This window comes from Hylobates moloch, unplaced genomic scaffold (assembly GCF_009828535.3).
Source record: "Hylobates moloch isolate HMO894 unplaced genomic scaffold, HMol_V3 SCAFFOLD_1, whole genome shotgun sequence".
Lineage (NCBI taxonomy): Eukaryota > Metazoa > Chordata > Mammalia > Primates > Hylobatidae > Hylobates > Hylobates moloch.
Window position 1 is genome coordinate 145,516,553 of NW_026652276.1, and position 71,907 is coordinate 145,588,459.

General features: G+C 43.2%; 1 protein-coding gene across 1 annotated transcript; it reads left to right on the top strand.

Annotated features, from left to right (window-relative positions):
• The first annotated feature begins 31,402 nt into the window (after positions 1-31,402).
• Positions 31,403-60,586, top strand: TRA2A (transformer 2 alpha homolog). Its single transcript, XM_032759277.2, has 8 exons — positions 31,403-31,625; positions 41,876-42,009; positions 47,192-47,357; positions 50,977-51,165; positions 56,526-56,641; positions 59,665-59,793; positions 60,106-60,173; positions 60,340-60,586. The coding sequence occupies exons 1-8, from the start codon at positions 31,590-31,592 to the stop codon at positions 60,348-60,350; spliced, it is 849 nt and encodes a 282-aa protein (XP_032615168.1). The 5' UTR covers positions 31,403-31,589; the 3' UTR covers positions 60,351-60,586.
• The last annotated feature ends 11,321 nt before the right edge of the window (positions 60,587-71,907 follow it).

Here is a 71,907-nt window from a genome sequence, read left to right on the forward strand (position 1 = left end):
TATGATCATTTCAATAGATGCTGAAAAAGCACTGAATAAAATTCAACATCCCTTCATGATAAAGACTCTTAACAAACTGGGTATAGAAGGAACACACCTCAAACAATAAAGGCAATGTATAACAAACCCACAGCTAACATCGTACTGAATGGACAAAAATTGAAAGTCTTTCCTTGAATATCTGGAACAAGACGAGGGTGCCCATTTTTGCCAGTTTTATTCAACTGGAGGTCCTAGCCAGAGCAATTAGACCAGAGAAAGAAATAAGGAACACTCACATTGGAAAGGAAGAAGTCACGCTGTCCTTCCTTGCAGATAACATTATCTTATTTAGAGAAAAAACTAAAGATACCACAAAAAACTTTTAGGACTGATAAATTTCGTAAAGTTTGCAGATACAAAAAGCAACATATAAAAATCAGTAGCATTTCTATATGCCAGCGGTGAACAATCTGAAAAAGAAATCAAGAGAGTAATCCCATTTTACAATAGCTACAAAAATAAAATAAAATACCTAAGAATCAATTTAACCAAAGAAATCAAAGATCTCTACAATGATAACTGTAAAACATTAATGAAAGAAATTGAAGAGGACACCAAAAAAATGGAAAGATAATTGATGTTCACAAATTGGAAGAGTTAATATTGTTGAAATGTCCATACCACCCAAAGTAACCTACAGGCTCAATGCAATCCCTATCAAAATATCAATGACATTTTTACATAAAAAGAAAAAGCTATCTTTTTTTTTTTTTGAGACAGAATTTTCTTCTGTCACCCAGGTTGCAGTACAGTGGCGCGACGTCGGCTCGCTGGAACCTCCGCCTCCAAGTTCAAGCGATTCTCCTGCTCAGCCTCCTGAGTAGCTGAGACTATATGCGTGCACCACCATGCCTGACTAATTTTTGTATTTTTAGCAGAGACGGGATTTCACCATGTTGGTCAGGCTGGTCTCAAACACCTGAGGTCAAGTGATCCTCTGGCCTTGGCCTCCCAAAGTGCTGAGATTACAGGCGTGAGCCACCATGCCAGACCAGATTGTTACAAATTTTAATCTTAAAATTTGTACAGAACCATATTCCGAGCAAAAAGAACAAAGCCAGAGACATTACACTACCTGACTAGTAAAAGGCTATAGTAGCCAAATCAGCATGGTACTGGCATAAAAACATACACATAGACCAATGGAACAGAATAGAGAACCCAGAAATAAAGCCACACATTTGCAGCCATCTCATTTTCAACAAAGCTGCCAAAAATTTACACTGGGGAAAGGGCCGTCTCTTCAATAAATGGTGCTCAGAAAACTGATATCCATGTGCCTAAGAATAAAACTAGACCCTTATATCTCACCATACACAAAAATAAACTCAAAATGGCTTCGAGAGCTGATTCTAAGACCTGAAATTACAAAACTACTAGAACACATTGGGGAAATGCTCCAGAACACTGGTCTGAGCAAGACTTTTTTTGTGTAAGACCTCAAAAGCGCAAGCAACAAAAACAAAAACAGACACATAGGACTACATTAAACTAAAAAGCTTTGGCACAGCAAAGGAAACAATTAACAAAGTGAAGAGACAACCTACAGAATGGGAAAAATATTTGCAAACTGGCTGGGTGCAGTGACTCACATCTGTAATCCCAGCACTTTCAGAGGCCAAGGCAAGAGGATGGCTTGTGGCCAGGTGTTCAAGGCCAGCATGGGCAACAGAGTGAGACCCTGTCTCTACAAAATAATAAACTAATTTAAAAAATTAAAAGAATATTTGTAAACTATCCATCTATCGAGGAATTAATAATCAGAATATACAAGGAGCTCATGCAACTCAATAGCAAAAATAAATTCAATTTAAAAATGGGCAAAAGATCTGAATAGACATTTCTCAAAGGAAGATGTACAAGGGTATGGTGGCGCATGCCTGTAGTTCCAGCTACTCATCAGGCTCAGGTAGGAGGATCTCTTAAGCCAGAAGTTCAAGCCCAACCTGGGCAATATAGCAAGACCCTGTCTCTAAAAATAAATAAATGACATACAAATAGCCAACAGGTATATAAAAAAAAACTCAACATCACTAATCATATCAGGCAAACACAAATCAAACCACAATGAGATATCTTACCCCAGTAAAATAGCTATTATCAAAAAGATCAAAAATAACAAATGCTCAGCACCATAGGAAAGGTTAAAAAAAAGAAGAAGCCAGGCACGGTGGCTCACACCTGTAATCCCAACACTTTGGGAGGCCAAGGCAGGCAGATCACAAGATCAGGAGTTCGAGACCAGCCTGGCCAAGATGGTGAAACCCTGTCTCTACTAAAAATACAAAAATTGGCCAGGCGTGGTGGCGGGTGCCAGTAATCCCAGTTAGTCGGGAGGCTGAGGCAGAGAATTGCTTGAAGCCAGGAGATGGAGGTTGCAGTGAGCCCATATCATGCCATTGCACTCCAGCCTGGGCGACAGAGCAAGATTCTGTCTCAAAAAAAAAAAAAAAGAAAAGAAAAAGAAAGAAAAGGACAGATGCTAACAAGGAGAAGAGGAGCACTTCTACACTGCTGGTGGGTATGTAAAATAGTACAGCCACTGTGGAAAACAGTACAGAGGAGGTGCCTCAAAAAACTAAAAAGGGAACCACCAGATGATCTAGCAATTCCACTGCTGGTTATATACCCAAAACAAAGGAAATCAGCATTCCAAAGAGATATCTGCACTTGCATGTTTATTGCAGCATATTCACAATAGCCAACAAATGGAATCTTAACCTAAGAGAGTCCACCAGTGGATGAACGAATGGATAAAGAAAATGTGGTATTTAAAAAAAGACAGAGAGAGAAATGAAAATGTGATATTTATAGATGAATATTATTCAGCCATAATAAAGAATAAACTCCTGCCAGTTGCAGCAACATGGATGGAACTAGAGGATGTTATGTTAAGGGAAATAAGCCAGGCACAGAAAGACAAATATTGCATGTTCTCATTCATATGTGAGGGCTAAAAATTTTATCTCATGGAGGTAGAGAATAGAATGGTGGTTACAGAGGCCAGGAAGGGTAGGAGGAAGGGGGGATGAAGAGAGGTTAGGTAATGGGTACGAAAATACAGTTAGATAGAAGGAATAATTTCTAGTGTTCAATAGAACAGTAGGGTGACTATAGTTAATAATAATTTATCATATATTTCAAAATAGCTAGAAGATAAGATTTGGAATGTTTTTAACACAGAGAAATGATAAATATGTGAGGTGATAGACATTCCAATTACCCTGATTTGATCATTACACATTGTATGCATGTGTCAAAATACCATATGTACTGCATAAATATGTACAACTATTGTGTATGAATAAATAAAAGCTAAATCTCAGGATGTTTCTTCAAAAAAGAAAAATCTGTTTCAGGCGGGCATTGGAGGACACAATGACAAATGAGGCACAATCGTTTACACTCAAGGACCTTGCAGTCTGGAAGATACCCTGAGAAACCTACCTATTCTATAGCCTTATGGAAGTCAAGATTTCCTGTTGGCCAGGTGCGGTGGCTCACACCTGTAATCTCAGCACTTTGGGAGGCTGAGGTGGGCGGATCACGAGGTCAGGAGTTCGAGACCCTCCTGGGCAATATGGTGAAACCCCGTCTCTACTAAAAAATACAAAAATTAGCTGGGCATGGTGGTGTGCACCTGTAGTCCCAGCTACTCAGGAGGCTGAGGCAGGAGAATCACTTGAACCTGGGAGGCAGAGGTTGCAGTGAGCCGAGACTGCACCACTGCACTCCAGCCTGGGTAACAGAGTAAGACTCTGTCTCAAAAAAAAAAAAAAAAAGAAAAAAGAAAAAGATTTCCTGTCATTCGCATTCCTTCTTTTTTTTTTTTTTTTTGAGACAGAGTCTCGCTCTGTCGCCCAGGCTGGAGTGCAGTGGCGCGATCTCGGCTCACTGCAAGCTCCGCATCCCGGGTTCACGCCATTCTCCTGCCTCAGCTTCTCCGAGTAGCTGGGACTACAGGCGCCCGCCACCACGCCCGGCTAATTTTTTGTATTTTTAGTAGAGACGGGGTTTCACTGTGGTCTCGATCTCCTGACCTCGTGATCCGCCCGCCTCGGCCTCCCAAAGTGCTGGGATTACAAGCGTGAGCCACCGCGCCCGGCCTTCGCATTCCTTCTTTTACAAATTCATTAATCATGTCAAAAGAAAGAAAGTTAGCCACACACAGTGGCTCACACCTGTAATCCTAGCACTTTGAAAAACCAAGGACAACTCCTGTGCAACATGTGGAAATCCCGTCTCTACCAAAAAAAAAAAAAAAAAAAAAAAATCGCAAAACTAGCCAAGCACATGCACCTGTAGTCCCAGCTACTCAAGAGGCTGAGGTGGGAGGATGGCTTGAGCCCAGGAGGTGGAGGTTGTGGTGAGCGGTAATAGTGCCACTGCACTCCAGCCTGGGTGACAGAGCCACACCTTGTCTCAAAAAAATAAGTAAAAATAAAGTGAATCTGAAAATACACGTCTTTAGCAAACTCTCACTTCTAAGAATGTGTTTCCTTTATATGACCACATAAATGATACTTTGAAGAATTCTTTCTTGAATCTTGCCCAGAATCAAAACCAATTTCATCAGCATATAATTTGAGAGCTCCACCTTCTCCTGTTAGAAATTGCCACTGTATTTGTTAATATCCAATCTTGATTTCATTCTCCTTGATTTTCAAATAACAGAATATCTGTTCATCTACTCATTCAGGGCTCTCTAAGCTGAGATATAATTCACGTAGGCCAGATAATTGAAAATTATTTAGATCACTGTACAATTTATATATTCTCACACTTCTCACCCACATTGGGCTCCAGTTCCTTCTGACCAACTTTTGTTTTACCTTCAACAGTATCCAGACCATTTTCTTTGACACAGAAGACAGACTCAAAAGGTTCTGCTTCCTCTGTCACTTGTTCACACTACACAGCCCAAGCATCAGACCTAGGTCTTCTTTTATCTTCTGGAGCTAAATGTGATCTTTTTTTCTTTTGAGATAGAGTCTCACTCTGTCGCCCAGGCTGGAGTGCAGTGGTGTGATCTTGGCTCACTGCAATTGCTGCCTCCTGGGTTCCAGCGATTCTGCCTCAGCCTCCCAAGTAGCTGGCACTACAGGCACATGACACCACCCCCAGCTACTTTTTGTACTTTTGGTAGCGACGGACTTTCACCATGTTGGCCAGGCTGGTCTCAAACTCCTGACCTAAGGTGATCCACCCACCTTGGCCTCTCAAAGTGGTGGGATTACAGGCATGGGTCACCGTGCCTGGCCTAAAAAACTGTTTTATTTGTCATTAGTGGCTTTGCAATTCTTCCCTCATTTGAGCTTTAGTATTCCTCATGCCATTTTCACAGATTTGTGGAACTCTCTCTATTCATCTTTGGTCACATTTCCTTATTTCCATCATGCATATATTTTCTATTAATATCCGAACTAATTAGAAAATGCCACATACTATCACAATGGCTTTTTCAGACATCTCCTTTTTCTCTTCTTCACTGAGGTCATTTTAAACTATGTGATCAGAATTGACTATTTCAGGGCAACCCAATCCTCTTGATCATGGCACATCTAGCACAGTGCAGAGCAAATAATAGGAACTTACTAAATATTTAATGAATTACAATAAATGAAAGAAAATCTCATTCCAATGAATATTTTTTTTCTTTTTTTAATTAATTAATTTATTTTTTTTATTATACTTCAGGGTTTTAGGGTACATGTGCACAATGTGCAGGTTTGTTACATATGTATCCATGTGCCATGTTGATTTCCTGCACCCATTAACTCGTCATTTAGCATTAGATGTATCTCCTAATGCTGTCCCTCCCCCCTCCCCCCACCCCACAACAGTCCCCGGAGTGTGATGTTCCCCTTCCTGTGTCCATGAGTTCTCATTGTTCAATTCCCCCCTATGAGTGAGAACATGCGGTGTTTGGTTTTTTGTCCTTGCGATAGTTTACTGAGAATGATGTTTTCCAGTTTCATCCATGTCCCTACAAAGGACACGAACTCATCATTTTTTATGGCTGCATAGTATTCCATGGTGTATATGTGCCACATTTTCTTAATCCAGTCTATCGTTGTTGGACATTTGGGTTGGTTCCAACTCTTTGCTATTGTGAATAGTGCCGCAATAAACATACGTGTGCATGTGTCTTTATAGCAGCATGATTTATAGTCCTTTGGATATATACCCAGTAATGGGATGGCTAGGTCAAATGGTATTTCTAGTTCGAGATCCCTGAGGAATCGCCACACTGACTTCCACAATGGTTGAACTAGTTTACAGTCCCACCAACAGTGTAAAAGTGTTCCTATTTCTCCACATCCTCTCCAGCACCTGTTGTTTCCTGATTTTTTAATGATGGCCATTGTAACTGGTGTGAGATGGTATCTCACTGTGGTTTTGATTTGCATTTCTCTGATGGCCAGTGATGATGAGCACTTCTTCATGTGTTTTTTGGCTGCATAAATGTCTTCTTTTGAGAAGTGTCTGTTCATGTCCTCTGCCCACTTTTTGATGGGGTTGTTTGTTTTTTTCTTGTAAATTTGTTTGAGTTCATTGTAGATTCTGGATATTAGCCCTTTGTCAGATGAGTAGGTTGCAAAAATTTTCTCCCATTCTGTAGGTTGCCTGTTCACTCTGATGATAGTTTCTTTTGCTGTGCAGAAGCTCTTTAGTTTAATGAGATCCCATGTGTCGATTTTGGCTTTTGTTGCCATTGCTTTTGGTGTTTTAGACATGAAGTCCTTGCCCACGCCTATGTCCTGAATGGTATTGCCTAGGTTTTCTTGTAGGATTTTAATGGTTTTAGGTCTAACATATAAGTCTTTAATCCATCTTGAATTAATTTTTGTATAAGGTGTAAGGAAGGGATCCAGTTTCAGCTTTCTCCATATGGCTAGCCAGTTTTCCCAGCACCATTTATTAAATAGGGAATCCTTTCCCCATTTCTTGTTTTTGTCAGGTTTGTCAAAGATCAGATAGTTGTAGCTATGCGGCATCATTTCTGAGGGCTCTGTTCTGTTCCATTGATCTATGTCTCTGTTGTGGTACCAGTACCATGCTGTTTTGGTTACTGTAGCCTTGTAGTATAGTTTGAAGTCAGGTAGCGTGATGCCTCCAGCTTTGTTCTTTTGGCTTAGGATTGACTTGGCGATGCGGGCTCTTTTTTGGTTCCATATGAACTTTAAAGTAGTTTTTTCCAATTCTGTGAAGAAAGTCATTGGTAGCTTGATGGGGATGGCATTGAATCTATAAATTACCTTGGGCAGTATGGCCATTTTCACGATATTGATTCTTCCAACCCATGAGCATGGAATGTTCTTCCATTTGTTTGTATCCTCTTTGATTTCATTGAGCAGTGGTTTGTAGTTCTCCTTGAAGAGGTCCTTCACATCCCTTGTAAGTTGGATTCCTAGGTATTTTATTCTCTTTGAAGCAATTGTGAATGGGAGTTCACTCATGATTTGGCTCTCTGTTTGTCTGTTATTGGTGTACAAGAATGCTTGTGATTTTTGTACATTAATTTTGTATCCTGAGACTTTGCTGAAGTTGCTAATCAGCTGAAGGAGATTTTGGGCTGAGACAATGGGGTTTTCTAGATATACAATCATGTCATCTGCAAACAGGGACAATTTGACTTCCTCTTTTCCTAATTGAATACCCTTTATTTCCTTCTCCTGCCTGATTGCTCTGGCCAGAACTTCCAGCACTATGTTGAATAGGAGTGGTGAGAGAGGGCATCCCTGTCTTGTGCCAGTTTTCAGAGGGAATGCTTCCAGTTTTTGCCCATTCAGTATGATATTGGCTGTGGGTTTGTCGTAGATAGCTCTTATTATTTTGAGATACGTCCCATCAATACCTAATTTATTGAGAGTTTTTAGCATGAAGGGTTGTTGAATTTTGTCAAAGGCCTTTTCTGCATCTATTGAGATAATCATGTGGTTTTTGTCTTTGGTTCTGTTTATATGCTGGATTACATTTATTGATTTGCGTATGTTGAACCAGCCTTGCATCCCAGGGATGAAGCCCACTTGATCATGGTGGATAAGCTTTTTGATGTGCTGCTGGATTCGGTTTGCCAGTATTTTACTGAGGATTTTTGCATCAATGTTCATCAAGGATATTGGTCTGAAATTCTCTTTTTTGGTTATGTCTCTGCCAGGTTTTGGTATCAGGATGATGCTGGCTTCATAAAATGTGTTAGGGAGGATTCCCTCTTTTTCTATCGATTGGAATAGTTTCAGAAGGAATGGTACCAGTTCCTCCTTGTACCTCTGGTAGAATTCAGCTGTGAATCCATCAGGTCCTGGACTCTTTTTGGTTGGTAAGCTGTTGATTATTGCCACAATTTCAGAACCTGTTATTGGTCTATTCAGAGATTCAACTTCTTCCTGGTTTAGTCTTGGGAGGGTGTATTTGTCGAGGAATTTATCCATTTCTTCTAGATTTTCTAGTTTATTTGCATAGAGGTGTTTGTAGTATTCTCTGATGGTAGATTGTATTTCTGTGGGATCGGTGGTGATATCCCCTTTTTCGTTTTTTATTGCATCTATTTGATTCTTCTCTCTTTTCTTCTTTATTAGTCTTGCTAGCGGCCCATCAATTTTGTTGATCTTTTCAAAAAACCAGCTCCTGGATTCATTAATTTTTTTGAAGGGTTTTTTGTGTCTCTATTTCCTTCAGTTCTGCTCTGATTTTAGTTATTTCTAGCCTTCTGCTAGCTTTTGAATGTGTTTGCTCTTGCTTTTCTAGTTCTTTTAATTGTGATGTTAGGGTGTCAATTTTGGATCTTTCCTGCTTTCTCTTGTGGGCATTTAGTGCTATAAATTTCCCTCTACACACTGCTTTGAATGTGTCCCAGAGATTCTGGTAGGTTGTGTCTTTGTTCTCGTTGGTTTCAAAGAACATCTTTATTTCTGCCTTCATTTCATTATGTACCCAATAGTCATTCAGGAGCAGGTTGTTCAGTTTCCATGTAGTTGAGCGGTTTTGAGTGAGTTTCTTAGTCCTGAGTTCTAGTTTGATTGCACTGTGGTCTGAGAGACAGTTTGTTATAATTTCTGTTCTTTTACATTTGCTGAGGAGAGCTTTACTTCCAACTATGTGGTCAATTTTGGAATAGGTGTGGTGTGGTGCTGAAAAAAATGTATATTCTGTTGACTTGGGGTGGAGAGTTCTGTAGATGTCTATTAGGTCCACTTTATGTAGAGCTGAGTTCAATTCCTGGATATCCTTGTTAACTTTCTGTCTCGTTGATCTGTCTAATGCTGACAGTGGGGTGTTAAAATCTCCCGTTATTATTGTGTGGGAGTTTAAGTCCCTTTGTAGGTCACTGAGGACTTGCTTTATGAATCTGGGTGCTCCTGTGTTGGGTGCATATATATTTAGGATAGTTAGCTCTTCTTGTTGAATTGATCCCTTTACCATTATGTAATGGCCTTCTTTGTCTCTTATGATCTTTGTTGGTTTAAAGTCTATTTTATCAGAGACTAGGATTGCAACCCCTGCCTTTTTTTGTTTTCCAGTTGCTTGATAGATCTTCCTCCATCCCTTTATTTTGAGTCTATGTGTGTCTCTGCACGTGAGATGGGTTTCCTGAATACAGCACACTGATGGGTCCTGACTCCTTATCCAGTTTGCCAGTCTGTGTCTTTTGATTGGAGCATTTAGCCCATTTACATTTAACGTTAATATTGTTATGTGTGGATCTGATCCTGTCATTATGATGTTAGTTGGTTATTTTGCTCGTTAGTTGCTATAGTTTCTTCCTAGCCTCGATGGTCTTTACAATTTGGCATGTTTTTGCAGTGGCTGGTACCGGTTGTTCCTTTCCATGTTTAGTGCTTCCTTCAGGAGCTCTTTTAGGGCAGGCCTGGTGGTGACAAAATCACTCAGCGTTTGCTTGTCTGTAAAGTATTTTATTTCTCCTTCACTTAAGAAGCTTAGTTTGGCGGGATAGGAAATTCTGGGTTGAAAATTCTTTTCTTTAAGAATGTTGAATATCGGCCCCCACTCTCTTCTGGCTTGTAGAGTTTCTGCTGAGAGATCAGCTGTTAGTCTGATGGGCTTCCCTTTGTGGGTAACCCGACCTTTCTCTCTGGCTGCCCTTAACATTTTTTCCTTCATTTCAACTTTGGTGAATCTGACAATTATGTGTCTTGGAGTTGCCCTTGTCGAGGAGTATCTTTGTGGCGTTCTCTGTATTTCCTGAATCTGAATGCTGGCCTGCCTTGCTAGATTGGGGAAGTTCTCCTGGATAATATCTTGCAGAGTGTTTTCCAACTTGGTTCCATTCTCCCCATCATTTTCAGGTACACCAATCAGACGTAGGTTTGGTCTTTTCACATAGTCCCAAATTTCTTGGAGGCTTTGTTCATTTCTTTTTATTCTTTTTTCTCTAAACTTCCCTTCTCTCTTCATTTCATTCATTTCATCTTCCATCAGTGATACCCTTTCTTCCAGTTGATCGCATCTGCTACTGAGGCTTCTGCAATCTTCGCGTAGTTCTCGAAACTTGGCTTTCAGCTCCATCAGCTCCTTTAAGCCCTTCTCTCCATTGGTTATTCTAGTTATCCATTCTTCTAATATTTTTTCAAAGTTTTTAACTTCTTTGCTATTGTTTTGAATTTCCTCTCGTAGCTCAGAGTAGTTTGATCGTCTGAAGCCTTCTTCTCTCAACTCATCAAAGTCATCCTCCATCTAGCTTTGTTCCGTTGCTGGTGAGGAACTGCGTTCCTTTGGAGGAGGAGAGGTGCTCTGTTTTTTAGAGTTTCCAGTTTTTTTGCTCTGTTTTTTCCCCATCTTTGTGGTTTTATCTACTTTTTGTCTTTGATGATGGTGATGTACAGATGGGTTTTTGGTGTGGATGACCTTTCTGTTTGTTAGTTTTCCTTCTACCAGACAGGACCCTCAGCTGCAGGTCTGTTGGAGTTTACTAGAGGTCCACTCCAGACCCTGTTTGGCTGGGTGTCAGCAGTGGTGGCTGCAGAACAGCGGATTTTCGTGAGACCACAAATTCAGCTGTCTGATAGTTCCTCTGAAAGTTTTGTCTCAGAGGAGTACCCGGTTGAATGAGGTGTCAGTCTGTCCCTACTGGGGGGGTGCCTCCCAGTTAGGCTGCTCAGGGGTGAGGGACCCACTTTAGGAGGCAGTCTGTCCGTTCTCAGATCTCCAGCTGCGTGCTGGGAGAACCACTACTCTCTTCAAAGCTGTCAGTCAGACAGGGACATTTAAGTCTGTGGAGGTTCTTGCTGAGTTTTTGTTTGTCTGTGCCCTGCCCCCAGAGGTGGAGCCTATAGAGGCAGGCAGGCCTCCTTGAGCTCTGGTGGGCTCCACCCAGTTCGAGCTTCCTGGCTGCTTTGTTTACCTAAGCAAGCCTGGGCAATGGCGGGCGCCCCTCCCCCAGCCTCAGTGCCGCCTTGCAGCTTGATCTCAGACTGCTGTGCTAGCAATTAGCGAGACTCCGTGGGCATAGGACCCTCCGAGCCAGGTGCGGGACACAATCTCCTAGTGTGCCGTTTTCCAGGCCCGTTGGAAAAGCGCAGTATTAGGATGGGACTGACCCGATATTCCAGGTGCCATCTGTTTCCCCTTTCTTTGACTAGGAAAGGGAACTCCCTGACCCCTTGCGCTTCCCGAGTGAGGCAATGCCTCGCCCTGCTTCCGCTCGCGCACAGTGCACTTCACCGTCTGTCCTGCACCCACTGTTAGGCACTCCCTAGTGAGATGAAACCGGTACCTCAAGCAGAAATGCAGAAATCACCCGTCTTCTGTGTCGCTGGGGCTGGGAGCTGGAGACCGGAGCTGTTCCTATTCGGCCATCTTGGCTCCACCCCCGAATATTTTTTTTCTTGAGACCAAGTCTCACTCTGTCGCGCAGGCTGGAGTGCAATGGTGCAATCTTGGCTCACTGCAATCACTGCCTCCCAGGTTCAAGCAATTCTGCCTCAGCCTCCTGAGCAGCTGGGACTACAGGTGCCCACCACCACACTCGGCTAATTATTGTATTTTTAGTAGAGATGGGGTTTCACCATGTTGGCCAGGGTGGTCTCGAACTCCTAACCTCAGGTGATCCACCCACCTTGGTCTCCCAAAGTGCTGGGATTACAGGCGTGAACTGCTGTACTAGGCCATCATTCCAAAGAATTATGCCTCTCCTTTCTTTGAACTTATTTTTTCTTTTTTTGAGACAGGGTCTCACTCTGTCATCCAGGCTGCAGTGCAGTGGCATGATCATAGCTCACTGAAGCCTTGAACTCCTGGACTCAAGTGATCCTCCCACCTCAGTCTCCTCAGTAGATGGGACTACAGGTGTGTGCCACCAAGCCCAGATAATTGTTTAAAACTTTTTTAAGAGTCAAGAGTCTTGCTATGTTGTCCAGGCTGGCCTGGTACACCTGGCCTAAAGTGACCCTCTCATCTCAGCCTCCCAAATAGCTGGGACTACAGGCGCAAGTCACCCACACCCAGCTCTCTGAATTTTTAAAAATCTGAATGTTTTTGTAATCTTCAAGACATAGCTGTCTATTCCTATTATAAAAAATTATATACAAAAATGAGCCAGGCATGGTGGCACGCACCTATAGTCCTAGCTACTTGGGAGGCTGAGGCAGGAGAATCGCTTGAACTCAGGAGGCAGAGGTTGCAGTAAGCCGGGATTGTGCCACTGGCCTGGGTGACAGACCAAGACTCTGTCTCAAAAAAAAAAAAATTATGACGGCTGTAGAATAATTTTCTCCCTATGTTCCTGTCACTTTTACTTCAGTGAATTTCAGTTTTTGGTTTTGGGTCTTTTTTTGTTTGGTTTTTTGTTGTTGTTGTGTTTTTTTTTTTTTTCAGACGGAGTCTTGCCCTGTCGCCGAGGCTGGAGTGCATTGGTAGGATCTCAGCTCACTGCTACCTCCGCCTCCTGGGTTCAAGCAATTCTCCTGCCTCAACCTCCCAAGTAGCTGGGACTACAGGCACACACCACCACACCTGGCTAATTTTTGTATTTTTGGTAGAGATAGGGTTTTACCCTGTTGGTCAGGCTGGTCTCGAACTCCTGACCTCAGGTGATCCACCCGCCTCAGCCTCCCAAAGTGCTGGATTATAGGTGTGAGCCACCACTCCCAGCCGTGAATTTCAGTTTTAAAGTACATTCATCTTTCACATGTCTGTCACCAGTGAAGACGTCATTCAGTGCTGTGGGAGCCCCTCAGAAAAACCCTTTGGAGGCCACACGTCGTGCCTCATGCCTGTAACCCCAGCACTTTGGGAGGCCAAGGCGGGTGGATCACGAGGTCAGGAAATCGAGACCATCCTGGCCAACATGGTGAAACCCTGTCTGTACTAAAAATACAAAAATTAGCCACTTGTGGTGGCATGTGCCTGTAGTCCCAACTACTCAGGAGGCTGAGGCAGGAGAATAGCTTGAACCCGGAAGGCAGAGGTTGCAGTGAGCCGAGATCATGCCACTCCACTCCAGCCTGGGCGACAGAGCAAGACTCCGTCTAAAAAATAATAATAATAAAGAAAAAGAAGGAGGCTGGGTATGGTGGCTCACACCTGTAATCCCAGCACTTTGGGAGGGCAAGGTGGGAGTATTTCTTGAGCCCAGGAGTTCAAGACCAGCCTGGGCAACATGGCAAAACCCTGTCTCTACCAAAAATTCAAAAGAAATTAGCTGGGTGTGGTGGCGTGCACCCGTAATTCCCAGCTACTTGAAAGAATGAGGCAGGAGGATTCTTTGAGCCCAGGTGTTCAAGGCTGCAGTGAGCTGTGATTACACCACTGCACGCCAGTCCAGGTGAAAGAGTGAGACCCTCTCTCTACTTACAAAATTAAGTTGTGACTAAATGTCGCCATGAACTCACAAGTTCTATTTCTGGGAAAGTTATGAAAGGAAGACAAACCCCTCTCCCTGCTTCTGCCAACCTTTGCTGAACATTAGCCCAGCTGTCTCCAGAGGTGCCGTGCCTGTGCCGTGGGCAAAACCCATCAGGGACCACTTGCAGCCAGCTCTGAGCTCAGAGCCATGAAGACTATGTAGGAGCTTGAAAACATGATGGGTAATGTCTGGATATTGCTTTGCATTTTATTTGCTAGAGAATTAAGGGAACACGAATCCTGCTAATCATTCTCCATCACTTCCATTCTTCAGTCTCTATCTTATTGCAATTAAGAGAATCAAAGTGCGTCCCTGCCCAAGAGGGCAGGCAAACACAATTTAGGTAGCCCTTAAATTTTTATTATGTAATATTAAAGGAAGTTAGGGTTACTAATTGTTCCAAAATTGTATATTTTTCCACCTTGTATATAACTTTGATATTTTAGATGAAATTCCTAAAAATATAGCCTTATTTCGATGCCATAGATAGGTCCTTTATAACATTTTTAAATTTCAATAGCTTTAGAGGTACAAGTGGTTTCTGGTTACATGGATTAATTGTGGAATGGTGAAGTCTAGATGTTTAGTGCATAGGTCACCTGAATAGTGTACGTTGTACCCAACAGGTAGTTTTTCATCCCTCATGTGCCTTCAACGTCCCCCATCTGTCTCCAATGTCCATCTGTATGATGCCATAGATAAATACTGCGATTAAAAATATGTGCTTCTGGCCGGGTGCAGTGGCTCACGCCTGTAATCCCAGCACTTTGGGAGGCCGAGATGGGTGGATCACCTAAGTTAAAGAGTTCAAGACCAGCCTGGCCAACATGGTGAAACCCAGTCTCTACTAAAAATACAAAAATTATCCAGGCATGGTGGCAGGCACCTGTAATCCCAGCTACTCTGGTGGCTAAAGAAGGAGAATTGCTTGAACCCAGGAGGCAGAGGTTACAGTGAGCCGAGATTGCACCAGTGCACACCAGCCTGGGCAACAGAATGAGACCCTGTTTCAAAAAAAAAAAAAAGTGCTGCTATATTGTATGATTCCATTTACCTGAAATCCCCAGAACAGGCAATCCACAGAGACATAAAGTAGATTAGTACTTGTCAGAAGATTGGGGGAGGCTGGCAAGTGACTGAATGGGTATAAGGTTTCCTTTTGGTTTAATGTAAATATTCCAGAATTAGGTCATGGTGATGGTAGAACAACATTGTGAATATATTATACTAAAACCCAGTGTATTTTACACTTTAAAATGGTTTAAGGCAACTCACTGATTTTTACACTTTAAAATGGTTTAAGGGCTGGCACAGTGGCTCTAGCCTGCAACCCCAGCAGTTTGGGAGGCCGAGGCAGGCAGATTGCTTGGGCTCAGTATTTGGAGACCAGCCTTGGCAAGATAGCAAGGCCCCATCACTACAGAAAATACAAAAATTAGCCAGGCATGGTAGCACATACCTGTAGTCCCAGATAATCAGGAGGCTGAGGTGGGAGGATTGCTTGAACCCAGGAGGCAGAGGTTGTGGTGAGCCGAGATCGTGCCACTGTACTCCAGCCTGGGTGACGGAGTCAGATTATGTTAAAAAAGAAAGAAAAGAAAAGGGCAAGAAGAAAGGAAGGAAGGAAGGAAGGAAGGGAGGGAGGGAGGGAGGGAGGGAAAGAGAAAGAAAGAAAGGAAAAAAACAGAGAGAGAAAGAAAAGGAAGCAAGCAAGCAGGCAGAAAGCAAGGAAGCAGGCAGGCTTAAAAGTGATTTGTATGTTATGTGAGTTTGTTTTGTTTTGCTTTTTATCTTTTTGTTTGTCGTTTTGTTTTGTTTTTGTTTTTTGTTTTTTTGAGACATGGTCTCACTCTCGCCCAGGCTGGAATGCAGTGGCACAGCTCACTGCAGCCTCGACCTCCTGAGCTCAAGCGATCCTCCCACCTCAGCCTCCCAAGTAGCTGGGACCATAGGTGCTCACCACCATGCGTAGATTTTTTTTTTTTTTTTGAGACAAGGTCTCCCCATGTTGCCCGTGCTCCAGGGCTCAAGCGATTCTCCTCTCTCAGCCTTCCAAGGTGCTGGGATTACGGGCGTGAGCCACTGCCCCCTGCTATGTGATTTTTATTATCTGTTATGCTCCAATATTTTAAATTTAGTATTGTCAAATGTAAGGGAAAATAGAAAGTATCAACTTATATAAATCTGCATAATAATGATGTTAAAAAATGACAAGTTGACCAAAAGGAGAAATAAAGTGGAAAATGTGTAAGTTTGGGGCACCCATCTACATCCGGAGACCCCTGTAGCCTGGATCACCGACCTTAAATTTCCAGCATGCTCATACTGCCACCTAGTGGCTATAGATATTCACAACAGGCAGCGTCCTGCATTTAGGACTTGTTTCCATTTCTCACCTATTTCTTTTTCCCTCCAAGCTTGCCCTCTTCTGGTTACAAATGATATGCAAAATAAATTCCTTGATAAGGTTTGAAAACCCAAGTGGTTCAGTGTAGTAAGATCTACTAAACTACCAAACAGCAACATAGGCTACTCTGGGCACACTGCGTATGGGGTAGCCCTGCTCCGCAAGGGGCAGCAAAAAAATAAAAACCAAAAACAGAAACAAAAAGAAAAACAACCAAGCAATATTTTAAATTAAATAAGTGGCAAAGGTAGAATTTCAGCCACACCATTCATTTCTTTTTCTTTCTTTCTTTCTTTCTTTCTTTCTTTCTTTCTTTCTTGCTTTCTTTCCTTCTTTCTTTCTTTTCTTTCTTTCTTTCTTTTTTATTTTGAGACGGAGTGTCACTGTGTTGCCCAGGTTGGAGTGCAGTGGCACAATATCTGCTCACTGCAATCCCCACCTCCAAGGTTCGGGTGATTCTCCTGACTCAGCCTCCCGAGCAGCTGGGATTACAGGTGTGAGCCACCACATCCAGCTAATTTTTGTATTTTTATTAGAGATGGGGTTTCCCATTTTGGCCAGGCTGGTCTCAAACTCCAGACCTCAAGTGATCCACCCACCTCGGCCTCCCAAAGTGCTGGGATTACAGGTGTGAGCCACTGTCCTGGGCCTGTTTTTTCAAATAAATATGAGCCTGCTTTGTGCCAGGCACTGTTCCAAATCCTAGGAATATAGCAGAGAATAAAACCAATAAAAATCTTTGCCTTCATGGAGCTTACATTCTTGCTGTGTAGGGCAGAACAGTAAAAATGAATGAACCAGCCGACACCTTGGCTCATACCTGTAGTCCTAGCACTTTGAGAGGCCAAGGCGGGCGGATCACCTGAGGTCAGGAGTTCCAGACCAGCCTGGCCAACATGGTGAAACTGCTTCTCTACTAAAAATACAAAAATTAGCCAGGCATGGTGGTGCAGGCCTGTAGTCCCAGCCACTCAGGTGGCTGAGGTGGGAAGATCACTTGAATCTGGGAGACAGAGGCTGCAGTGAACTGAGATCACGCCACTGCACTCCAGCCTGGGTAACAGAGTGAGACTCTGTCTCAAAAAGAAAAAAAAAACCAACAGTAATCCAGAGTTACACATATCAACATGAATGCATCTCATAACCTAAATGTTGTGGAGGGAAAGTTATATCAGAAAACATACTATAGTAAACCAGGTATATAAAATGTTTAAATGTGCAAAGCAACATTTTATATATGTGTACATATATACATACATATATATACATACACACACATACATAGATTGCTTAAGGTATATCCCATGAATACACAAGAGTTAAATGTTTAACAACTAGCTTTCTGAAAGAAAGAGGAAAAGAACACTAATTTTGATTTGCTGATTTTCATAGTATAAATACTATGCAATTGATTGATGGATTTGTTGTCCTAATGACATCATCAGACATTATCACTCACTACCTAATGAGATCAAAGGTTTGTTGAAATAAACCTACTACAGGGAGTGGGCTGAAATGACAGGATGTAGTGCTCAGAAAGTGGAATTCAGATGATGGCAATTATGGCAATGTAGGTAAGGAAGTGACTGTGGTGGACAGTCATACTCCCTGTAGGAGTGGAATACAAGGAACTGAGAGTTCAAGATGTTGGAAGGATCATCTGTGTGGATGATGAAATCACCAAGGTTTAAGATGGTTGTAGTGTTGGAGAGAATGACAATGAAAGGAGTGAAAATCTGTAGATGACTGCAATAAGGAGAGGTAGTGAGTGATAATGTCTGATGATGTAAAGTTCAAAGTTAAGCTGGGCTTTTTTAAGGATTTAGGGAGGGAGAATTGTTTGCAAGCAGCAATAAGAAAGGAAGAAGACTCCCACTCCGCCTCCAAACCCAGTGGTACGAGAAAACACAGATGATCTGAGAGGGCTAAAGAGGAAGTAGTGCCTACAGAAAAGAGTCAGGGTTTCTCAATTTGGCCATTGACATCTGGGTCTGATAATCCTTTGCTGTGAGGGGCCATCTGTACATTGTCATTGTAAGGTGTTTAGCAGCATCCCTGGCCTCTACCCACTAGATGTCAGTAGCACCATCTCCAGTTGTGACAACTAAAAATACCTCCAAACATTGCCAAATGTCCTCTGGGGAGGTGGGCAAAATTGCTTCCAGGTGAGAATCTCTCAGCTACAGCAAGATGAATGAACTATTTAAAGAGGCGATAGAGGACACAGGGGGGTTTGCTGATGATTAATCACGAGTCTCAGTAAAGTGGAAAAGTTGAGAATAAATTAAGCAGAGAGGTCTTTTCTACACTCCCCAGATGGTATTGTTTTGGCGACTGACAGACCAGAGGCAGTCCTACCAAGGTGTTTAAAGATACTGTGAATTTTCTCTGTGCTGTGCTCCTGAAGTTGCTTTTTTTCTTTCCTTTTTTTAGATTCCACATATAAGTAGTGAGATCATGCAGTACTTTTCTTTATGTATCTGGCTTATTTCACTTAATGTAAGGCCCTCTAGTTTCAACTGTGTTGTGGCAAATGGCAGGATCTCCTTTTCTATAGCTGAATAATATTCCACTGTGTGTGTGTGTGAGTGTCTATCTCACAGTTTCAGTTTCTTTATCCATTCATCTATTGATGGACACCTAGGTGGTTTCCATATCTTGGCTTTTTTTTTTTTTTTTTTTTTGATGGACTTTTTTACTCTTGTCACTCAGGCTGGAGTGCAATGGCACTATCTCAGTTCACTGCAACCTCTACCTCCCAGATTCAACCAATTCTCCTGCCTCAGCCTCCCGAGTAGCTGGGATTACAGGCGCCCACCACCACAACTGGCTTTTTTTTTTTTTTTTTTTTTTTTGTATTTTTAATAGAGACGGGTTTTCACCATGCTGGCCAGGCTGGTCTCAAACTCCTGACCTCAGGTGATCCACCCACCTTAACCTCCCAAAGTGCTGGAATTACAGGTGTGAGCCACCATGCCGAGCCTGGCTATTGTTAATAGTACTGCAATGAACATGGGAATGCAGATATCTCTACTAGGTGGTGATTTCACTTCCTTTGGCTATGTATACCCAGCAAAGGGATTGCTAGGCTATCTGATAATTCTATTTTTAATTTCTTTAGAAATTTCCATACTGGCTGGGCGCAGTGGCTCATGCCTGTAATCCCAGCACTTTGGGAGGCCAAGGCAGGTGGATCATCTGAGGTGAGGAAGTCAAAACCAGTCTGGCCAACATGGTGAAACCCCGTCTCTACTAAAAACACAAAAATTAGCAGGGCGTGATGGCAGGCGCCTGTAATCCCAGCTACTCCGGAGGCTGAGGCAGGAGAATTGCTTGAACCCAGGAGGCGGAGGTTGCAGTGAGCTGAGAGTGCACCACTGCACTCCAGCCTGGGCAACAGAGCAAGACCCAAAAGGCCATGCATTGGGAGCTTCTGGATAGAGTGTGAAGGTTCCTGGAGGGTGGTGCACCTGGAGAGGGCATGGAAGCTTCCAGCCTCTTCCCACATGTCCTATCCTATGTATCTCGTCATCTGTATCCTTTGTAATATCCTTTATAATAAACTGGTAAATGGGACCAGCTGCTAAGGTTGCAGTGAGTCAAGATCACGCCACTGCACTCCAGCCTGGACTACAAAGCGAGACTGTCTCAAAACAAAAACAAAATGTGGGCTTTTTTTTTTTTTTAACTTGAAGTTCTTGGCTCAAGCTTCATTGCTCCCTTCAGTTGTTACTAATTTTTAGAATTCCATCCTCCTAGTTGGGGCCAGAGTCCTAGTTGTGCAGGTGGGAGGAGCAGGTGCTACACCCATCGTACTAATTGGTGGTGAGGCAGCACAATATGAAGGGGCCCACATTGTGTTTGGAGATGAAACTAGAGGGCCCTTGCTTATCCAGCTGGTCCCATTTACCAGCTTATTATAAAGGATATTACAAAGGATACAGACGACAAGATACATAGGATAAGACATGTGAGAAGGGGCTGGAAGCTTCTATGCCCTCTCCAGGTGCACTACCCACCAGGAACCTTCACGTACTATCCAGAAGCTCCCAATGTATAGCCTTTTGTGTCTGGCTTCCTTCACTTGGCATAATGTTTTCAAGGTTCATCCATGTTGGACCATGTAACAGTATTCCATTCCTTTTTATGACTAATTAGTATTTCATTGTTTGGACATACCACACTTTTTTATCCATGCATCAACTGATAAACATTTGAAATGTTTCAACTTTTTGGCTATCATGAACAATGCTGCTATGTATATTTGCATACAAGTTTTCATGTGAACGAACATATGTTTCCCTTTGGTATATACCTAGAAATGGGATTGCTGGGTCATACAGTAATTCTCTGTTTAACTTTTTGAGGAACTGTCCATCTGCTTTCCAGAGCAGATGCACCAGTTTACATTCCCACTAGCAGTGTATGAAGATTCCAATTTCTCCATATCCTTTTCAACACCTGTCACTGATTGTTCTTTTTTCAACATTATAGTAGCCATCTTAGTAGGTGTAAAGTGGTATCTCATTGTGGTTTTAATTTGCATTTCTCTAAGACTCATGATGTTGAGCATCTTTTCATATGCTCCTTTGTCATTTATATATCATCTTGCTTTTTTTCTTTTAGAGACAGGGTCTCCTTCTGTCACCCAGGCTGGAGTGCAATGGTGCCATTGTAGCTCACTGCAGCCTCCAATTCCTGGGCCCAAGCCATCCCCCCACCTCAGCCTCCCACAGTAGCTAGGATTATAGACGCACACCAACATGCCCAGCTAATTACAAAAAAAAAAAAAAAAAAGTCATGCCTATAATTCTAGCACTTTGGGAGGCTGAGGTGGGAGGATTGCTTGAGGCCAAGAGTTGTAGGCTGCAGTGGGCTATGAGGTGACAGAGCAAGCCCCTGTGCCCCCAAAACACCAAAAAACAAAAACAAGAAACTAACACAAAAAATTTTACGCAACAAAAGCAAACAATTTTTTAAAATTAAATAAAAAATGAAAAAAAAAACCCAACAATTAGAAAATGAACAAAGGACTTCAGTAGATTTCTCCCTATGGAAGAGATATAGCCTGAGTATGGTGGCTCATGACTGTAATCACAGCACTTTGGGAGGTGAAGATAGGATCACTTGAGGCCAGAAGTTTGAGATTAGCCTGAGCAATATAGTAAGACCCTGTCTCTATAAAAAATAAAATAAACAATAATAAATAAATAATAAGTAAATTTTTTTAATAGAGAAAGTCTCACTATGTTGCCCAGGCTTGTTTGTTCTTTCCTTTTTTTTTTTTTTTTGAGACGGAATCTTGCTCTGTTGCCCAGGCTGGAGTGCAGTGGCGCCATCAAGGCTCACTGCAGGCTCCGCCTCCTGGGTTCATGCCATTCTCCTGCTTCAGCCTCCTGAGTAGCTGGGACTATAGGCGCCCGCCACCACGCCCGGCTAATTTTTGTGTATTTTTAGTAGAGACACAGTTTCACCACGTTAGCCAGGATGGTCTCGATTTCCTGACCTTGTGATCTGCCCACCTCGGCCTCCCAAAGTGCTGGGATTACAGGCATGAGCCACTGCGCCCAGCCGCTTGTTTTTTCTTAAACTGTAAGAGTTATTTATTCACTCTAAATACTAGACCCTTATTAGACATATGATTTCTAAATATTTCTCCTTTTCAGTGGATTGTTTTTTCTCTCTTTTGATATTATCCTTTAATGCACAAAATCTGTAAATTGTGATGTTCTAATTTACCTCTCTTCTCTTTGATTATGGTTGATCTTTCTCTCTTTCAGTGTTGAGATCTAGTTCCTAAGAACTGGCTAAATGCTACAGGTTAATTTTGTTGTGTTCTACTCTGAGTGCTTGAGGTGATAAAATGTTTGTTTGTTGGTTGTTTTTTTTTCTTTTGAGACAGTGTCTTGCTCTGTCACCCAGGCTGGAGTGCAGTGGCACAAACACTCCTCGGTGCGGCCTTGACCCCCCGGGCTCAAGTGATCCTTCTGCCTCAGCCTCCTGTGTAGTGGGGACACAGGCATGCACCACCACACCTAGCTAATTTTTAAAATTTTTTAGAGACAGGGTCCCAGTTTGTTGCCCAGGTCTCAAACTCCTGGGCTCAAGCAGTCCTCCCACCTCAGCTTTGCAAAGTGCTGAGATTACAGGCTTGAGGTACCGGGGAGGCCACAAAATGTATTTTTGGCCGAGCACAATAGCTCATGACTGTAATCTCAGCACTTTGAGAGGCTGAGGCCAGGGGTGGGTCACTAGAGGTCAGGAGTTCGACACCAGCCTGGCCAACATGGCGAAACCGTGTCTCTACCAAAAATACAAACATTAGTTGGGCATGGTGGCAGGCGCCTGTAATCCCAGCTACTCGGGAGGCTGAGGCATGGGAATAACTTGAACCCAGGAGGAGAAGTTGCAGTTAGCAGAGACTGTGCCACTGCACTCCAGCCTGGGAGACAGAGCCAGACTCTGTCTCAAAAAATAACAGTAATAATATTAAAAAGAAGAGATAGCTTATGCCTATAACCCTAGTGCTTTGGGCATTCCCACATCTACCACTTTGGGTTTAATAAATTTGCTGGAGCAGCTCACAAAACTCAAAGAAACATTACAAAATATATGGTATGGGGGAAGGGGTGTGGAGCTTCCATACCCTCCCTGGGCAAGCCACCCTCCGGGAACCTCCAAGTATTAGCTATCTGAAAACTCTGTGAACCCAGTCCTCCTGGGTTTTTATGGACAATTATTTGGAAATGTGATTGGCCTCTCTGGAATGAGGGTCTTATGACCCACAATCAGAAAGGCAGGGGAATAGTATTGAGTCCTGCCTTGGGTCAAGTGAAACGAGTAGAGGAGAAGGTCAAAGAGGCCTGAAGCCTGCAAGAAGCCTAACACACCCGACATTATAACAAAAGACTGCAACAAGGCCTATGGGGAGTTATCAGCCAGGAACCTGGACGAAAATGGACACAAGATATCATAACACCACAGTATGTAAGTGGAAGGGTACTCTAAATGAGAATCCCTTTCAGTTATATCATTGAAAAGCTTCATATTCCACCTTTGGAGCTGTTTTACAAACACCTTATTCTGAAATTGGCAATTAAAGGAAATAATTAAGCATTTATCATTTCCAGTAGGAACTATATTTTGCATGTGATCCTAGCCAAAAGGCTGAGAAGCGATGGAACTGTATTTCAAAATAGTCAAATAACCTGTAGTTGATGGAGAAAGCTGTTAAAAAAAAAAAAAAAAAAAAAAAAAAACTATTGAGCAGAGAGAGGAAGTGGGCAAGAAACAAAACAAAGAAAAACGAAACTATTTACTAGAAGATTGCCAGCTGGTTAATATAGGGACAAGATAGAGTTGGAGAGTCCACATTTTGAATAGCATGGCTGATTCAGGCAAAGATTTTTCAATGGATGCCAAACCCACTGAATGAAGGGTTGATGGGCAACTGGATATTCAGGTGGTGTGGAGGTATCTCTCTACTTGCTGGTCGAAAGGAAGGAATGCATATGTGCAGATGTGCATATGTTTAAAGCAAAAGCTCAAGCTTATACGTTAAAAAAAAAAAAAACTACCACTGTGAGACAATTACCTTCTTGGCTTGGCCTGGTGCGTTGTGAAATCATTAATATAAACTGTTCATTTTATCTGTTTTTACTTTCATGCAAGAGTTTGTACAATATCAACACTTCAGTTCTTGGTTAAAACAAGAATTTTTGAGTGACTGGAGACTAAACTTAGGTCTGCTCATTTGAGCTCTTTATCTTTAATGCCAGTGGCTTGCCGGGAGGCACAGGAGCCTAATGGTTAAGAGTGTTAATCTACCCAAGTTTAAACCCCAGTTCTGCTTTGTGCCAGCTGTCTGACTCACCTGGGCAAGTTGCTTTACTACTCTCCGCTTCAGCTTTAAAAATCTATAAAATGGCCGAGCACGGTGGCTCATGCCTGTAATCCCAGCACTTTGGGAGGCTGAGGCAGGCAGATCACGAGGTTGGGAGATCGAGATCATCCTGACTAACACTGTGAAACTCCATCTCTACTAAAAATACAAAAAAATAGCCAGGCGTGGCCGGACGTGGTGGCTCACGCCTCTAATCATGAACCAGAGGCCAGAGTTGCAGTGAGCCGAGGTCGTGTCTGATCCATCCTGGTGACAGTGAAGAAATTCTAAAAAAAAAAAAAAAAAAAAAAAAATGGCGGGCACCTGTAGTCCCAGCTACTCGGGAGGCTGAGGCAGGAGCATGGCGTGAACCCAGGAGGCGGAGCTTGCAGTGAGCCGTGATCGCAGTGAGCCACTGCACTCCAGCCTGGGCAACAGAGCAAGACTCCATCTCAAAAAAAAAAAAAATCTATAAAATGGAGACAATTGTGCCACTTGGCACACACCTGTAGTCCCAGCTACTTGGGAGGCTGAAGCAAGAGGATCAGTTGAGCCCAGGAGTTCCATGCTTCAGTTTGCTATGATTGCACCTGTGAATAGCCACCACACTCCAGACTGGGCAACATAGCAAGACCCCATCTCTAAATAAATAAATAAATGGAAAAAAAAATGGAGGCAATAATATTATCTAATCTTTAGGTTGTTGTAATACATAAGACAAACTATTTAGAATACGTAGCCCAGGCCAGGGGCAGTGGCTCATGCCTGCAATCCCAGCACTTTGGGAGGCAGAGGCGGGTGGATTACCTGAGGTCAAGAGTTCAAGACCAGCCTGGCCAACATGGCGAAACCCCGTCTATACTAAAAATACAAAAATTAGCCAGGCATGGTGGTGGGTGCCTGTAATCTGAGGCAGGAGAACCACCTGAACCCAGTAGGCCAAGGTTGCAGTGAGCTGAGATGGCACCACTACACTCCACCCTGGGTGACAGAGCAAGACTCTGTCTCAAAATAAATAAACAAATAAATAAATAAATAAATAAACAAATAAAATAGCCCAGTGCCTGAAGCATGGTGAGGACTCAATGGTATTATTACAGCCACATGACTTTGGGTGGGCAACTTGTGACTTCTGCTTCTGTAAAACCAAGTAATTATATTATCTCTAAGTTTGTTTCCCTCTCTCTCTCTTTTTTTAATAGTTTTTTCAAATTTTTTATTTATATAGTTTTTGGGGAACAGGTGGCTTTTGGTTACTTGGATAAGTTCTTTAGTGGTGATTTCTGAGATTTTTATGCATCCAATACCTGAGCAGTGTACACTGTACCCAATGTCCATCTCTCTCTCTTATTGATGCAAATGACTTTCCTTTTCTGAGTCTTCCTTTCTGCATATAAAATGAGGGAACTGGAGACACCTCCTATTTCTAATATTGCCCCTCATGCAGGATCCTCTCCTAAACTCCCAGTAAGATATGAATAAGGAGAGTTAGCCTCAAATACTTAAACACTCCTCACATGCCAAAAGTGAGAGATTGGGCTTGGGGAGAGGAAAGATACTTCACACACTCACATTTTCAATTTCTCCCAAGGAGCCAGGCATGGTTGCTCACACCTGTAATCCCAGCACTTTGGGAAGCCAAGGCAGGAGGATCACTTGAGCTCAGGAATTCAAGACCCAGCATGAGTAACATGGTGAGACCTCATCTCTGCTTAAAAAATAAAAAAAAAAAAGCTGGGCATGGTGGCTCACGCCTGTAATCCCAGCACTTTGGAAGGCTCAGGTGGGCAGATTACCTGAGGTCAGGAGTTCGAGACCAGCCTGACCAACATAGAGAAACCCCGTTTCTACTAAAAGTACCAAAAAAATTAGCTGGGAGTGGTGGCGCATGCCTATAATCCCAGCTACTCAGGAGGCTGAGGCAGGAGAATAGCTTGAACCTGGGAGGTGGAGGTTGCAGTGAGCCAAGATCACCCCATTTCACACCAGCCCGGGCAACAAGAGCAAAACTCCCTCTCAAAAAAAAAAAAAAAAGAAAAGAAAAGAAAAAGAAAAAAAAATTAGCTGGGTGTGGTGGCACATGCCTGTAGTCTCAGCTACTCTGGAAGCTAAGGTGGGAGAATCAGCCTGGGCAATGGAGTGAGAACTTGTCTTGAAAATCAATAAAACAAAATAAAAAAGATTTTTAAAATGAATTGTGGCTATTAAGCAATGAGACTTACTTAAAAATATATAGGAAGGGGGACTTGCCCAATCAGACATAAAAATTTGAAAGCCTGGCCGGGCGTGGTGGCTCACGCCTGTAATCCCAGAACTTTGGGAGGCCGAGGTGGGTGGATCATGAAGTCAAGAGATCAAGACCAGCCTAATCAACGTGGTGAAACCCCGTCTCTACTAAAAATACAAAAAATTAGCTGGGCATGGTGGTGAGTGCCTGTAGTCCCAGCTACTCAGGAGGCTAAGGCAGGAGGATCGCTTGAACCAGGGAGGCGGAGGTTACAATGAGTCAAGATTGCGTGCGCCACTGCACTCCAGCCTGGTGACAGAGCGAGACTCCATCTCAAACAACAAAAAAACAAACAAAAATTTGAAAGCCTCTATATTAAAACAGTGTGGCACTGGTGTATGACCAGGGAAACAGAAAACCCGGAAATAGACTCAACTCCATAAGAAAATGTAGTGTATAATAAAGGTGACATCTAAAAAGCAAAGATGGGCTTTTTAATGCTGGGATCACTGGGTAGCCATTTGGAAAAGGTAAAATTAGATCTATAGTTCACATCATACATAAGAATAAATGCCAAATGGATCAAGAATCTAAATGTAAAATATGAAGCTACATAACTACTGGAAGAAAACATAGTGAACTCCTCTTTAATCTCAGTATGGGAAAAGGCTATGACTTAAAATCCAGGGGCAGCCGGGTGCAGTGCCTCACACCTGTAATCCCAGCAATTTGGGAGGTTGAGGCAGGCGGATCACGAGGTCAGGAGTTTGAGACCAGCCTGACCAATATGGTGAAACCCCGTCTCTACTAAAAATACAAATATTAGCCGGGCGTGGTGGCCCTCACCTGTAATCCCAGCTACTCAGGAGGCTGAGGAGGAGAGGCAGGAGAATCGCTTGAACCTGGGAGGTGGAGGTTGCAGTAAGGCGAGATTGCGCCATTACACTCCAGCTTGGGCGACAGGGCGAGATTCCATCTCAAAAAAATAGTGGCCGGGGCCGGGCGCAGTGGCTCACGCAGCACTTTGGGAGGCCGAGGCGGGCGGATCACGAGGTCAGGAGATGGAGACCACGGTGAAACCCCGTCTCTACTAAAAATACAAAAAATTAGCCGGGCGTGGTGGCGGGCGCCTGTAATCCCAGCTACTCGGAGAGGCTGAGGCAGGAGAATGGTGTGAACCCGGGAGGAAGAGCTTGCAGTGAGCCAAGATTGCGCCACCGCACTCCAGCCTGGGCGACAGAGCGAGACACCATCTCAAAAAAAAAAAAAAAAAAAAAGTGGCCGGGCACAGTGGCTCACGCCTGTAATCCCAGCACTTTGGGAGGCCAAGGCGGGTGGATCACCTGAAGTCAGGAATTCGAGACCAGCCTGGCCAACATGGTGAAAACCTGTCTCTACTAAAAAATACAAAAATTAGCTGGGTGTGGTGGTGCATGCCTGTAAGCCCAGCTACTTGGGAGGCAGAAGTTGCAGTGAGCCGAGATTGAGCCATTGCACTCCAGCCTGGGCAACAAGAGCGAAATTCCACCTCAAAAAAACAAAAATAGTATGTTAATTTGGGAATCTTTTATTGCCATAGTAAAATTAATTAATTAATTAAATTAAAAAATCAAAAAATAGTATGCAAAATATACCATAAGCAAAGTCAAATACAATTTACAAACTAGGAGAAAATATTTGCAACATAAAGCACAAATAAAAGGCTAATATTCCTAATATACAAGGAACTCATAAAACTTGAGGAACAAAGGATAAAAATCCAATAGAAAAATGGAAAATAGGCCGGGCACAGTGGCTCATACCTGTAATCCCCGCACTTTGGGAGGCCGAGGTGGGCGGATCACCTGAGGTCGGGAGTTCGAGACCAGCCTGACCAACCTGGAGAAACCCCGTCTCTACTAAAAATACAAAATTAGCCAGACGTGGTGGCGCATGCCTATAATGCCAGCTACTCGAGAGGCTGAGGCAGGAGAATCGCTTGAACCTAGGAGGTGGAGGTTGCGGTGAGCTGAGATCGTGCCATTGCACTCCAGCCTGGGCAACAAGAGCAAAACTCTGTCTAAAAAAAAAAAAAGAAAAATGGAAAACAGACAATTCCAAAAAAAGGACATTATATACATGTTTAAACATATCGAAAGATTATAACTGAAATCTGGGACAATTCAAGCAACAAAATAAACAATGATAGCAATGGATTATAACTCATAAAATAAAGCAAATATCTCCTATAATCCCAGCACTTTGGGAGGCCTAGGCGGCAGGATCACTTGAGCCCAGGAGTTTGAGAGCAGCCTGGGCAACATGGCGAAACCTGGTCTCTACAATAATTTAAAAATTAGCTGGGCATGGTATTGGGGGCCTGTAGTCCCAGCTACGTGAGAGGGTGTAGCAGGAGGATCGTTGGAGCTATGATTGTGCCACTGCACTCCAGCCTGGGTGACAGAGTCAGATTATGTCTCCAAAAAACAAATAAAAGGAATAAAGCGTAGGGGGGAAGACTCTTAGCCCATAATAGTCTACCTTTCTCCCATCCTTGATAGTGAATTTAATCTGTTGGGGAATATGGTCATTTGTCCTGTGGAAGTTGATTACTTCATCTCAGCGTTTTTATTTTTCGCTTTCTTGTATTTCCTGTAAACTGTTGGCTAGATCTAAGGTTTAATTAGATTTGAGTTCAATTTGAGGGATCAGGAATACTTCACAGGAGGAACTAGGTATTTTCTATTGCATCACATCATGAGGTATCTCATATCTGGTTATCTCACTTTTAATGGTACTAAGATTGATCAGTGGTTCAAATGGTATCAACCTGGCTGGGCGTGGCAGCTCACATCTGTAATCCCAGCACTTTGGGAGGCCGAGGCAGGCAGATCATCTTAAGTCACAAGTTCCAGTGCACCCTGGCCAACATGGTGAAACCCCATCTCTACAAAAAATACAAAAATTAGCCGGGCGTGGTGGCACGAACTGTAATCCCAGCTACTCAGGAAGCTGAAGCAGGAGAATGGCGTGAACCCGGAGGTGGAGGTTGCAGTGAGCCGAGATCGTGCCACGGCACTCCAGCCTGGGTGACAGAGCAAGTCTCCATAATAATAATAATAATAATAATAATAATAATAATAATAATTTCTTTTGTAGAGATGGGGGCTCACCATGTTGACCAGGCCTCGAACTTCTGGCCTCAAGCGATCTTCCGCCTAGGGTCTCCAAAGTACTGGGATTACAGGCGTCAGCCATCACACCCAGCCAAGTTCAACATCTTTTCTAAGAGCCAGATGTCATATAAGTTTAGCCCTATCAATAACTGACATTCAAGGCCGGGCGCGGTGGCTCACGCTTGTAATCCCAGCACTTTGGGAGGCCGAGGCGGGCGGATCACGAGGTCAGGAGATCGAGACCACGGTGAAACCCCGTCTCTACTAAAAATACAAAAAATTAGGCGGGCGTGGTGGCGGGCGCCTGTAGTCCCAGCTACTCGGAGAGGCTGAGGCAGGAGAATGGCGCGAACCCGGGAGGCGGAGCTTGCAGTGAGCCGAGATTGCGCCACTGCACTCCAGCCTGGGCGACAGAGCGAGACTCCGTCTCAAAAACAAAAAAATAAAATAACTGACATTCAAATCTTGAAATCTTGTCCCCAGGGGTAGCAATCTTCATAATAATGCTAGATGAACTATAGTTGAAAGTCTATGTCAATCTTTTTACTACAAAAGCACTGTAGGAAAAAAATTTAATATGAAACTAATTTTTAAAGTTGCATTACACAAGTAAAACTCATCTCAGAGATTATTACTATGATTGGGAACCAAGTTGACTGATTTGGGAGGTCTTCACTGTGAAGCTTTACGGAAATATCTAAGTCAAAAAGACTAGTAGGGAGCTAAGCATTATAAAAAAAAACTACACGGCTGTCTCTAGGAGGGGGAACTGGAGCAGGGAGAGATGAGGCAAGGAGCAGCGGCTTTGCATCATAACCTCATCTGTGCATGTATTACGTCGAGATTACACAGGGCAAATATGGAAGAAAAGTAATACAGTCAGCTGACAACGTCCCCCCCAAAAGCCTGTTATATATGCACGATTCCAGCCGGGCGTGGTGGCTCAGGCCTGTAATCTCAGCACTTTGGGAGGCCGAGGCGAGCAGATCGCTTGAGTCCACGAATTCGAGACCAGCCTGGGCAGCACGGCAAAACCCCATCTCTGCAAAACACACAAAAATTAGCCGGGTGGGCCGGGTACGGTGGTTCACCCGTGCAATCTCAGCACTTTGAGAGGCCCAGGCGGGCAAATCACCTGAGGTCAGGAGTTTGAGACCAGCCTGACCAATATGGTGAAACCCCGTCTCTACTAAAAATACAAAAATTAGCCGGGCGTGGTGGTACATGCCTGTAATCCCAGCTACTGGGGAGGCTGAGGCAGGAGAATTGCTTGAACCTGGGAGGTGGAGGTTGCAATGAACCTAGATAGCGCCACTGCACTCCAGCCTGGGCAACAGAGTGAGACTCTGTCCCAAAAAAGAAAAGAATTAGCCGGGCGTGGTGGTGCGCGCGGGAGCCCGAGGTGGGTGGATCGCCTGAGCCCGGGAGTTTGAGGCTGTGGTGAGCAGTGATCGCTCCACTGCACTTCAGCTTGGGTGACAGAGCGAGACCCTGACTCAAAAAATAAACAAACAAATAAAAAAACGCTTCCAATGTTTTGTTCTCTTACATCAGAATCCACTTGGACAATATTTAAAAGGGCTAAGGTCATATAAGGCTCATCTGGTGACTGAAAAGTCTTCAAAGAGGTTGACGCGTCCGAGGTGAGTCTGAAGTTTAGAGGACAGCACGGGACCGCGATTCCAAGGCGCCCAGGCTGACAGCGCAGGCCACCAGCCAACCTCCACCCTCCCGCCAGGCCCAGCCGACACAAAGCTTCGCGGGAGGTGGAGCCTCGTGACGTCACAGAGACGCCCGCCCCCTTTACGTCGTGCTCTGAGGAGGCCAGGAGATTTCTGGCGGCGCCGGCGCCATTTTGCTGGAGCCTGCGACCGAGTGGGAGTGGAGTGGAGCGGTTGTGGTTGCCGACTCTTTCCTCTTCCCCACGGTCCAGTCAGCGGGTTAATTAGGCCGTCGGCCCTCGAGCCGAGACTTGTCTCTTATTTAGTTCTGGGGAGCGTCTCGTCGACATGAGTGATGTAGAGGAGAACAACTTCGAGGGCAGAGTGAGTACAAAGCCACGGGAGCCGTCTAGGCGGCGGCCCAATGCTCGGGGTTTCACGGGAACAAGCGCGGTCGGGCGGGGTTGCGGGTAGTCCCGCGAGGAGCAACCTCTGGAGCCATCGCGATTGCTTCCTCCCATCCCAAGATGGCTTCTGGGTTCCACTCCTTCCCCAAACACCACGGATAACACCCCTCCCCCCTTTTTGGAGGCTGATTGATACCTGGACTTCTGGGTCCTCTTCCCTCCCCGCCCCCGCATTGCTCCCTCCCTTCTCCCCACCCCTGAGGCTTCCTTATGTCTGCTCCGAGGTGTGGGTCCCCGTCGCGGTTGGGCGGGAGGAGGCGGCAGGGAGCTCCCCTCCGTCCGGATAGTGGTAGGTGCTTCCTGCGGTGGCATTTCTGGCGACCCCGAGCATCGTAGAGGGTCTCGGGGTCGAAAGTGCGCGGGGCTGTTTTCCGGGCGGGGAGAAGCTGGCGTGGGACTAGCTGGGGCCTGTGTCTCCTTGGCTCTCTATTGCAGTGAGCGGCCGCGTCTCTGTTGGAACCGGCGGCGTTGCGTCTATAAAGGCGAAAGCCTTGAGGTTGAAGGTGGGACGAGCCTAATGAAGTGGTTAGTCAACGACCGCACCGACCCTTAAGCGTTCTTAAGACGAGAGCTGTGAGGGGAAAACTACGCAAGGAGCCCTTTTCCCTTAATGTCCCTTCGACTTTCCTTTCACTTCGAAATGAATGTGGAAATGCTATCACGCCTTATTTTCCTAATTCCTCGATGTTGGGTTTTTTCTCTTCTTTATATCTAAACTTTTAATGCTCTTCTTCCTATGACCTTTCATCTAAAAACTGACCACTCCTTTACAGGTTTTCACGGTAAAAAAAAAAAAAAAAAAAATCTGTCTTTCTTTAATCTTACATAACTGAACAAATTCATTGGCTCAGTATTTTTAAGATAACTAGTCAGTATATACCGTTCTGTAACTTAAAAGATGACCTGAAAATTAACGGGCCCTCTCCCATTTCTCTTCTCACCCTATCCCCCACCGAAGAGGGCTCAGAAGAAAGTTTTTATTAATATATTTGGGGTCGGAGAAATATAAACATCACAAAGAATACGTTATCCCCAGCTTAAATGTACTGGAACGCTTGTCAGTTTCATTTCCAAAGTTTACCCTACAGAGGGAATTGTAGAAGTGAGTTAGTAGAAGTCAGTTCGTGTGAAACCCTGGAAAGAAAACAAAAGCCCCATGCAACACGTTCTGGGCTGTTGTGTTGATGTTTATTCTAGTCACTAGGGGAAGCACATAAAAACACTTGAGGTGTGTGCTGAAGGGCGAATTTTGTGCTTATTGGGAGTTCATGATATAAACATCTAGAACCAAAAAGTCAAATCAGAAGGTCAGTTTAGGCTTTAGTTCTCTTTGAGGAAAGAGATTTAAAGCAATAGACTGTAATAGTTACCCAGTAGACTAAAAAAGTTGCCTTTAATTCTTTTGATTGGAATTTTTTTACGAAGTTTGGAGCATGGAAACAATGAAAATTGAACCTGCTCGTTTTTTAGAATGGTGTAATGATTGCCCCAACAGAACTTTCTAAAATCATGCGATAAACATATATGATAGTTGTTGTAAAATGGTTCTTGTTTTGAAAATGTTGAGTAATTATCGATAGAAATTTTGCTGTCCATACATTCCTTCAGTTAACTTTCATTATTTAAAAAAATTGGGGGGTTGATGTTTGGTTTGGTTTGCGGGGAGTGAAGAGGACTACTGGAGGGACCTTGTTTGCTTGCTTTTTTTTTTTTTTTTTTTTTAATTTATCATCAAGTCTAGGAAAGGAGTAAGTTGCCGACAATTGTCACTTCCCTCCTAAGAAAGTAACATGTTAAAATTCCCACCTACCAGCCTGGGCGACAGAGTGAGACTCCCGTCTCCAAAAAAAAGAAAAAAAAGAAAAAGATTCCCACCCACTTTTAAGCTAAAATATATGCAGGCATTAAAGATTTATTTAATAGAAATAAAGGGCCCTCTTACGGCCCTTTGTGGTCATAGGAAATATTTTTTTCACAAGTGGTACCTAAGTGTATTTTAGTGTAAATCAACTAGTGCTTGTAGGCTCACCTGTTGTATCTTTTTATGTTTTGTCATTTAGTTTTTATAGGATGAGATAATAGGCTTTATTTGTAATTGATTAAAGAATTAGAACGATGCTAGAAGCTTGTCTGGAGATGTCCTTTTTAAAATCGTTTCTGGCCGGGCGCAGTGGCTCACGCCTGTAATCCCAACAATTTGGGAGGCCGAGGCGGGTGGATTACTTGAGGTTAGGAGTTCGAGACCGGCCTGCCCAACGTGGTGAAACCCTGTCTTTACTAAAAATACAAAATTAGCCGGGCGTGGTGGCGTGCGCCTGTAATCCCAGCTACTTGGGAGGCTGAGGCAGGAGAATTACTTGAACCTGGGAGGTGGAATTGTGCCACTGCACTCCAGTCTGGGCAACAGAGTGAGACTCTTGTCTCAAAAATAAGTAAATACATAGGTCCATTAAAGCAATTTTAAGTGGAGATGTCCTTTGGAGCTGGGAGTGAAGGTAGCACTTAAGCGGTGGCTTTGCATGTCTTGATAAAAGTAATGAGTTGTTTGCCTCTATACAGCTTCAACTAAAATTCGGATTTTGAGCTCAAAAAATGTTAATGCCCTTCATAGAAATTAAGGGGAATGGAAATCTTTTCTTAACATTTTACACCTCTACCCCTAAAATTTTAAGAACTGTACTTTATAAAAATGTGCAATTTTCATACAGCAGTCCAGTGTTGATAATAGAGATTAATGATTCCTTATTGTTAGGGACCTATCTTGTAATTCCAGAGCTATTTATGTTTTCTACAGTTGAAGAGGAAAAATACCGCTTATTCATGCCTCCTTTTCAGGATTTGTTCTGGCTTCTTGAGTAGCTGGAATATTTTTGAGAGACTCCTACAGGCCCGGCGGAGTGGCACATGCCTGTAATCCTAGCTACTTAGGAGGCTGAGGTGGGAGAATTGCTTAAACACGGGAGGCAGAGGTTGCAGTGAGCCGAGATCGCATCACTGCACTCCAGCCTGGGCGACAGAGCAAGACTCGTCTCAAAAAAAAAAAAAAAAAAAAAAAGGCAAACAAATTTATCTGTACCAATTTGGAATTAAAAGTTTTGTGTGTATAGATTTTTTGTTAAAGAATAGAAGAAATGGGCGGAGGGTCCTTTTCTGAAATCTGAGAATGATAGGGATGATGACTACTCATTCAAAACCCAGGTCTGTGACTGGCTTGTTTAAAAACAAGGCCGGCGCGGTGGCTCCCGCCTGTAATCCCAGCGCTTTGGGAGGGTGAGGCGGGCGGATCACAAGGGCAAGAGATGGAGACCATCCTGGCCAATATGGTGAAATCCCGTCTCTACTGAAAATACAAAAATTAGCTGGGCGTGGTGGCGCGCGTCTGTAGTCCCAGCTACTCTGGAGGTTGAGGCAGAGAATCACTTGAACCCAGGAGGCGGAGGTTGCAGTGAGCCGAGATTGGCCACTGCACTCCAGCCTGGCAATAGAGCGAGACTGCGTCTCAAAAAAAAAAACACAGAGAACTTTTAAATTGGGCTTAAAATTTTTTTGTGTATGAAATTTTAAGGTAAATCTGAGAGATGTCATAGCATTTTGCTTATTCAGCGCCTTTAGCAATTTAATTCCATATATCATTAAATTGACCTTACATAAGGGTAAAGCTTTCTTTCTTATAGTAGGGATAATGTTAACCTAAGAGAGTCTTGGGTTTAATCTATTTTCCTAAATTTAAGTACTATGATTTATCTGATTTTAATGCTTTCAGTTGTTCTCCTCCCCGCTTCCATTTAAGCAAAGAATTTGTAAACTTAAAAAAAATTAAAATCTCAAATTTTTATATTTGAGGTTCTTTCACTGAAGGATGCTGATCTGCTCAATATAAGTAGAGGGCAAGATTTTGAAAAGGAGCAGCACAAGTAATTATACCCACAGTGCATAACTAATTTTACAGGTCTGTCATAGAGGCTTATACTTTGTACCACTCATTAAATGGAATATAGAACCTTGAGATCTGAAAGAATGTCCAGGGATTTAAATATTTAGGGATGTGTGGTTTGGAAAACACTTTGTGGGCTTAATTTTGTAAATCAACCAAACTCTTTAACCTATGATGTAGCATGTGTATTACAAGTGTGAAATATCATCAATAATCAGCATAGTAGTTTCCTAGAACTTGACTGGCAGAAAACTTTCTTTGATAGTATCAGTGGGTGCTCATCCATTAGATAACTAAAAGATGTGTATTCATGTGCTAATGAATTAAAACTGATTGCTATTTGTTCCTATGTCCTCACAAATTTAGCAAGACAGGCATGGAGGTGAAAAAATAGTAACAACTAGATGAGGGAAAGATTGTATACACTGAGGAAAAGTTGAGAGGAGAATAATAAAGGGAAATATGGTTTCCCTTCCCTCCTTTTAAGTTACTGCTATATATAGTTATATATAATCCTTACTGTCCCATGACTTTCACCAAAGATGGAGTGACTAGGCCCGACTGATACATAAAGAAAAGTTGTGATTTTTCCTTGAAACCAGGACCCAATCATCTGACTTAACCAAGATTCATAAATACTGTATAACACCAGAAGATTAGAACATAATGTTAAATCACATTAGTCCTTATAAACAAACTTGTTTTTTCTACCTTTGAAATTACCACTTACACATTAGCTTTTTGGACATTACAATTGATCACGATATATAAGCTAGGAGACTTACGAACCACGTTTAAAATTTGTACAAAAGATGATAAATTTTACAGGTAATTTCACAATTATGACATGAGTTTAAATTTGATTATATGTGTCAGTTACTGAATCATTTATTTATGATAAGACTTCTAAACTTTAAAGAATAAGCAAACATACAGTATTAGAATATGTTTGAGTCTTTGCAGATAAAGACCACATAGGCATGCTGCATTTAAAAGAAGGGAAATTATTGTTTCAATTTAATATGAGCAGTCGCTATCTTCTTTTTAAGGGATTTGTTCTAATAGCAGTTATGGTTTAAGAAGAGAATGGAAGTGTTGCTTTAACTTCATGGGGGTCTGTAAAAGTATTCTCCCATACCCAAGAGGAAGGAAGCAGAACTGTTCTTTCTGTAGGCTGAGGTTGAGTAAATACAGGTTTTTTACAAGTCCTAAAGAAGTTCTTTAGTAAGTAGTAAGATGAATATTGTAAGGTATTTGAATAATTTCGGTACATTTCCCTTCTTTTTGGGTACTTGTGATTTTCCTGAATGCACTAGTGTGTATCTATGGAAATAGAGCTCCAGTGTCATAAAGTAGCAGAAAATACATTTTGAGTAAGTCTGTTTTACAAGCTTATACTCATAGACTTGGACTTAAGTAAATTTGGCACTATTAAATGGCATAGAATTTGCCTGGCCTTAATGTTAGAGTAAGTTACAGTATAGCATTTAATAGTTGATTTATTTTAATGGATAGCACATATATATATATTGTGTTGGAATTTCTTTTTATAGTATGACACAGGCTGTATTAAAAGACTGCAGTTATTGCTTGCTGTAGGAATTGTTCATGTTCCGCAACATTATGTACATGTATATAATAACCCTTTTCCTGATTAAAAGAATAGTACGTGGTTATTGTGGTTATTCACAGTGTGTAAAATACAACTCTGTTTTAACACAGACAATTCTTGACCAGCTTGTATTGGATACACTATAATACTTTCTTAGTGTTTTAGTTAGTTCCCTCCTTTTAATTTTTGGCCATTTCCTTCAACCAGCAGCAGGGGCATCTTGATAATAAAGAATAGTTGAAACAAGCAGGCTGGTTGCGGTGGCTCATGCCTGTAATCCCAGCACTTTGCGAGGCCGAGGTGGGTGGATCGCTTGAGGTCAGGAGTTCGAGGCCAGCCTGGCCAACGTGGTGAAACCCCGTCTCTACTAAAATAAAATACAAAAGTTAGCCGGGTGTGATGGCGGGTGCCTGTAATCCCAGCTACCCAGGAGGCTGAGGCAGAATTGCTTGAACCCAGGAGTTGGAGGTTGCGATGAGAAGATTGTGCCACTGCACTCCAGCCTGGGTGACAGAAAAACCAAACAAGCAAATAAACATCAAAACAAAAACCTGTTAAAGCAGGTTGTGCTGTGAGAAGAACTTTTCTGCCTGGCTTCTGCTTTATAGCATATAAGATAGACTGGAGGCCTATTTAAGACTAATGTTAAAATTCATGATACGAGTTGAGTTATTAATCTGCCCATTTAAACTGGGCAGTGTATTTTTAATGGTTATTGGATGCAGGAGCCAGATTGCTGAGGAAATGGTAGGATTCCTTGACTGGACAGCTTTAAGAACAAGTAGTCTAGTGAAACAGGGCAGATACCACCCATTCCCAGCAATCTTTTTTGTTTGCAATTTCAATTCATTTTCCAAATTGTGGATAGTTTTATGAATTTCTTTGAGAAAAAGTTGAAATTATTTCATAATGAAGACGAGTCAGAGAGAAAGGGATTAGCCTAGCATTTGTCCTCTTTATATAAAGGACTTATCATAGCCTGATTCCTAATGCCAGAGTTCAGTGAAGGTGGCATTTATTTGGTAACAGCTTTTGAGAAATGTTACTTTATTTCTAAATAATTATATACTTGGCAGTTTATTCTTCCAGTTAAGTTTACTAATAGTTACTGATTTGTTAATGTAAGTGTGTAAGTTGTTTTTGAAAGTTAAAATGAAGCTGGGTGTGGTGGCTCACACCTGTAATCCCAGCACTTTGGGAGGCCAAGGCGGGCAGATCAAGGAGTCAGGAGATCGAGACCAGCCTGGCCAACATAGTGAAACGCTATCTCTACTAAAAACACAAAAATTAGCTGGGTGTGATGGTGTGCACCTGTAAGCCGAGCTACTCAGGAGGCTAAGGCAGGAGAATCGCTTGAACCCGGGAGGCAGAGGTTGCAGTGAGCTGGATCAGGTACCACTGCACTCCAGCCTGGGCTACAGAGCAAGACTCCATCTCAAAAAAAAAAAAAAATAGTTAAAATCATAGTGACAACTTTGTAGCTAGGAGTTAGAGATAGCCAGGAGGACTGTTTTAAACTTAGATGTTTCCATGAAGAAATTTGCAGACTGAGATTTCCTCTGAGATGAAAAGAAAGAAGGGCAGACAACAAAGGAGGTTAGGTATTTGTGACACCTTTGATAATAAAAAGCAAAGCTTCTTTTAAAATAAATCTGAAGTTGGCCGGGCACGGTGGCTCACGCCTGTAATCCCAGCACTTTGGGAGGCCGAGGTGGGCAGATCACTAGAGGTCAGGAGTTTGAGACCAGCCTGGCCAACATGGGAAAACCCCATCTCTATTAAAAATACAAAATTAGCCAGGTGCGGGGCGCGGTGGCTCACGCCTGTAATCCCAGCACTTTGGGAGGCTGAGGCGGGTGGATCACAAGGTCAGGAGATCGAGACCATCCTGGCTAACATGGTGAAACTCTGTCTCTACTAAATGTACAAAAAATTAGTCGGGTGTGATGGCAGGCGCCTGTAGTCCCAGCTACTTGGGAGGCTGAGGCAGGAGAATGGTGTGAACCCGGGAGACGGAGCTTGCAGTGAGCCAAGATCACACCACTGCACTCCATCCTGGGTGACAGAGCGAGACTCCGTCTCCAAAAAAAAAAAAAAAAAAAAAAATTAGCCAGGCAAGGTGGTGCGTGCCTGTAATCCCAGCTACTCAGGAGGCTGAGACAGGAGAGTCACTCGAACACAGGAGGTGGAGGTTGCAGTGAGCCTAGATCACACCATTACACTCCAGCCTGGGTGACAGAATGAGACTCCTCCTTCTTAAAATAAATAACCTAACATCTTTTAAAAAGACATTCTATCGTACTGTAATGCTTTGTTGGTACTCCAAAACTGGGATTTAAAATTTGAATTTTAAGATGTTACTGAATTATCTTGTTTAATAAAAGGTTTTTATTTCCATCCTAGTAAGATTAAAGAATTGTAGTGTTTTACGGAGCAAAGCCTCCTGTGTATGTATGAGAAGGACTGTAGCAACGTTCGTAGATAATAATCCAGCTATTGCTATTCAACAGTAGCATAAATGGATGTTATGTCATAGGGTCTGTTTTGTAGAAAGGAAAGCCAAAAGAGAAGAGGGGAAGATACTCTTATGAGTATGGTTAATGAACCAGTCTGTGAAACTTAAATTACAAGCAAATTAGCCATGCCTTTTTTTTATAAGATACTGAATATGCTGCTTTCATAGTTTCAGTGAATGAAAAAGCCCAGATTGCTATGCTTGCTCCAGACATCTGTTGAGTGGTTTAGAGTATCTGAGATGCAGTGAAAGACTTGTAGGTAGCTAAACGGGAAAGGTTGGTATTGAGCCGAAAGGGAGCTGTGTTTTTCAGTTTTGTTTTTATCTGAAAGAAAATGACCAGGTGGCATTAGTACAGTTCTTCATAAATAAGTCTTGACATTAAACTTGAAGCAAAGGAAAAGTTTTCAGAAAGCTGTTTGAGTTGCGTGATAGTCTTAAGGCATAAATAAATTGGTGTGAAATTACTTCTGTGAAATTGAGATAATTATTTACACTGATAATCAAGGCTTAACTGGACATGGAAACCAAGCTGTCCATCCTGTTTTGATCATAAGTGCCTCATATCTGTCCAGTTAAAAAATACAAGCTTATGATCAGTAAGTTATTTTATTTGGAATGCTTTGATTTACACCCAGTTTTTTCAGAAACCCATCACTTTTTGGATATAGAATATAGTCACTGAAGGGAGTACCAGTATACATAAATGCATGAATTATGTAAAAACGGAACATAATTCAAAAGAGATGGAATCAAAGAAAAAGACCATGATATAAATTTTGTACCTTCTTGCACATTGTGGTATTTCATGGATAATAGAGCGTTTTAAAGTGATATGGTTGCAAAAATGTGTATATCAGGAATTAATAAGCTAATGGGAAATTTTAAGAATTTCATGCTTATTAGTTTTTTCAGTATGTTTGTCTTCAGAACATATTTTAAGTCAGAATGAGCAAAGATAGTGGTCAAAGTTGGGAGAAGGTGTAATTTTACTGATTTTTTCTTTTTGACTTATTTGAACCTTGACATGTGCTATGGGTGAGTTTAGATAGGTGTGTACAAATATTTCAGCCTGGGATGCCTTGCTCTAACTATATCTTGATTTCTTAGCATGACTTAGTGAAAGCTTATTTTTAAGAATCTTCAGATTATAAAGTAGTGAAAATTTAACACTTAGGTGGGGGGAAATTATAGTTGTTAGATTTATGTTTGAATTATATTAAAATTGCTCACATTTTAGGAACTAGAATGAAACATGGGAGGAGGGTGAAGAGTATGGTTAAAAAAACATTTAGAGAAATTTAGTAAATTCTCTTTGTTAGAAACTAGAGTTTTGAACAATTTTAAAGACTATAAAATTGTTTTTTTTTTTTTTGTTTTTTTTTTTTTTAAATAAACTAGTTACTTGCACTTTACCTGCTGGCTTTTCCATTTGGTAGATAACATTCTGAACTCCAGCAGAGTTTTATAATCCCCACGTGCTTAAATATACTAAATGTTCTTTTTCCATTAAGGTTAATGTTCGTGAAGAAATTGAAGAGTTTTTTCCAAGAATGTGGAAGATAAATCAAGATAAAAGAAGGCTAATGAAAAGTATTAAAGATCAGAAAATTAAAATTGAATGGGGGAAAAAATTGAACAGAAGATTGGTCAGATAGAAGCACTTGAATATTTTTTTAAGGCTATTTTGAATTGTTTGAATTGGGGAAGAATACACGAAGTATGAAAAATGAAAAACTCAATGAAGAATGAAGAGAAGTAGAAAGCAAGAGTGAAGTAGAATTAAAAGAATCTGGAAGAATGAATGGGTCCTAGGTTAAGTAAATGTATGGTTTATGTTCCAGTGTCTGTATGATCAAGTTGTAGATGAATTTGCATGATTACTTAGTTAATAGAGAATTGGTGATCTGGTTCAAGTAGGGAATTATTGAGGACAGTTAGCAGTATTAACAATGGGTTATTATTGAGCTGAAATTTTTTCTGGAGGGTGTTGCCTAACCATTTGTTTTTCAGGAGCAATCAATATAAATAATTACGGTACTTTAAATGTTAGGTGTTAGGCATCTACATGACCAGTGCCATTTGTAATACTGTCTTCTTTGTTAGGAGTCTCGCTCTCAGTCAAAATCTCCAACGGGAACTCCTGCTCGTGTAAAATCGGAGAGCAGGTCAGGATCTCGTAGTCCATCAAGGGTTTCCAAACACTCTGAATCCCATTCTCGATCAAGATCAAAATCCAGGTAAGTGTGTTTAAGATAATACTTAAAATATTCTTCTGGGGTTTTTGAGGACAAAGCGGTTGTTGGCTGCATTTTGTGTAGAAATTTCACAAAAGACTCAAAATTATGAAGTAGTTTTTCGCAGACTGCTGTTTGTAAATGAATACTATATCCTAGACAAAGACTTGGAAGTATGGCTTCAGCCCAGGAGTTCCAGGCTGCATTGATTGCACCACTGCACCACAGCCTGGGTGCCAGGGAAACCCTGTCTCTGAAAAAATAAGAAACTAATACTAAAATCATCTCCCAGCCCAATTAATATATTGGATAGTTGCAACCAATACAAATTATGTGTATATAGCCATCGATTTAAATGTGTTTGGCATTTGATAATTAGTGTCTGGTTTCTATGCCAACAATATTCGCACAACAAAAAGGCGGTTTTCTGCATTGGAGTCTCACATGTAATTTAGTGCAGAGAAAGTTTTGTGTGTATGCTATGCTGGTTGGTCAGAACGATTGAGAAGCATTTTTAGGATTTACATTCCAGCTAGATTTTTATCTGAAGATTCTGACTCTGTCCAGGCTAGAGCTCTGGTCAGATGTAATTGGGCAGAAAAGTCCTTAGCTGATTCGGAGTCCCACCACCATGGACAACAGAAATACAATAGTGAACCAATGCAAAGTTCACTGTGAAATGCCCCAGGTGTACTGAAGTGGGATAAAAAGTTTTAAGACAGGCTGGGCGCAGTGGCTCACGCCTGTAATACCAACACTTTGGGAGGCCAAGGTGGATAGATAACTTGAGGTCAGGAGTTTTAGACCAGTCTGGGCAACATGGTGAAACCCTGCCTCTACTAGAAATACAAAAATTAGCTGGGCGTGGTGGTGGGCACCTGTAGTCCCAGCTACCTGGGAGGCCTAGGCAGGAGAATCGCTTGAACCCAGGAGGCGGAGGTTGCAGTGAACCAAGAGATAGCACCAGTGCACTCCACCCTGGGTGACAGAGACAGACTCTTTCTTTAAAAAAAAAAAAAAGTTTTAAAACAGCCTGACCAGTTAGCTTACGTCATTGTCATTCCTTGGGTGGAGGGATAGATTTTACGTCTTTGAATAGTCTACTTGCAAAGGGTCATGAGACAGAAAAATCAGTTAAAAGGCTGTCCTTTTCTTGGGGTTAGCAACCATGCTGTTTGCTGCTACAGCAAGGGTCTAGCCCAGTGCTTGATTACTTACTACTCAGTTATTAAATTTATTATGTGCAGAATAGCACTGGCTAGAATTTGAGCATAGAAATAGAAAGGAGCATGTTTTTGCTTTAGGGCCTTTGCATTTGCCGCCTTCAACCTAGAATGTTTTTCTCCTGTCTCATTTCATTTGATTGTCACTGAGAACATTAAGTTACTCACATATCCATTATTCCCTTACTCTTAATTTTTTTATGTTGTCACTGTCTGATTAAAAAAAATAGAGACTCTTGAAGAGTTTTTTGTTTTTTTGTTTTTTTTGAGATGGAGTCTCGCTCTGTTGCCCAGACTGCAGTGCAGTGGCACGATCTTGGCTCACTGCAACGTCCACCTCCCGGGTTCAAGCAGTTCTCCTGCCTCAGCCTCCCGAGTAGCTGGGATCACAGGCACCTGGCTAATTTCTCGTATTTTTAGTAGAGAGGAGTTTCACCATGTTGGCCAGGCTGGTCTTGTACTCCTGCTTCAGGTGATCTGCCCACCTCGGCCTCCCAAAGTGTTGGGATTACAGGTGTGAGCCACTGCGCCCAGCTGGAAGAATTTTATTGTCTCACTTTCATTGCTGTTTAAAAGTAATAATTGATGTTTTAAATTAAGGGTTTTCTTTTTTTTTTCTCATTTTAAAAACTGGAACTGTAAATTGGTGCTAGTTAAAATGGGAAATAGCAACTCTTCTAGCATTATTGTTCACCTATTGTGTTTCATAAGGTCTTTCCTCATTAGTTTTATTCCTGTATTCCACATCCTCACTTTGTAAAATTATGCAAAAAATTTTTGCTTGATTACTTAGTTAACAGAAAATTGGTGATCTGGTTCAAGTAGGGAATTACTGAGGATAGTTAGCAGTATCAACAATGGGTTATTATTGAGCTGAAAAAAAGTAGAGACTCTTGAAGAGTTTTTTGTTTTGTTTGTTTGTTTGTTTTTTGAGATGGAGTCTTGCTCTGTTTCCCAGGCTGGAGTGCAGTGGTGCGATCTTGGCTCACTGCAACCTCCACCTCCTGGGTTCATTGAGTACTGTATAGAAGGTATTTTATATGACTGTCATCACTGCTGGTCTGTGTCAGTTTAGTTAAGGGTGGGTCATGTGAATGGTAGGTAAGAATTCGTTGAATTAGTCTTTTTTTTGAAGACAGAGTCTCACTCTGTCGCCAGGCTGGAGTACAGTGGCCTGATCTCGGCTCACTGCAATGGCCTCCTCCCGATTTCAAGTGATTCTCTTGCCTCAGCCTCCCAAGTAGCTGGCACGGGATTACAGGCATGTGCCACCAACACCCAGCTAATTTTTCGTATTTTTAATAGAGACAGGGTTTTATCATGTTGGCCACGATGGTCTTGATCTCCTGACCTTATGATCTGCCTGCCTTGGCCTCCCAAAGGGCTAGGATTACAGGCGTGAGCCACCATGCCTGGCCTGTCAGATTAGTCTTACAGGCAAAGAAAGGACTGCAGGCAACTGGAAATTAGAGCAACTGGGAACTAGAAAAGCAGAGTAGACAAGTGAAATGTTACAGAAAGCATCAATAAGTAAAGGCTTAGGCTGAGTGTGGTGGCTCATGCCTATGACCCCAGCACTTTGGGAGCACAAGGAGGGGTGGATCACTTGAGGTCAGGAGTTCGAGACCATCCTGGCCAACATGTTGAGACCCCATCTCTACTAAAAATGCAAAAAATTTGCCAGGTGTGGTGGCATAGGCCTGTTCCCAGGAACTCGGGAGGCTGAGATAGGAGAATCACTTGAACCCAGGAAGTGGAGGTTGCAGTGAGCCAAGATCAGGCCACTGCACACTCCAGTCTGGGTGACAGAGTGAGATTCTGTCTCAAGAAGAAGAAGAAAAAAAGAAGAAACAAGAAATGAAGACTCAGAAATGTTACCAGTTTTGGGCCAGGCACGGTGGCTCATGCCTGTAATCCCAGCGCTTTGGGAGGCCGAGGTGGGTGGATCACAAGGTCAGGAGTTCGAGACCAATCTGGCCAACATGGTGAAACCCTGTCTCTACTAAAAACGCAAAAATTAGCCGGGCATGCTGGCAAGTGCCTGTAATCCCAGCTACTTGGGAGGCTGAGGCAGGAGAATCACTTGAACCCAGAAGGCGGAGGTTGCAGTGAGCTGAGATTGTGCCATTGCACTCCAGCCTGGGTGAAGAAGTGAGACTCTGTCTCAAAAAAAAAAAAGAAATGTTATCAGTTTTGATGGGCATTTAGGTGGTTGTTGAATTAGTTTAGCAGATACTAGATTGCAGCAGGCTAAAGAAGAATTGGAAATGGAGTTGATACTTAGCAGAGAAGGGAATGTAGAACTTTATGGCCCAGGCACACTGGTTTAATTGGGGAGGTCGAGGTGGGCAAATTTCTTAAACAGGACTTCAAGACCAGCCTGGGCAACATGGCGAAACCCCGTCACTACAAAAAAATATAAAAATTAGCCAGGCATGGTGGTGCATGCCTGTAGTCCTAGTCTGGGAAGCTGAGGTGGAAGAATTTCTTGAGCCTGGGAGAGAGAGGTTGCAGTGAGCTGAGATCAGGCCACTGCACTCCAGCCTGGGCGACAAATAACTATATGGAGAAAGTAGCAGAAAATCAAAAAGGATTTTGTTTGTTTTTTGAGACAGAGTTTCACTCATGTTCCCAGGCTGGAGTGCAGTGGCACGATCTCGGCTCACTGCAACCTCCACCTCCCGGGTTCAAGCGATTCTCCTGCCTCAGCCTCCCAAGTAGCTGGAACTACAGGCATGCACCACCACGCCCAGCTAATTTTTGTATTTTTAGTAGAGACAGGGTTTCACCATGTTGGCAAGGATGGTCTCTATCTCTTGACCTCGTGATCTGCCTGCCTCGGCCTCCCAAAGTGCTGGGATTACAGGTGTGAGCCACTGCGCCCAGTCTGTTTTTTTGTTTTGTTTTGTTTTTGTTTCTTTTTAAAGAGAAATGTGGAGTCTTGCTATGTTGCCTGGACTAGACTTGTCCTCCTGGGCCCAAGTGATTTTTCTTCCTTTTTTTTTTTTTTTTGAGACGGAGTCTCGCTCTGTCGCCCAGGCGGGAGTGCAGTGGCACAATCTCGGCCCACTGCAAGCTCCGCCTCTCGGGTTCATGCCATTTCCTGCCTCAGCCTCCCGAGTAGCTGGGGCTACAGGCACCCGCCACCACGCCCGGCTAATTTTTTGTATTTTTAGTAGAGGGGTTTCACCATGTTAGCCAGGATGGTCTTGATCTCCTGACCTCATGATCCACTCACCTTGGCCTCCCAAGTTGCTGGGATTACAGGCAGGAGCCACCATGCCCGGCCCCAAGTGATTTTTCTTGCTTCATCTTTCTATGTAGCTGGGAACATAAGCAGACGTCACTGCACTTAGCTAAGAATCAAAGGATTTTATTTATTTATTTATTTGAGACAGGGTCTCGTTCTGTCACCATGCTGGAGTGCAGTGGCACAATCTCGGCTTGCAACCTCCACTTCCTGGGTTCAAGTGATTCTCCTGCCTCAGCCTCCCAAGTAGCTGGAATTACAGGTGCCTGCCACCACGCCTGGCTAATTTTTGTATTTTTAGTAGAGACGAGGTTTCAACATGTTGGCCAGGATGGTCTTGATCTCCTGACCTCGTGATCTACTCACCTCGGCCTCCCAGAGTGCTGGGATTACAAGCATGAGCCACCGCACCCAGCCAGGATTTTATTTTATAGCAATAGTTGGGTTTTTGTTTTTTGGTTTTTTTTAAGAGAAGATGGGGCCTTAACATTTTTGTAAGGTTAGGTGAAAAGGGTGAATGTAGAGGGGCTTGACTGAGACCAGAGTGGAAGATGTAGTGACTTAAGTGAACCAGAGGAAGAATATCCATTCCTTCAGAAACAAGGAGGAAGGACCTGAAAATAATTAGGGATATATGTATACCTCCTTGGGAGAGGGAGGGACTTTAGCCATTTTGTTTCAGTATTTTTACCTAAATGTATTTCTCTCAAAGGTCGAGGTCAAGGAGACATTCTCATAGACGTTACACTCGATCCAGATCCCACTCTCACTCTCATAGGAGACGATCTCGAAGTAGATCATATACACCAGAATACCGGCGGCGAAGGAGCCGAAGCCATTCTCCAATGTCTAACCGGAGAAGACATACTGGCAGCAGGGTATGTGGTTTATAAAAGTTAATGAAGACTTATTTTCTCTTTCCTGTGTTTAGTCATGGCATATCTTGCTTTTAGGAGAGCTTGGCCATTGTTTAGAAGTGATACTCTGGAAACATCCTTAATGAGCTGCTTTAGCTTTCAGAGTAAAGGAAATGCCACCATCTTTCGTAAGCTTACCATGTTTTATGACAAAGAATGCAAAGGAAGTATATTTTCCTTTTTTTAGACAAAGTCTTACTCTGTCTCCCAGGCTGGAGTGCAGGGGTGCAATTTCGACTCACTGCAGCCTTAGCCTCCTGAATAGCTGGGGTTGCAGGTGTGCGCCACCACACCCGGCTAATTTTTGTATTTTTAGAAATGGGGTTTCTTGGGAGGCCGAGGCGGGCGGATCACGAGGTCAGGAGATCGAGACCATGGTGAAACCCCGTCTCTACTAAAATACAAAAAAATTAGCCAGGCATGGTGGCGGGCGCCTGTAGTCCCGGCTACTCGGAGAGGCTGAGGCAGGAGAATGGCGTGAACCCGGGAGGCAGAGCTTGCAGTGAGCCGAGATTGCACCACTGCACTCCAGACTGGGCGACAGAGCGAGACTCCATCTCAAAAAAAAAAGAAAAAAAAGAAATGGGGTTTCACCATGTTGGCCCGTCTGGTCTCGAACTCCTGACCTCAGGTGATCAACCTGCCTTGGCCTCCCAAAGTGCTGGGGTTACAGGTGTGAGCTACCGTGCCTGGCCAGGAGTATATTTTTCTTTTCATGACGTTTGAGTAAAAAGGAGATGAAGGCTGGGCGTGGTGGCTCACACCTGTAATCCCAGCACTTTGGGAGGCCAAAGGGGGTGGATCAACTGAGGTCAGGAGTTTGAGACCAGCCTGGCCAACATGGTGAAACCCCATCTCTGCTAAAAATACAAAAATTAGCCAGGCGTGATGGCTTACACCTGTAATCCCAACTACTTGAGAGGCTGAGGCTGGAGAATACCTTGAACCCCGGGAGGCGGAGGTTGCAGTGAGCCGAGATTGTGCCACTGTATTCCAGTCTGGCCTGGGAGACAGAGTGAGACTCTGTCTCAAAAAAAGAAAAAAAGGAGATGAAATTTGGGAAGAAATATGTTCCGGCCGGGTGCAGTGGCTCACGCCTGTAATCCCAGCACTTTGAGAGGCCAAGGCGGGTGGATCACGAGGTCAGGAGATCGAGACCATGCTGAAACCCCGTCTCTACTAAAAATACAAAAAATTAGCTGGGCACGGTGGCGGACGCCTGTAGTCCCAGCTACTCGGGAGGCTGAGGCAGGAAAATGGTGTGAACCCGGGAGGCAGAGCTTGCAGTGAGCCAAGATCAGCCTGGGTGACAGAGCGAGACTCCGTCTCAAAAAAAAAAAAAGAAATATGTTCCAAGAATTCAAGTGAAAAGCATAAGCTGAGTTGGGAATACTGGGATATGTTCAAAGTTTTATGATGGGGTAAGGGGGGTCAAAGAAATATTAAAAACTTTGTAGTAATCATAGCTAACACTTTTATTCAGTACACTTAAAGCTCTTAACATTTCTGTGAGGCAAGTTATGTTATAGATAAAAAAATTGAGTCTTGGATGTATGACATTGAAGGAGTTTTGGTTTTGGTTTAGTTTTTGCTAACTGGCAGTCTAGGTTTCAACCAAGCAGCCGGGCTCTAAAGTTTGTAGAGCATGTTTGCATGCTGTACTGTGCTTCTCCCACAGGATACTAACTTAAACTGCGGTGGAGCATGTCATTTAATGTTTTGAAATCTGTAAATTTATTTCTAAAATCTGGATTGTGGGAACACTGAAAGAATATCCTTGCTAAAGAATGAAAATGGGCCAGGCATATTGGCTCACGCCTGTAATCCCAACTACTTGGGAGGCTGAGATGGGAGGATTCCCTGAGCCCAAGGAGGCCAAGGCTGCAGTGAGCCATGATCAGGCCGCTAAACTCCAGCTTGGGCAAGAGAATGAGACCCTGTCTCAGAAAAAAAAAAAAAAAAGAAAATGGAGGAGAGAGGGTCTAAATCAACAATTACAGATGAAGTCAGATTAAGTACAAATCTGTAAGGGATGTAAAGCATTTGAATAAACTAGAAAGATGGTATTAAACTGAGGATACTTTTTTTTTTGAGATGGAGTTTCGCTCTTATAAAAAGTAAAGTTTCTTCAGAGAGATTTTCTTCCCCATCTAATTAGAAGTAAATAATAATAACTTCTCTTAGAAGCAAAATTTATTCAAAGACCTGTGCTAACATTCTTAAATATCTGCTAGGCCGGGTGGGGTGGATCACCTGAGGTTGGGAGTTCGAGACCAGGCTGACCAACATGGAGAGACCCCATCTCTACTAAAAAATACAAAATTAGCTGGGGGTGGTGGTGCATGCCTGTAATCCCATCTACTTGGGAGGCTGAGGCAGGAGAATGGCTTGACCTCGGGAGGTGGAGGTTGAGGTGAGCCAAGATCGCACCATTGCCCTCCAGCCTGGGCAACAAGAGTGAAACTCCATCTCAAAAAAAAAAAAAAAATCTACTAGCCGTAATAAAAAAATCAATGTACTTTATGTTTTTAGCTCCCACAATTTAGCCTAAATATTTGCCCTAACGTGCTTATACTGGTCCAAACAAGCATTAAGTCATAGCCTGTTCCTCTTCCTTATTTAAAGGTGTTTTTACCTTTCTCAACATTCCACAAGTTACTTCCTCCTTCCTTTGTTCTCCTCTGCCTTTGCCTCTTTTAAAAAGTTCTAAGTTACTAGAGGGGCTTGACTGAGACCAGAGTGGACGATGTAGTGACTTAAGTGAAACAGAGGAAGAATATCCATTCCTCAGAAACAAGGAGGAAGGACCTGAAAATAATTAGGTCCTGTATTAGACAAATACAGAATGTGAAGTCCCATTCTAGCCAATAAAAAACAAACACAACAGTAAGGTAGACACGTCAGATTATAAATGACCCTGTCTCCTTTGTTCAGTGTACTCTTGTGACAAAACTGCTGACAAGTGTACCCTTTCTACAGAAAATAAAAATGGCCTTACTAAAAAAATGGATGTTCAAGTGCTATTTCTTTACAACACGGAGAAACAAACATTTCTAACACTCTTGTCGCCTAGGCTGGAGTGCGATGGCGCGATCTTGGTTCACTGCAACCTCCATCCCCGGGATTCAAGCGATTCTCCTGCCTCAGCCTCTGGAGTAGCTGGGATTACAGGCGCCCGCCACCATGCCCGGCTAATTTTTGTATTTTTAGTAGAGATGGGGTTTCACCATGTTGGCCAGGCTGGTCTCGAACTCCTAACCTCAGGTGATCCACCCACCTCAGCCTCCCAAAGGCTGGGATTACAAGATTTTTAGGATACATTATGAACATTGCTGGGCTGGAGAGTAAGAACATTTTAATTCAGGCTATAGACAGAAAGCATATCCCAAAGAAGGCCTTGGGTGTACTGTGAATTGTAAAATATAGCTCATCTGCTCTAGTTCTCTTAAAATCTTATCTCCAAATTACTAGAAACAATATATTGATTGTGTATTAGATGAGGTGTTCTAAACAAAGTATTTCTGTGTTTCTTTAATTTTGATTTTAATTTGGAGTTTTAAATAATATTTTTATTCAATAGGCAAATCCAGATCCCAACACTTGCCTTGGAGTGTTTGGCCTCAGTTTGTACACAACAGAGAGAGATCTTCGTGAAGTATTTTCTCGATATGGACCATTGAGTGGTGTCAATGTGGTTTATGATCAGCGAACTGGGCGATCTCGAGGATTTGCTTTTGTGTATTTTGAGAGAATAGATGACTCAAAGGAGGTAAATTTGTCTTTTATATGCCTGATTATAGTACTGAATTAGTGTGAAAAGTTAACAGACTTTTATTTCTGTAAACATGGCATCCTTTTTTCTTTCTTTTTTTTTTTTTTTTTTTTTTTTTATAAAGATAGGATCTTGCGGCCAGGCGCAGAGGCTCGTGCCTGTAATCCCAGCACTTTGGGAGACCGAGGCGGGTGGATCACGAGGTCAGGAGATCGAGACCATTCTGGCTAACACGGTGAAACCCCGTCTCTGCTAAAAATACGAACAATTAGCCAGGCGTGGTGGCGGGCACTTGTAGTCCCAGCTACTCGGGAGGCTGAGGCAGGAGAATGGCGTGAACCCAGGAGGTGGAGCTTACAGTGAGCCAAGATGGCGCCACTGCACTCCAGCCTGGGCAACAGAGCGAGACTCCGTCTCAGAAAAAAAAAAAAAAAAAGATAGGATCTTGCTGATTTTGCTCTGTTGCCCAGGCTGGAGTGCAGCCTCGACCTCCTGGGTTCAAGCAGTCCTCCTACCTCAGCCTCCTGAGTAGCAGAGACTACAAGTGTGGGCCACCATGCCCAGATAATTTTTTGTTGTAGAAATGAGGTCTCACTATGTTGCCCAGGCTTATCTCGAACTCCTGGCCTCAAGTGATCCTCCCAGAATGCTGGGTTTACAGGCATGAGCCATCATACATGGCCTGTTGTGTCCTTTCTAATTTTGACCTGATTCAAACTCTGCCTGTCAGTGTTAACAATTGGAGTGACCACAGTATCACTTTTTTTGGTTATGCTCTCTGCTATAGGCATATCCTAGTTGAAATCTGGCTGTGTAAAGTGAGCTATATGTGTTTAAATTAATGGAAAAAGTATGTTTAAGTGTTCTCTTTTGAAGAAGCCATAACGATGCTCCAAACAGATGATTACATTAACTTTTAAAAAGTAATTCTGTGATGTTTAGGTTTGATCTGTTTAATTTTGTGTCTATAGTGAGGAAGGAACTTGTTTTTCTATTCTCTAAATGTTCATTTATCAGTCTGTTCAATAATTGAAAAATAGTACATGGAAAGAATTGATAATTTTTTAGTGCTGTTCTTAACTTGCCTAACACAACGAACTAATCAATGTCAATGATTTGAAATAGTGCTATTCTAACATGTTAAATATTATAAAGGAAGTGGTAGGCTTGCTTTAAGTTTTTGCAGGGAGTCTTGCTGTGTTGCTTAGGCTGGTCTTGGAACAACTCCTGGCCTCAACTGTTCCTCCTGCCTTGGCCTCCCAAGGTACTAGAATTACTGATGTGAGCCACCATACCTGGCCTAGGCTTACTTACTCTTTACTAAAAGTTGATAGTAATTGATTTAGAAAATTGCATTTTAAGGAATTTGAAGCTCAGTACTTTTAGTTTTATTAGACCTTCTATCTTTTAAATTAAAATATATATATTCGTATATATCTGGAAGTTTTATTAGACCTTAATAATCAGGCTATTTTTCTTTTTTTTTTTTTTTTTGAGACGGAGTCTTGGTCTGTCGCCCAGGCTGGAGTGCAGTGGCGCGATCTCGGCTCACTGCAAGCTCCACCTCCCGGGTTCATGCCATTCTCCTGCCTCAGCCTCCCATGTAGCTGGGACTACAGGCACCCGCCACCACGTCCAGCTAATTTTTTGTATTTTTAGTAGAGGCGGGGTTTCACTTTGTTAGCCAGAATGATCTCAATCTCTTGACCTCGTGATCTGCCTGCCTCAGCCTCCCAAGGTGTTAGGATTACAGGCGTGAGCCACCGCGCCTGGCCAAGTCAGGCTATCTTTCAAAAACAGTAAGTTCTTGGCATCTGGTGGGTAGAAGCCAGGAACACTGCTAAATAACCATACAGTACACAAGCTGGCACCCCATAACATGGAATCAGGTTCAAAATGTCAATAGTGCTAAGGTTGAGAAACCCCAGATAACTCTTAACAAACTAGTACTTTAATTTTTAAGTCATTTATGTCACAGGCAGTTTAATACCTTAATTTGTCAGTATTATGACTTTTTTTTTTTTTACTGTTACATATTTGTGATTTATATATTCCTTTTCTCAAGAGATACAGGTTATCAATTTAGAAATACTAGGATATCTGAGCTGAAGTAAAAGTTGCAAAATGCAAGCCAGAACAGTTTAATTTTTATTATTATTATTATTTTTTAATGTGAAACGTGTTTATCTCGATTCCACCTCCCCCCTTCCACTTCTGGATAAAACTAAAATGGCAGGCCGGGCACAGTGGCTCACACCTTGTAAGCCCAGCACTTCGGGAGGCTGAGGTGGGTGGATCACCTGAGGTCAGGAGTTCAAGACCAGCCTGGCCAACATGGTGAAACCCCGTCTCTACTAAAAATACAAAAATTAGCCAGGCATTGTGGCAAGCACCTGTAATCCCAAGCTACTCGGGAGGCTGAGGCAGGAGAATTGCTTGAACCTGGGAGGCAGAGGTTGTAGTGAGCTAAGTTTGTGCCACTTCACTCCAGCCTGGGCAACAGAGTGAGACTCCACTTCAGTTCAAAAAGAAAAAAAAAAAAAGCTTAACTGGCAACTTTAAAGACAGGAGCAGTTACTTAGTGGCAGGGTTAGAAGTTCCTTTTAGTTCACTAGGTGACAGTATGTTACTTAAGGAGTGGGATGACTAGGCTTGTCAGCTAAATCGCAGTTTCTCTTTTCGGTTGCCCAGGCTGAATTCTCAGCTAACACAGGCATGTTGTATGGTTTCTTCTCTATGGCTGAGACGGCCTCCAGTCTTTAGGGACAGGCAATCTGAAGTGATGTGATTTTTTTTCTTTTTTTGTTGTTGTTGTTTGTTTGTTTTTGTTTTTGTTTTTTTTTTTTGGAGATGAGGTCTTGCTCTTTGCCCTGTCGCCTAGGCTGGAGTGTGGTGGCACGATCTCAGCTCACTGCAACTTCCGCCTCCCAGGCTCAAGTGATCCTCCCACCTTAGCCTCCCGAGTAGCTGGGACAACAGGTGTGCACCACCATGCCTGGCTAATTTTTGTATTTTTTTGGTAGAGACGGGGTTTTGCCCCATTGCCCAGGCTAGCCTCAAACTCTGGACCTCAAGCGATCTGCCCTCCTTGGCCTCCCCAAAGTGCCAGGATTACAGGCATGAGCCACTTCACTTGGCTAAAGTGATTTTTCTTTTTTTTTTTGAGACGGAGTCTTGCTCCATTGCCAGGCTGGAGGGCAGTGGCACAATCTTGGCTCACTGCAACCTCTGCCTCCCGGGTTCAAGCAATTCTGCCTCAGCCTCCCGAGTAGCTGGGACTACAGGTGCATGCCACCACACCCAGCTAATTTTTGTATTTTTAGTAGAGATGGGGTTTCACCATGTTGGTCGGGATGGTCTTGATCTCTTGACACCTCATGATCCACCCATCTTGGCCTCCCAAAGTGCTGGGAGTACAGGTGTGAGCCATTGTGCCCGGCCTAAAGTGATTTTTAAAATCTTTTTAAAATTTGTATTCCTTTTTGACTAACTTTTCCCTGATTCTGAAAATTTCACTGAAGTGTCAAAGTTATTAATGTGCATATGGTGAAGATAATAATAGAAGCTCCTCACCCTGTTTTAGTAAGAAGTACTTACAGATTTTGTGTGTGTTTTTTGGGGGGGTGCTTAGGATGGGGTGGGGGGAGATCAACTTAGAGAATTTTGATTTTTGGAACTTCAAATGGAAGATGTGTTAAATTTGTTACAGCTTTGCTTTTGCAGACATTTATGTGATGTAAAGTTCTTTTCAAAAATTGGACCGGGTGTGGTGGCTCATGCCTCTAATCCCAGCACTTTGGGAAGAGGATTTACTTGAGCCCAGGAGTTTGAGACCATCCTGGGGAAACATAGGGAGACTTGGTCTCTACAAATATATATATGTGTGTGAGAGAAAAGGAAAAAAAATTGTCCCAGCAACAAATAATACTCTGAGGTCTTTTCAAAGAGACCAAAGAGACATCTCTTATCTTCAAGAATTAGGCTGTGCAAGGTGGCTCATGCTATTTGGGAGGCTGAGGTGGGAAGGTCCCTCGAGGCCACGAGTCAGGAGACCAGCCTGGGCAACATATCGAGATCTTGTCTCTACAAAAATAAATGCATGCAGGCCAGGCGTGGTGGCTTACGCTTGTAATCCCAGCACTTTGGGAGGCCGAGGTCGGCGGATCACGAGGTCAAGAGATCGAGACCATCCTGGCCAACATGGTGAAACCCCATCTCTACTAAAAATACAAAAAATTAGCTGGGCATGGTGGCACATGCCTGTAGTCCCAGCTACTTGGGAGGCTGAGGCAGGAGAATCGCTTGAATCCAGGAGGCAGAGGCTGCAGTGAACCGAGGTCATGCCATTGCACTCCAGCCTGTGCAACAAGAACGAAACTTGGTCTCATAAATAAATAATAAAATGCAATCCATTGAATGGAATACTGTTTAGACCCCTTCTCTACCAAGAATTTTTGTTTTAATTAGCCGAGCATGGTGGCACAAACCTGTGGTCCTAGCTACTTAGGAGACTAAGGCTGGAGGATTGCATAAGCTGAGAAGTTTGTGGCCACAGTGAACTATGATCTTGTCACTGCCAGCCTGGGCAATGGAGTGAGACCCCCCCCCCTTTTTTTTAATGATGTTTAGTTTATGGGGCACTCTTACGGGGAAATATTTGTGGATACATAAAAATTGTGTAGTTTTTATTAGTTTATTATACTTTTATTAGTTCAGTCTCAGTAAAAGGCTGAAAGGCATTACCATAAATTTGTTCTTGTCTGTTTATATCATTTCTTCTTGGCTCCTCACTGAGTCTTAATCAGTATACTAGACTGCAAACTAAAGAATAAGATTGGGGGCAGGTTATAAAAAGAACGTGTATAAAGCTTAGCAAACCCTTTTTAATGTTCTGAAATCAGTCTTTGTAAGTGAAATTGCTGGAGACTAGAAAGTATGAAGTGGCAGTCTACCTGGGCAACCTACAAGAAGTTTAGCTTGAAAAGACTTCAGTCTCCGCTCCCCTGTTGATCTCATGGAGTGGGGAATGGGAATTGAACCAGAACTGGAAAATTATTTAGGAAAGTTTGTTAACTATTCTTTGCTGATCTCATGGAGTGGGGAATGGGAATTGAACCAGAACTGGAAAATTATTTGGGAAAGTTTATTAACTACTCTTTCTGCTGAGTAAATTAAAATGTGTTCTGGACGTTGTTGAGGTCTAGAATTGTCCACACAATGCCCTGTACAAGCTACACTGCTGTCATTTTCAAAATCAGGAGTTTATTTGGATTACATGTACTTTGTGCTTAATTTAAAGTAATGATTACTTCAAGACTGGTGAATTATACGTGACTTTTTGTGCCTATTCTTTCTAGGCTATGGAAAGGGCAAATGGAATGGAGCTGGATGGTAGAAGAATTCGGGTGGATTATTCTATCACCAAGAGAGCGCACACACCAACACCAGGCATCTACATGGGCAGACCAACTCAGTAAGAGTTCAAGTTTCCTAAGCTAAACTATGAAATCCACCAGAAATATGTGCAAAATTTTGATTACTGAGAAACTTTTTTCCTATAATTAGAATTGATTTTGGCAAGGGGGTTGGGTTTGGAACATAACATGGTCTCACTCTGTGGCCCAGGCTGGGCTGCTGTGGCGCCATCTCAGCTCACTGCAACCTCTGCTTCCTGGGTCAAGCAGTCCTTCCACCTCAGCCTCCCAGTTAGCTGGGACTATAGGCACCTGCCACCACGCCCAGCTGATTTTTGTGTTTTTTGTAGAGATGGGGTTTTGCCATGTAGGATTTTGCCTTGTTGCCCAGGCTGGTCTTGAAATTCTGGGCTGAAGTGATCTGCCTGCCTTGGCCTTCCAAAGTGTGGGATTGCAGGTGTGAGCCACCGTGGCAGGATAGAGTTGAAAGTTAAATACGTTTTTTTTTGTTTGTTTGTTGGTTTTGTGTTTTAGAGATAAGATTTCACTATGTTGTACAGGCCGGTCTTGAACTCGTGGGCTCAAGCAATCCACCTGCCTCAGCCAGTCTTTTTTTTTTTTTTTTTTTTTTTTTTTTTTTTTTGAGGGGGGTGGGGTTTGTTTGGCTGGATGGTTGTATTTTTAGTAGAGATGGGGTTTCACTGTGTTAGCCAGGATGGTTTTGATCTCCCGACCTCGTGATCCACCCGCCTCGGCCTCCCAAAGTGCTGGGATTACAGGTGTGAGCCACTGCACCTGGCCAGCCAGTCTTTTTATTTTTACACATGTATGTTTGAGGAACAGGTTAAATAAAAACTATCAAAAGTACATCCTGGCTTTTTTTTTTCCCCAGACCTGGCTCAGCTCTTTGTACTGTACAAGGAGAAAAATTATTGAATACTAGAAAAATATCATTTGCTGTTTAAATACTGATTCTCTTTTTGTTTTTTGTTTTGTTTTGTTTTTTTGTTTGTTTTCTTTTTTTTTTTTTTTTTTTGAGATGGAGTCTCGCTCTGTCGCCCACGCTGGAGTCCAGTGGCGCGATCTCAGCTCACTGCAAGCTCTGTCTCCCAGGTTCACGCCATTCTTCTGCCTCAGCCTTCCAAGTAGCTGGGACTACAGGTGCCTGCCACTGCGCCCGGCTAATTTTTTGTATTTTTAGTAGAGACGGGTTTCACTGTGTTAGCCGGGATGGTGTCTCAATCTTGACCTCGTGATCTGCCTGCCTCGGCCTCCTAAAGTGCTGGGATTACAGGCGTGAGGCACCACGCCCATCCCTCTTTTTGTTCTTATGTGACCTGGGGAAGTCTCTGTGTATAAGACAGATTTTATTGATTTTAGCATTTGTTAAACATATTAAAAGATTCCACAGTAGGCCGGGCACAGTGGCTCAACACGTATAATCCCAGCACTGGGAAGTCAAGGTGGGTGGATCACTTGAGCCCAGGAGTGTGTGACCAGCCTGAACAACATGGTGAAATCCCATCTCTCCTAAAAACATACAAAAATTAGCTGGGCGTGGTAGCAGGCACCTGTAGTCCTAGCTACTCAGGAGGCTGAGGTGGGAGGATTGCTTCAGCCTGAGAAGCAGAGTTTACAGTGATGTTGCGCCTCATAAGCAAAAGAATAAGATTGGGGGTAGGTTATAAAAAGAACGTGTAGCACCTTGTGAACAACTTTGGCTCGCTGCATCTTCTTCCTGGGTCATAGCAATCCTCCCACCTCAGCCTCCAAAATAGCTGGGACTGCATGTGCATGCCACCATGCTAGTTTTTTTGTTTTAAAGAGAGAAGGACTCTCTTAGAGAGGTCTCATTACATTGCCGGGGTGGGTCTTGAACACCTGGGCTCAAGGGATTCACCCACCTTGACTTCCCAGTGCTGAGGTTACAGGCATTAGCCATTGTACCCCAGTCTGATGTGTAGTGGCTCACACCTGTAATCTCAGCACTTTGGGAGGCTGAGGCAGGCAGATCACTTGAGGCTGGGAGTTCAAGACCATCCTGGGCAACATGGCAAAACCCTGCTTCTACTAAAAAAGAATACAAAAATTAGCCGGGTGTGGTGGCACATGCCTATAATCCCAGCTACTCCGGAGCTGAGGCACAGGAATCACTTGAACTTGGGAGGCGGAGGTTGCAGTGAGCCTGGGCGACAGAGTGAGACTCTTTCTCAAAAAAGAAAAAAACGTAAGTAGGGGTTTTGATAATGTTTTTAAATATACAACCCTCCTGGCTGGCTCGCAATATTCATTGGCCGGGCGCAGTGGCTCACACCTGTAATCCCAGCACTTTGGGAGGCCGAGGTGGGTGGATCACGAGATCAGGACCACGGTGAAACCCTGTCTCTACTAAAAATACAAAAAATTAGCTGGGTGTGGTGGCAGGCGCCTGTAGTCCCAGCTACTCAGGAGGCTGAGGCAGGAGAATGGCATGAACCCGGGAGGTGGAGCTTGCAGTGAGCCGAGATCACACCACTGCACTCCAGCCTGGGCGACAGAGCAAGACTCCGTCTCAAAAAAATAAAATAAAATATACAACCAAAGGCAGTATTCACAGAGGTATTTCTTGGGAATAAAAGAAGGAATATAGTCATTCCTTGTTATTCTCTTTGGTGTCCAGAGTTAGTTACTTTAAAATTCTTGGTGTTTATTGCCTTTTAGTCACAGGGATACACCTTTTATTCATTTATTTATTTATTTACCAGTCTCATTTAGCAGTAGGGATGCATCTTAGCATTTTTATACTGCTGCTCCACACAGTGCTTCATCATTTCAATTTGTTGAAAAGATTTTGATTTGAGCAGTGCATTAGTAGAAGAGCAGTTAAGAGTTTTGAGAGTTTTGTGAAGCCCTTTGTTATGTATGTAGTTGAATAAGGCAAACCAGAATACCATAGGAGTCAGTAAAATGAGATACGGAGGCAATTTCTCATGAAAGGGATGTTCTTTCTCACTTTTCTCTTTTTTAAGCCATTCAGTTTGTATTAAAGTGTCCTGGAAAGTAGTCATTCACACTAATGCAGAATTTTTACATTTTTATGCAGTAGTGGTGGTGGTGGTGGAGGAGGCGGCGGCGGTGGAGGTGGAGGTGGTGGCAGACGTCGAGATTCTTACTATGATAGAGGATATGATCGTGGGTATGACAGATATGAAGACTATGATTACCGGTACAGGTAATGTTTTAACTTGAGCTTTCTGTTCTAAATTAGATGATAGTAGTGTTACTTCGCACTTTTATGTTGGATACATATGAATAAAAACTTGATTTTTAAAATAGATTATATATGATGCTTTGGGAACAGAAGTTAGCAATCTGTATATGCCAGTATTTTTTTGTGCTATATACTTTTCTCATTGGCACAAAGAGAACTTAAGTAGTTATCACCTTCGGTACATTATTATTTTGAATGATGAGGAATTTTTATTTTAATCTGCCTCAGTGGAGTGATTATATAGTATGCTAAGTAATCTTTCATTTCTTACAGAAGACGATCACCTTCTCCATATTATAGTCGATATAGATCACGATCAAGATCTCGTTCCTACAGCCCAAGTATGTGAACTTTGCTTTTTTAGCATTAAAAACCTCATTTCTAATTAATGGCTTACTTTAGAATATTAGAGTATAAGGTGGAAGGTGGCAGTTAATAGTTGGAAAAATATGAGGCAAATTAAACTATAATTGTTAACTTTTTTTTTTTTTGCTTTTTCTCTTTTAGGACGCTATTGATAACGGAATGGTTGCAATTAAGGACATTTTTTTTCCTCTTTATTTTCTTTTCAATTCTGAGATGTCCCCAAGCTTTGGATTCTTCCTACTCCTTAAGAAAAACACTTTGGTTTATTTAGCATCTACACTTTTGTCAATTGTGTTGCTGTTTTCCACCCCTTTTATTATACTCTTAAAGATGTAATTGTCATTTTGAGCAGTTAAACATCTTGAGTATAAAAAGAATCCCAATGTTATGCTTTGTAAATTTTTTTGCTTTTACCTAGATAAACTTCTAGCTAATCAAATAAGGAAAGAAACTGTCTTTTTAAAGCTTCTTTTGTGTTAGATAGTGTATTACCGCCTCCTGGGTTCACGCCATTCTCCTGCCTCAGCCTCTCCGAGTAGCTGGGACTACAGGCGCCCGCCACCACGCCCGGCTAATTTTTTTGTATTTTTAGTAGAGACGGGGTTTCACCGTGGTCTCGATCTCCTGACCTTGTGATCCACCCGCCTCGGCCTCCCAAAGTGCTGGGATTACAAGCGTGAGCCACCGCGCCCGGCCGAGCTCTTTTTTTTTTTTTAACTTTATTTTCAGGAAAGTAACACATGAAGTAGTTCAGTCATGTCAGGTTTGTCTGGGGTAGAATGGAACAGTCAGGTAGTTGAAAGTTTTTTTTTTTGAGATGAAAAGCTTGTGAACTCCTGTAAAACATGCTGTATTTGAAATACATCTGTTAAAACTTAAAAACTAAAGTGTGATTTTTTTTGTTGTTGTTAAATTTATTGAAGTTTATTCCCTTAATCAGTGAAGGACAACCCTTATTTATTACCTAGAGCAGTTGTATAATTTGCTGTTAGAAATTTTGGTATTGGGACAGTGGATAAGCAGGTTATCATATAGCATAGAATTCTTAAAAGATACATGTGGGGAAAAGTAGTCTCAAATAAAAGCTAATTTCTTTGAAAATGGGATTGTCTCTTTATTGTGGTACAATGGAGAAATATGATTGATTGAGGAACTGGTCCTTCCTTTTCCCTCACATCCCCCCAGTGCGTATTTATACGAAAGTTTACCCATCCTGAGTTTTAATTTCCCAATATTTCTCATTTTTAAAAATATTTTTTCTTACACTAGAATGTTATTCCTTGTCTTTTCTTTGGTTCTTTTAAAACCCTTGTTTTTCTCTTTTGAGGGAGACCAAATTGTAAATATTGAGAATATTCAGTACTAGCACCATGCTGAAGGAAAGATAGGTAGCTAATACCTTTTTTTTTTTTTTTTTTGAAACGGAGTCTTGCTCTGTCCCCCAGGCTGGAGTGCAGTGGTTGGTGCCATCTTGGCTCACTGCAAGCTCCGCCTTCCGGGTTCACACCATTCTCCTGCCGCAGCCTCCCGAGTAGCTGGGACTACAGGCGCCCGCCACCACGCCCAGCTAATTTTTTGTATATTTAGTAGAGATGGGGTTTCACCATGTTAGCCAGGATGGTCTCGATCTCCTGACCTCGTGATCCACCTGCCTCGGCCTCCCAAAGTGCTGGGATTCCAGATGTGAGCCACGGCACCCGGCCTTTTTTATTTTTATTTTTATTTTTTATTTTTTTTCTGAGACACAGTCTCACTCTGTCGCCCAGGATGGAGTGCAGTGGTGCGATCTCGGCTCACTGCAAGCTCCACCTCTCTGGTTGATGCCATTCTCCTGCCTCAGCCTCCCAAGTAGCTGGGACTACAGGCACCCACCACCATGCCCGGCTGATTTTTTGTATTTTTAGTAGAGGGGTTTCACCATGTTAGCCAGGATGGTCTCTATCTCCTGACCTCGTGATCCGCCCGCCTCGCCTCCCAAATTGCTGGGATTACAGGCGTGAGCCACCGCTCCTGGCCTATAGGAAGCTAATATCTTAAGAAGTCTGAATATATTCCAGTAGGAAACACACATAAATGACTGTAATGTGAAAGAAGAGGGTGTTTCAAGTGACCTTTAAAAAAACGTGTTAGGCAGCCAGGCACAGTGGCTCACGCCTGTAATCCCAGCACTTTGGGAGGCCGAAGCGGGCGGATCACGAAGTCAGGAGCTTGAGACCATCCTGGCTAACACGGTGAAACCCCGTCTCTACTAAAAATACAAAAAAATTAGCCAGGTGTGGTGGTGGGCGCCTGTAGTCCCAGCTACTCAGGAGGCTGAGGCAGGAGAATGGTGTGAAGCCGGGAGACGGAGCTTGCAGTGAGCCGAGATCACCCCACTGTATTCCAGCCTGGGCGACAGAGCGAGACTCTACAAAAAAATGGTGTTAGGGGCCAGGCTTGGTGGCTCATGCCTGTAATCCCAGCACTTTGGGAGGCCGAGGTGGGCGGATCACCTGATTTCAGGAGTTCAAGACCAGACTGGCCAACGTGGTGAAACCCTGTCTCTACTAAAAATACAAAAAGTAGCCGGGTGTGGTGGCACGCACCTGTAATCACAACTACTCAGGAGGCAGAGGCAGGAGAATCGCTTGAACCCGGGAGGTGGAGGATGCAGTGAGCCAAGATCACACCACTGCAGTCCAGCCTGGGTAAGAGTGAGACTCCATCTCCAAAAAAAATAAGGGGGGGTGGGGGGGTTAGGGCCAGACGTCATGGCTCATGCCTGTAATTCCAGCAGTTTCGGAGGTTGAGCAGGTGGATCACTTGAGGTCAGGAGTTCGAGACCAGCCTGGCCAAAGTGGTCTCGAAAGAAAAGGTATTAGGGGATTGAAGCCTCAGACATCTTTTGTTCTGTTTGAAACAGGGTCTCTGTCACCCAGGCTGGAGTTCAGTGGTGTGTTCTTGGCTCACTGCAACCTCTGCCTCCCAGGCTGAAGCAATCCTCCCACCTTGGCCTCCCACAGTGCTGGGATTATGGGCATGAGCCACCATGCCCAACTAGACATCTTTATTTAAAAGCTTACTTTTTGAAAGACTTGTCCTTTTTAAATAATACATTTATTATTTTAAAATTATTTTAAGTAATTAAATTTTGCAACTAGGGAACCGAGCGCAGTCGAGTGCACCTGTGGTCACAGCTACTTGGAACGCTGAGGCAGGAAGATTGCTTGAGGCCAGGAATTCAAGGCTGCAGTGTGCTATTACGATTGTGCCTGTGAATAACCACTGCACTCCAGCTGGGCAACATAGTGAGAATCCTGTCTCTAATAATAATAAAGGTTTGGTTTGGCTTTAATAATAAAAAGAACCTATAGTTTTAAATAGAACATTGTTGACTATATGAGTACTTTAAAAGACTTAAGCAGTATATCAACACTGAAAACATTAGCCGCAATCTGGAAGACAGGTTTTTTGTTTGTTTGTTTCTGTTTTTGAGACGGAGTCTCACTCTGTCAGCCAGGCTGGAGTGCAGTGGCGCAATCTCGCCTCACTGCAAGCTCTGCCTCCCGAGTTTACGCCATTCTCCTGCCTCAGCCTCCCTGGTAGCTGGGACTACAGGCGCCCTCCACCACGCCTGGCTAATTTTTTTTTTTTGTATTTTTAGTAGAGACAGGGTTTCACCGTGTTAGCCAGGATGGTCTCAATCTCTTGACCTCGTGATCCACCTGCCTTGGCCTCCCAAAGTGCTGGGATTACAGGCGTGAGCCACTGCGCGCAGCCTGTTTGTTTTTTTTGAGATGTAGTTTCGCTCTTGTTGCCCAGGCTGGAGTGCAATGGCGCGATCTCAGCTCACCACAACTCCGTCTCCCGGGTGCAAGCAATTCTGCCTCAGCCTCCCAAGTAGCTGGGATTACAGGCATGCGCCACCACCCCAGCTAATTTTATATTTTTGGTAGAGATGAGGTTCCTCCATGTTGGTCAGGCTGGTCTTGAACTCCCGACGTCAGGTGATCTGCCCGCCTCGGCCTCCCAAAGTGCTGGGATTACAGGCGTGAGCCACCACGCCCAGCCTGGAAGACAGTCTTTATTAAGACAGTAGGCTGGGTACGGTGGCTCACGCCTGTAATCCCAGCACTTGGGAGGCCAGGGCGGCTGGATCACCTGAGGTCGGGAGTTCAAGACCAGCCTGACCAACATGGAGAAACCCCATCTCTACTAAAAATTCAAAAATTAGCCAGGCATGGTGGCGAGTGCTTGTAATCCCAGCTACTTGGGAGGCTGAGGCAGGAGAATGGCGTCAACCAGAGTGGCGGAGCTTGCAGTGAGCTGAGATCGCACCACTGCACTCCATCCAGCCTGGGCAACAGAGTGAGACTCCGTCTCAGAAAACAAAACAGAACCAAAAAAAAGCTTACCTTTTGGGCTGGGCATGGTGGCTTATGCCTGTAATCCTAGTGCTTTGCGGGGCCCAGGCAGGTGGATCCACCTGAGGTCTTCTTAGGAGTTTGAGACTCACCTGGCCAACATGGTGAAACCCAATCTCTACTAAAAATACAAAAATTAGCCAGGGACGGTGGCATGCGCCTGTACTCCCACCTACTCAGGAGGCTGAGGCAGGAGAATCACTTGAACCTGGGAGGCAGAGGTTGCAGTGAGCAGAGAGCACCACTGTACTCCAGCCTGGGCAACAGAGCAAGACTCCATCTCAAAAAAAAAAAAAAAAAAAGCTTACTGTTTGAAAGTCTTGTCCTTTTTAAGTATATTTTGTGACTAGGGAGCTGAGCTCAGTAGTGTGCACCTGTAGTCACAACTACTTGGGACGCTGAGGCAGAAAGCTATTTTGAGCATAACTACTCAAAATAGAAATAAAAGCTTAGATATTTCTGGACCTCCACTTTTTCTGTTTACTATTAAGATCTAAGTGTGCCGGGCACTGTGGCTCACACCTGTAATCCCAGCACTCTGGGAGGCTGAGGTGAGTGGATCACCTGAGGTCAGGAGTTCAAGACCAGCCTTGCCAACATGGTGAAACCCCGTCTCTACTAAAAATACAAAAAAAATTAGCTGGGCATGGTGGTGGACACCTTTAATTCCAGCTACTTGGGAGGCTGAGGCAGGAGAATCTCTTAAACCTGGGAGGCAGAGGTTACAGTGAGCTGAGATCATGCCATTGTACTCCAGCCTGGGCAACAAGAGCAAAACTGCATCTCAAAAAAAAAAAAAAAGATACGTGTTTTCAACTAGCGGGTAAGAAAAACTGCTGCTGTTGGTTCTGTGACTTCTTACAACCGTGGTTCCCACTTAATCTTATTTAGGTCCTGGAGCCCTAAAAAAAAATCTAAAAAGCCTGCAGTCTGTCTTCCCAGAAACACTTGGGTGAAACGTTCTGGTGTTTTTGTGTTGAGACAGGGTCTCACTCTGTCACCCAGGCTGGAGTGCAGTGGTGCGATCACAGCTCACTGCAGCCTCGACTGCCTGACTCAAGCAATTCTCCCACTTCAGCCTCCCAAGTAGCTGGGACTACAGGCGCACCCCTCCATGCCTGGCTAATTTTTGTATTTTTTTGTGGAGAAGAGGCTTTGCCATGTTTCCCTGGCTGGTCTCAAACTCCTGGGCTCAAACAAATTGACCTCCCTCAGCCTCGAAAAGTGTTGGGATTACAGGTGTGAGCCACCACGTCCGGCAAAGTATTTGGCTTTTAAATTATTATCCTGTGCATAGAATAAGATCTATAAGAATATACACCAGGGGCCGGGCTCACGCCTATAATCTCAGTACTTTGGGAGGCTGAGGCAGGTGGATCACAAGGTCAGGAGATCGAGACCATCCTGGCTAACATGGTGAAACCCCGTCTCTACTAAAAATACAAAAAACTAGCTGGGCGTGGTGGCGGGTGCCTGTAGTCCTATAGTCCTAGTTACTCGGGAGGCTGAGGCAGGAGAATGGCATGAACCCAGGAGGCGGAGCTTGCAGTGAGCCGAGATCGCGCCACTGCACTCCAGCCTGGGAGACAGAGCAAGACTCAGTCTCAAAAAAAAAAAAAAGAATATACACCAGGCTGGGCGTAGTGGCTCACGCCTGTAATCCCAGCACTTTGGGAGGCCAAAGGCAGGTGGATCCACCTGAGGTCAGGATTTTGAGACCAGCCTGACCAACATGGTGAAACCCCATCCCTACTAAAAAATAAAAAATTAGGCATGGTGGTGGGCGCCTGTAATCCCAGCTACTCAGGAGGGTGAGGCAGAAGAATCACTTGAACCCAGGAGGTGGAGGTTGCAGTGAGCCAAGATCGCACCACTGCACTTCAGCCTGCGCGACAGACTGGGACTCCGTCTCAAAAAAAAAGAATATACACCAATCTCCTCATAGTGGTTACCCTGTGGAGTGGTAATCTGTGGAGCGAGGAGGTGAGATGAACATTCATAAAACCAATAAAACAATTTTATGCTGGGCACTATGTTGCCTTTGCTGGAGTTCAGTGTCTACTCACATGATCATAGGACTCCTGCGCTCAAGCAACCCTATTGCTTTGCCCTCAAGAGTAGATCTGTGTGCCACCAAGCCTGGCCCTTGCTTGTTTAGGGTGTCATTGCTTATCAATGTTAGAACTTTTTTTTTCTTTTTTGAGATGGAGTCTCGCGCTATCGGTTGCCCAGGCTGGAGTGCAGTGGCGCGATCTCGGCTCACTGCGACTTTCATCTCCCAGGTTCAAGTGATTCTCCTGCCTCAGCCTCCTGTAGCTGGGATCACAGGCATGTGCCACCACACCCAGCTAATTTTTGTATTTTTAGTAGAGATGGGGTTTCACCATGTTGGCCAGACTGGTCTCGAACTCCTGACCTCAGGTGATCCGCCCACCTCGGCCTCCCCAAAGTGCTGGGATTACAGGCATGAGCCACCGAGAACATTTTGAATTGCACAGCAACTTGAACTATTAGGCACAAATACATATTGCTTTGCTGTGGCAATTAAAAGCCCAGCATTTTAATGTATGCCTACCCTTGATGTCAAACTTAATGCTTTGGGTTAATTTTTAGTGTGAATTTTTTTTTCCCTCCCAATTAAGTTAAAATTAAATGAATCAAATGGTCAAAAATAGTGCATATTTGTATTCTATGAAACAATTCAGATACTTACTGACATTAAAAGGTCAGGGGAGGAGTCTCTGAGCCTACTCTGGCTAGGGAGGCTGCTCAATAATTGGAAAATAAAATGATGAGAAGTATACCATCAATAGGAGTAATGAATATAGAAAACAAGGCTGGGCGCAGTGGCTCACGCCTGTAATCCCAGCGCTTTGGGAAGTCAAGGTTGGCAGATCACCTGAGATCAGGAGTTCGAGACCAGCCTGGCCAACATGGCGAGACCCTGTCTCTACCAAAAAATACGAAAATCAGCTGGGCATGGTTGGGGACGCCTGTAATCCCAGCTACTCAGGAGGCTGAGGCAGGAGAATCACCTGAACTCAGGAGGCAGAGGTTGCAGTGAGCTGAGATCGTGCCACTGCATTCTAACCTGGGCAACAGAGCAAGACTCCATCTGAAATAAATAAATGTGCGGGAGGCCTTTTTTTATTTAAAAAAAAATATGGGGTTACCAGGCGCAGTGGCTCATGTCCGTAACCCCAGCACTTTGGGAGGCCGAGGTTGGTGGATCACCTGGGGTCAGGAGTTCGAGACCAACCTAACCAACAAGGTGAAACTCCGTCTCTACTAAAAATACAAAAATTAGCCGGGCATGGTGGCAGGTGCCTGTAGTCCCAGCTACTTGGGAGGCTGAGACAGGAGAATTGCTTGAACCCAGGAGATGGAGGTTGCAGTGAGCCAAGATGGCGCCACTGCACTCCAGCCTGGGCGATAGAGCCAGACTCTGTTTCAAAAAAAAAAAAAAAAAAAAAAGATGGAGTTATACAAAGGAAAATAAGCTTATATACTCAATTATTTACAACACAAAATTATTTTAAAATGACTATCCTATTCACCCCTCAGAGGTGAGTGAATGGATACATGGGTAATTGAGGTACTAGTTTTAGACTGTTACTGAGTATGGCTGCAATCATTAGGAAAAATTCAAAGTATATACAGAGAGAGGAAATGGGGAGTTAATGTTTAATGGGTATAGTTTCAAGTATGTATAGCAAAAAAAAAAAAATCCACATATATGTAGTTTGGTGCTACATAACTGTTCCTGGTATACTCTGCAATTTGAAAGTTGTAAAATGATTAAGTAACCAATGAGGTAACTTCCTTGCTTTGTGACTGCTGCGCAGAATGGTGCCTGGCATGGAGTAGATGTCCAATAAATATTTGCATAAATGAATGAGGACAGAAGAGTAATTTAAAGAGCTAAAGTATAAGGGCAGTGTGACAGAAGGGATCTAGGCTGAAAATAATCGTGACAACCCTAACAAAGGTTAAAAATCACTTTTAGTAATCTATGTAATGAGGGAAGAAAAATGGCAGTTTAATATAATTATCATTGAAGTGTTGGTGCTCAAGTCACCTTGAAAATTCATTTATGGTGGGGTGCGGTGGCTCATGCCTGTAATCCCAACTCTTTGAGAGGCCAAGGCAGGCGGATCACGAGGTCAGGAAATCGAGACCATTCTGGCTAACACGATGAAACCCTGTCTCTACTAAAAATACAAAAAATTAGCCGGCTGTGGTAGCATGCGCCTGTGGTCCCAACTACTTGGGAGGCTGAGGCAGGAGAATGGCTTGAACCCGGGAGGCGGAAGTTGCAGTAAGCCGAGATCGTGCCACTGCACTCCAGCCTAGGCAACAGAGCGAGACTCTGTCTCCAAATAAAAAAAGAAAATTCATTGATATGGAACACTGGGATCCCTGATAATGTCAGATAAATTAAGCATTCTATTTGATATTCACAAGAATATCAAGTGCAAACATGTCACAATAGGCCGGGCGTGGTGGCTCACGCCTGTAATCGAGCACTTTGGGAGGCCGAGGCACGCAGATCACCCGGGCTCGGGAGTTCAAGACCAGCCTGACCAACATGGAGAAACCCGGTCTCTACTAAAAATACAAAATTATCTGGGCGTGCTGGCGCATGCCTGTAATCCCAGCTACTCGGGAGGCTGAGGCAGGAGAATTGCTTGAACTCGGGAGGTGGAGGTTGCAGTGAGCTGAGATTACGCCATTGCACTCTAGCCTGGGTAACGAGTGAAACTCTGTCTCAAAAAAAAAAAAAGAAAAAAAGTCACAATGGAAAATGTTCTTTTTTTAAAACTTAAAAGGGATATGGATTTATATTCTTTTTTTGAGATGGAGTCTCACTCTGTCGCCAGGCCCAGGCTGGAGCGCAGTGGCGCGATCTCAGCTCATTGCAACCTCTGCCTTCCGGGTTCAAGTGATTCTCCTGCCTCAGCCTCCCGAGTAGCTTGGGACTACAGGCGTGCACTACCACGCCCAGCTACTTTTTTCGTATTTTTAGTAGAGATGGGGTTTCACCATTTGGCCAGGATGGTCTCCATCTCTTGACCTTGTGATCCGCCCACCTCAGCTTCCCAAATTGCTGGGATTGCAGATGTGAGCCACCGCGCCCGGCTGGATTTATTTTCAAATACTCTAACAAAGCTATTGATACATTATTTTCACAAACTTCCAGCTGAAATTTAGCATTTCCTTCAACAATGAATGTAGGCAAAGTTTCAAACCTTTGTAAAGGCATACACATATATTTGTAATCAAACTTTTAATAAAACAACTTTTTTTGTTGTTTTGGTTGTTCTTAAGGTAATTTAGAGTTTATACTGTTTTTTAATAACAAATTATTAAATTTGTTATTAAAATGCAAAGCTTAAATGAAGAAAATGAAAAACATTTGTTGTCTTTTATGTATGTATCCTGAATTCATATTACTGAATGGGAAAACCTAGTACTATAAATTTTTTTTTTTTTTTTTGAGACGGAGTCTCGCTCTGCCGCCCAGGCTGGAGTGCAGTGGCGCGATCTCGGCTCACTGCAAGCTCCGCCTCCCAGGTTCGCGCCATTCTCCTGCCTCAGCCTCTCCGAGTAGCTGGGACTACAGGCGCCCGCTACCACGCCCGGCTAGTTTTTTTGTATTGTTAGTAGAGACGGGGTTTCACCGTGGTCTCGATCTCCTGACCTCGTGATCCGCCCGCCTTGGCCTCCCAAAGTGCTGGGATTACAAGCGTGAGCCACCGCGCCCGGCCTAAATATTTCAATCCTTACCTTCAAATGTATATTATTGTACACTTCACGGAGTTACAGTGAGAATGCTGTGTTCAGCAGGGTGTCTTAAACATTCAGACTTAGAAAACCATTAGTCCACATTTGGCATATTCACTTAGAAAAATACAAGATAGGAAGCAGCAAGTAGGGCAGTGCCAGGCATTCCACAGGGATCCTTGTAGCAGTTCACACAGCAATACAACTTAGGTCTGAGATGTGAGATCCACATTACACAAGTGCACGAGACACCTGGTTTTAAAAGTTTTATGACCCGTTACCCACAGGCATAGCTTCCAAGCTTCCTGAGACATATGCCTATGATGTCATTGCATTTAAGATGTAGTGTCTCCATTGGATACTTTAGTTTCTCCCAGTGAAGACGCAATTTACCAGTCAAATCATTTTTACCACAAGCAATGTTGTAACATAGTTGAAATACTAGCCTTATCAGGGTGCCAGAGAAGCAACTAGAAATTTAATGAAAAGCCAAATTCCCACACAGAAGGGGAAAGTCTTATTAAACAGTTTATAGTAGTCCCTACAAGATTTGGGGCTGGGGGCGGGGAGTTCAATGAAATAGTTACAAAGATCACATGGAAGAATGTACTTAGAAATGAATAAACAATCAGGAATAGAGTCCAGACTAGATCTAAGTACCTATGAAAACTTACATGGACTGGGCATGGTGGCTTATGCCTGTAATCCCAGCACTTTGGGAGGCTGATGCAGGAGGATCACTTGAGCCCAGGAGTTCAAGACTAGCCTGGACAACATACTGAGATCCCCATCTCTACAAAAAATAAAAAATTACCTGGTTTGGTGGTGCATACCTGTAGCCTAGCTACTTAGGAGGCTGAGGTGTAAGTTGAGCCTGGGAGATCCAGGCTGCAGTGAGCCGTGGTTGTGTCACTGCACTCCAGCCTAGCTGACAGAATGAGACCCTGTCTCAAAAAAGGAAAGAAAACATACATACTTAAATGATAAAGGTAGCATTTTATTTTTATGGGAAAATGACAAATCAATAAAGGATGGTATATGGCTATTTGGAAGAAAATAGATTTAGACTCTTGCCTCATACAATATTACAACAATACAAATTATAGGTGGGTTAATATATAAATATAAAAAAACTATATGTTATTTGGCAACCATGATAATAATAGTTGATAAGGCAAGACTCTGATGGGTACCAAAACTAGTACATACAAATTTCAGGAATAGGCCGGGCGTGGTGGCTCACACCTGTAATCCCAGCACTTTGGGAGGCCAAGGCCAGTGGATCACTTGAGGTCAGGAGTTCAAGACCAGCCTAGCCAACATGGTGAAACCCCATCTCTACTAAAAATAAAAAATTAGCCAGGTGTGGTGGCACACGCGTATAGTCCCAGCTACTTGGGAGGCTGAGGCAGGAGAATCGCCTGAACCTGGGAGGCGGAGGTTGCAGTGAGCCAAGATCGTGCCACTGCACTCCAACCTGGGCGAGAGTGAGACTCTGTCTCAAAAAAAAAAAAAAAAAAAA

Coding starts and splice junctions, on each gene's coding strand:
- TRA2A (XM_032759277.2), top strand. CDS start 31,590: ATGAGTGATGTAGAGGAGAACAACTTCGAGGGCAGA. Junction 31,626..41,875: donor AGAACAACTTCGAGGGCAGA/GTGAGTACAAAG, acceptor CTTCTTTGTTAG/GAGTCTCGCTCTCAGTCAAA. Junction 56,642..59,664: donor TACATGGGCAGACCAACTCA/GTAAGAGTTCAA, acceptor ATTTTTATGCAG/TAGTGGTGGTGGTGGTGGAG.